General features: G+C 40.0%; 1 protein-coding gene across 1 annotated transcript; it reads right to left on the bottom strand.

The window, feature by feature from the left end:
• Window positions 1–14,335: 14,335 nt before the first annotated feature.
• On the bottom strand, window positions 14,336–63,573 carry BUB1B (BUB1 mitotic checkpoint serine/threonine kinase B; the record flags this gene model as incomplete). Its single annotated transcript, XM_084240129.1, has 23 exons — window positions 14,336–14,567; window positions 15,938–16,044; window positions 16,839–17,010; window positions 22,048–22,190; window positions 23,644–23,793; window positions 26,717–26,817; window positions 27,129–27,269; window positions 27,558–27,688; window positions 28,667–28,929; window positions 32,673–32,778; window positions 32,890–32,950; window positions 33,989–34,038; window positions 34,621–34,736; window positions 35,260–35,372; window positions 38,493–38,722; window positions 43,548–43,639; window positions 43,805–44,019; window positions 45,035–45,204; window positions 50,161–50,357; window positions 54,764–54,908; window positions 55,625–55,684; window positions 60,235–60,381; window positions 63,536–63,573. 23 exons carry the CDS (start codon window positions 63,571–63,573, stop codon window positions 14,336–14,338), a joined length of 3,180 nt encoding a protein of 1,059 aa, XP_084096255.1.
• Between the last annotated feature and the right edge of the window lie 8,516 nt (window positions 63,574–72,089).

Below are 72,089 nucleotides of genomic sequence, written 5' to 3'. Positions count from 1 at the left end.
TATAAAATGGAAAGGATTTACCTGCCTCACAGGGTTGGGAATTAAATGAGTAAATTTCCTGGCACAGAGACTACTCATCCTAAGAGCTCAAACATTTATTTCCGTCTCATTTTTAACTTTCACGCCTGCATTGTTTATTGCTCATTTTATTCACCGGCCAACCAGTGGCAGGTAAATCTTCCAAAACCACGGCCCCCGCCACCTCCTGTGCCAGCGTCTCAAGCCATACACACAGACATTTTGATTGAACTGCACAGTAGCGAACCATTGCAGTGTTGGAAATTTTCAGTGGACAGATGCTGCTTTTATATTTTAAAAATTACCATATTGAAAATAAATGGGCGTGCAAACCTTTACAAATAATAAGTTAAAGAGCTGCAGAGAGTACTTAAAACTTGTACATTTGAACATTCCCCCCCCCGCCCCGAAATTCCATTTTAAGGCAATATAATGCTATGGGACACACTTTTTTCTTCCCTTATGCCCCCCACCCATTTCCAAAAATGTTCTCTGTCTGAGAGGGAAGGGTAGTTTGAAGATATGAAGGAGCTCATGTAATAGGGCTCATTCTATTAAATTTGAAATCATAATTTATTCAGATAAAAATTGCAAAATACTCTTTTTAAGAAATGTAACATTTCTTAGTTTTTGCCCATTTGTAAGAAGTGGGCAGAAGTTCCTGAAAATACTATCAACAATGTCATAAATTATGAAAAATCACATTTTCTAGATTTCTGCTATAGTATCCAGCAGGTAGAAATAACAACCATTTTATGAAGGAACTGAGAATAAAACAGGCCCCCCACCCCCCGCCAGGCCTAAAATCAAGTCATCTGGTTACCAGCCATGGAACCCTCTGTGGCTCCATCTTAAGCAAGAAAGGAATTTTTGCCACCATCGGGTAACTAACTTCTAGCACTAAGAAGCCTAGAAAGTCAAGTCCAGGACAGAAGCCAGTGTAGCCCCAAGAGCTCCCCGTACCAGCACTGACAGTGCAGACTCCACACTTCCCAGATGAGAGGCAGAGTCTGTGCTCCTGGGCCCGCGGTGGGTTCTGGGCCATGTTTTTTCCTTGGCTAAAGCCGGGAGGCCCGGAACAGTCCAAGGCAGGAAACCCAGCATGGTGCTTGGCACATGGCAGATGCTCATACAGATTTTGTTGAATGAATGAATGAATGAATAAATGAGCGAACTAACAAATATCTGAAGAGTTCTGGCTCTGGCTGCCCTCACTTAGACTACAGTGGATTGTGAAGCTGAAAGTGGCTCTAGAATCATCAGCCCCACCCCTCCTGCAGGTAAGAAAATTGCAGCTCTGAGAGGTTGACTCAGCAAAGCCGCAGAGGAAATGAGAGGCAGAGTAGGGACTGGAACGCAGCTTTTTCTCCTCACAGGCTGAGTTGTCCCTTGGCTGCCCACGCGCCCACTCCAGCTCGAGCCCCCAGGGTGACGTGTCTGTAAATCTGCCAAGGGCAGCCGTGGTGCTGTCACTGCCAGGACTTCTGCTTTTCAATCTCGGCTCCCAGGACGTTGCAGCAGCGTGAATCAACTGAGACAGTGTTCTTGTAATTTTTTAAACAAGTCTTTCACTTGACTCTTGTTTTTGTAAATGGGCAGATCACATAGCCTCAAAAGTAACTTGTCTGTCTGCACCACTTTGGTGAGTTGGACTCAGCTGGAACAATTGCTCACAGCAACGTGGTACCACTGTGTGGTTTTCAGAAATCACTTGGAAAGGCCATTTAACAACGAAGCCCTAACATTGTCATAGACTAATTGTGGGGTAAATGGAAGTTATGAGGTTTTTGCCGCCCTCCTGCCATTAGCTCCTATGATCGACACCTATGGTCTTTTTTGTTTGTTTAAAGATTTTTATTTTATTTGTTTATGCATACAAGAGTGGTGTAGGCCAGAGATGCAGGGGGGGTAAGAGGATTCACGAGAGAGAATGTGGAGCAGAACAGGCAGATCTACTGAAACACACTGCTGAGAGGAGCAGCAGGTGAGACAGGAGAGGTCTGCTGCGCCATGTGGGTCAGCTCCCTGGCCGGGGATGGAACTCATGCTGCAGTGGCTGGCACTAGCTTGATAGTGTTGAGAACCCCTGAGCCACCAGGGAGGCCTGATACCTGTGGTCTTATATGCATGCCTGATGGTGGCACCTGGAGTGTGGTGTGGGTGTGCATATGTGGGTGCACCTGAGCAGAGAGACTGAGCCCATCAGGGCGGTGGCCGAGGATGGGAGGGACAGAGGACCAAGCAGTGGAGTGCAGTAGCGACCAGACCACAAGAGAAATCCAGAGAGCCCAGAAAAAGTAAAGATTCTCTGGGGGCTAGGAGGCCTACCTGCCTGCCCTGCACCTGGTTGCCTCACTGCAAATGGTGGAGAAAGTCTGAAAAATAACCACTGAGGGCTCCAGGACTCCTCCTTTACCCGTCTGCCCAAATACATAGAAAACCTGCCCTGTGCCTTCCTGGCACTATACCAATGTTCCCAAGTTTTCTTCAAGAAGAGAAAGCTTCAAGAACAAAGTCTACAGTTCTAGTATGTATGAAAAATTCTCTTACTGCCCACTTTTTCTAGATCTTTAGCTGGATCACCAGCTCCCCACTCCTGTGCTGTTTAGAGGGTGCTCCGTGTGGCCTTTGTGAGGGCTATGCTGGGCCTGTCTCCACATGCCTGCACTCCTCAGCAACCCTCATTGTGGAGCCAGGAAGGAAGGGAGGGTCAAATTCTGCCCGGGGACCTCCCTGGTGGCGCAAGGGGTTAAGCACTGCACTATGGAGCAATCCGCAGCCTGCGCAGCATGAGTTCGGTCCCTGGCAGTCAGGGAGAAACCCACATGGCGAGGCAGACCTTTCCTGTCTCGCCTGCCGCTCCCCTTAAAAGAGTATTTCAGTAAATCTGCCTGTTCTGCTCCCCACTCTGTCTCTGGTGGATCCTCTCACCTCCTGCATCTCTCTTTATGCTCCAACTCTTGTATGCATAAATAAATCAATCCTTAAAAAAAAAAAATCCTGCCCGCCTTCATCCCTGCCATCCAAGTGAGGGCAGACTTCAGAAAAATAGACTTGGGGTTTTAATGAGCAGGTGTCACTGGAGGTTGTGTGTCCTGCACTTTGGGGCTGGCCTCATCTCAGAGGAACCCCTCAGCCCTCGTCGTCCAGGTCTCCAGAACAGAGGGAGGGGACCCCACCTTCAAGAGATTTTCCTAATGGCTTTCTGAATGGCATACGGGGTACCTGGGGTGCAGAGGTCTCCTAAGCACGCACCCACCCTCTAAAATACAGGTTGGGCAGGTCAAGTCTTGGGGCTTGGATGGAAATTTAAGGGCCTTATTAAATAGGGAGGTTCTGGGTCTCACCACACATCTCCCCTGGCCCTGCTCCTATGTCCCTTTTACAGGGGCTGGAGGGGGCCCAGGGTAATGAGGCGCCTGGTGACTGGGCAAGCAGTGTAGAGGACGGTTGACAGGGGGGATTCTCTTAACTGTGCTCTGTGGAGTAGGAGTGTCTATTGGGATCAGATTAGGGAATTTCTCTGGAAACTATTTTCCTCCATGAAAGTGAACTGGAGGGACCTAGGAAGTTACCAGGTCCGCCTGGTGTGACCCTGGCTAGGGATTCTGCTGTTGACATCCTGAGTTTTCCTCAGGAGAAACAAAACTTTTCAAGTGAGCAAATAGAGAATGGAATTTTTTTTCCCTAGGATCAGGTGTTTGGAATTGTAAAAATACTTGGTTCTTGAGATGAAAGTGGCAGAAGAAAATATCTACCACGTGCCAGGCATAGTACGTCTAGGCTCTTTCCACCTGTTCACTGAATCCTCAGAACACCCAGGGGTACTGCTTGTAGGGTAAGGAAAAATGTCAGGCTTTTCTGCCCTCCTGCCATCAGGATTGATGATGGATCCTTGCGGTCCTGAATGCATGCCTGATGGCGGGCACCTGGAGTGGGGTGCGGGCATAGGTAGACGGGATTCACCTGGGCTAAGACGGGGCTTATAAGGGCGGCGTCACGGGGACGCCAGCAGCAGAAGCAAGCTGAAAGAGAAGCCGAGAAAGAAGTAGCAGAAGCCAAGAGAAGGCCGGAGAGCCCAGATAGAGTGAAGACTTGCTGGGGGCTGGCAGGCCTGCCAGCCTCCCGGCCCCCCAGCACCCCTGCCTGCCGTGTACCTGGTAATCCCAATAAAAGCCTGCAAAACCACTGAGGACTCTGACTCCTCCTTTACCCGGTCTGCTGGATCCTAGAAAACCTGCACTGTGCCCAGTCCTGCCCCTACACTGCTTTTATCCCAATTTGTACAGATGAGGAGTCTGAGGCTCAGTGTTTAAACAACTTTCCCCAAATCAGCCAGGAATCCAAAGCCCTGGCTCTTGCTGTAACACCCAGCAGCTGAGGCAGGAGCTCCCTGGGGGAGCTTTGACTTGACTGTGTCTGGGTGACATCACATATGGCTGAAGGGAGCCACTCAGCTGGGGGCTGGCCACAGTCTGCTTTGAAGGGGCGGAGTGCTGCCTGAAGCCCTGTGCCTGCCTCTGGCTGGCTTTCATCTCTGTGGGACAGGAATGACAGGGCCTTTAGACCTCAGGAGGGAGTCAGCACTCAACCCATAGAAGTTCAGCAGCTGGCAGCAGGCCCAGCAGCAGCTTTCCTATGGACAAGCCTTTCCTGGGAGCAGCCTGGATGGGAGGGGTTGGCCCACCTGTCAGCACAAGGAAAAGGAGGAACTAACGAAAACTGGGACTTCAATCAAGACACAGAACAAGAAAAACCTTTGTTGGGGTTTAAGGGCTCCCTTCCTCACTGGCCACAGGTCTTAGAAGTGAGTCAGTCTGATTCCAGCCAGGGATTTCGGGGGATTGACCCTGAGGAGTTTACAGCAATATGAGGTAGGTCAGAGCACCCAGAGTTACCAATTGCCCGTCATAAATGCTGAACTCACACGTGTCCTCGTTCCCGCAGAGGATGTGACAGGCCTTGGCCACCCCAGCCTCAGTCCACCAGGAACAGCGCCTCCTCGACACACTGCAGCTCTGCAATGAGCAAGGGCTAATGGAGAGGCGGCAGCACAGGTGATGTAAAGCAGCAAAAGGACACGTGTGTGGGTGGGGTGAAGGGGTGGGGAGGGGATGGGACATGTGTTGGGGGGGGGGAATTCCCATTGCCTCTACAAGGATTATGGCGAAAAGCTAATTTTATTGAGCACATATTATAGGCTATAGACTCTGCCAAGCCTTGCCATACATTAACTCATTTAACCTTCAAAATGCAATTAATGAGCCATTTAACAAATGTCTACTAAGTACCTGCTAGGTGGAGAGCCCTGGGCTAGGAGCTGGCGATAACTCAGTGAACAAGGCAAGTCCACAGCCTCATGAAATTTACAATCTAGGTAGGAACTATTATTATTTCATTTCAGAGATGAGAAAACTAAAGCCTCCTTAAGTTAATTCACTTGTTACTTTTTTACCTGCCACAATGACTTGACATTTACAGGCCATTAAGTGACAGGGCTGGGGTTTGAACCCAGGCAACGTTTCTGGGTCTAGACTACTATTGTGCTACCTATTCCTTCTTTTTTACTGCTTCCCACCACCCATGTGATAGGCACTATTGGTTGTCTGTCTGAAAAATCCATCTCCTTTCCTTCCTACTTGCTAGAAAAAAATCAATTTATTTGGACATACACACCTTTTACCTGCGGGCTCTGGGAAAGGCCCCTTCCCAGTGCCAGTACTGCCAATTCAGGCTGATTAGTAGGATTAGGATTTTGGTTTGGCACAATCTTGGCAATTCCCTTCCATTTGCCAAGGATTGCTTTATATCCCAGGAATGTGACAATCCAGCCAAGAGACAAGTGGTGAAGTTTGCTGGTTTTGGGAAATTGTCTAGTACCGCTTCAAGTTAGAGTTTGAAATTGTGGCAGTGAACTTGGGCCCTATAAGGGGACCAGCCTGAGGTCAAAGCTAACATGCTGAGGATAGCAGATTAGAAAGGTGGAAATTACTTTAGTTCCCCCCAAGAATTACTGATATTTTGGATTACTGTCCTGATTTTTGCAGCTGAAGACTACAAGCCAGCTCCACATTCCACCCACACTGGCTCTCACTTCCTTTGAGTATTCAAATACCTATTTTCTGCTCCTTTGGCTCTTAGACATGGCTTACCTTGAGATGTCTTTGACTTATTTCTCTCGATATTCCCTTGCCTTTTAATCTGTAATATCCCTTTTCTCTAAATTATCAACTCCCTAAAGGAAATGAGCATGCATTACATTTCTTTAGATCTTTCATGGTGCCTGTCACTAATGTTGAACCCCAGTAGAGCTTAATAAATATTGGCTAATCTTCACTGACACATTCCGAGAGGTTATTTGCTGCCCTGGAGTGGGTAAATGAACACGTTTCAACAGAGAGTAAAACAGGAGTCAACAGGTTGCAGCTGGAGGCCTGAGTGAATAAGAATGTGAGGCATCTCAATCATGGTTTAGATTCCACAATGGATCACACCTGCTCTGACTGGTTCCTGTGTGCCGGCTGTGGGCTGGCTGCTGGGGACAGAAACGAAACCACTGCTTGCTGTGAGTCAAGGAACTTCATGTTCAGCAACCATAATTGCGTTTTTAGTTCTCATAACAGCCCTTTGGGGTAGGAGCCAGTGTCACTAGTTTATAGATGGGGAAGTGAGGGCAGACTGACTTACACTGATCTAGCATTTGGTGAGACCTGGAGTTTGAGCCCAGGTTCCTGAATTGAGTGTATAGGACTTCCTATGTTCCCCCTTTCTTTTTTCTATTAATCAAGTGGTCACCTTTTGCCCATTGGCTCAGGAGGAGATAGTAGAGCATAAAAAAGAAATAATTCTAAAAGCTTAGTACTAGCAGGAAGTCTCATGAAGAGACAAAGTGTCTGGCTGGGGAGAGAGGAGGGAGGAGATGCACCTGCAGGTGGCTAGAGGGAAGGGATCCGCACTCTGCTTCCCAACAACATGAACAGCAAGAACCTCCTTGATAAATCAGAGCAAAAGAGACCAGAGGCATCCTTTTAAAGGTCTGTGTGCACTGAACATGGCACAGAAGCGGCAGAGAGGAGACCCTTTAGACTGAAATGGCCATGTGAATATTGGGGCCCGAATGGACCTCCTGATACCTTGGTACTTGGCTGATCTGGAGACTTAGGAACAAATATTTGGTCCCCTGACAGTCACTCCCAATACAACCATCCATTTCCCCTTATTTTCAGATTACAGAATACCAGGTGTCTTTTACTTAAAGTTACAGATGTAGTTATATCCTGTACTGCCAATTCAACAGACAGCAAAGCTCCAATCGACTAGTTGGGATCCCAATCTACTTGAGATGTTTCCAGAGGACCTCAGATCATTGGAGCATCAGAAGTCAATACAAACATCTACAGGTAGATGTACTGAAAGGTTTATTTCTCAATACTCTTTAAAGCAGACACCCAGGCTATCCTCATTTTAGAAGGAAGGACAATGTTCAGAGAGAGAAGTTGCTCAGTGCCACAGTCAGGATCTAAGGCCAGGCATTCTCACTCTAAACCACCATGCCAGTGTTTGGTTTGGCACCATAGACAGAGCGCCATCTCAACACTGAGGAGGTTCTAGCAGGAAATTTACCTGTGAACTTGATCCCTTACCACATGACCACCACATGCAAGTTTTAACTAGGGTATAAAGACACACAGATATTGTCTCAAAGAGTTCACCCGAATTAGAGCGGTAAGGCAGGAACATGCACCTGCCTAGGCAACGAATAATATAATGCAGCAGGGGAACAGCACAGGAAGGAGTAATGGAGCTGTCCCCAGCGGCCTACAGCACGAACCTTGCCTGTTTCGCATACGAGGTTCCTGGAGTGCCCATTCGGGTGAGTCCTGAGCAAGTAGCTTCCTTTTTTGTCCAATGATGGGGTTCAACTTATCTGGAAGTCTCTCCTTGTGATGCTAGTTTACTTCTGTTTGCTCTGCCTTGCTTGTATTTCTGCCCACCTGACCTTTTTGCTGGGACTCCGTGAGTCGTAGTGCCACACACCCACCCACTCTTGGTAGGCATACTTCCTTGAATGAGCCAATCTCAAAGTAGCTTCATGTGTCATCCTTTTCAATATTTTTATCACTTTATTCTACTGTTACCAGATTTCTTTTTCAGTATTGTTTAAAAAATGCTAAAGCAAACATATATATGTTCATCTTTTTGTTCACAGACTTTAATGTGTATTTGTTTTTATGAAAAGCCACCCTCATTTTGCTAATTGCAGGATTGAGGAAATTAAATAAAATGCATCATATGGCCAGGCCAATAAGATTAAACAACTTCAAAACTGCAGCACATACTGATTCACATAACTTTCTCACATGAATGTGAGGCTGAATTAAACATACATGGGAAATAAAGTACACATTTAGATGGAATAAAAACACCAATGAAAATAACATTTAATTTTGAAAGGAGGAAATAGGACAATGAAGTGTATCACAGTGTAAGGTCAGCAATCAATTCTAATGGAAGGTTAAAGACACAAGGTGACACAGTAAAAATGAGATTATAATTCCAGGCACATCTAGAGACTACAGTCAATTATTTTCCCCTCACCAATGATCCAAGACAACTAGTTTTGAAATTGTGACTGCTCTTTTCCAGTATCTTAATTCACTATTTTTGAGAACTATGTGCTAATTTCTGAGTTTGAAAAGTAGCAGTTTGGGGGTCCTCCTTAATCCGTGGCAAGGGATTAAGATGCAACCTGTGAAGCAATCCGCAGCCACTGCAGCACGAGTTGGATCCCTGGCCAGGGAGCTACCCACATGGTGCAGCAGACCTCTCCTGACTTGCCCACTGCCTCCCTCAGCAGTGTATTTCAGTCACTCTGCCTGTTCTGTTCCCCATTCTGTCTCTGGTGAATCCTCTCACCCCCCCCCCACACCTCTGGCCTGTACCCCGGTTCTTGTATGCATAAATAAATCTTTAAAAAAAAAAAAGTGGCAGTTTGGGCAACCGCCATTTTTCATGGAGAGGTGAACTTGAACTTATGGGATAACACTATTCAGCAGTCAAATGTCTGATGCAGGAGCCCCTAAGGAGCAAGATTACTGGTAGTTTTATTCTTTGATGATAAAAAAAAATCTGATTATAGAAGAGCAGACTATGTTCATCATTGCTCATTTCTTAATCAAACAATGTCAGTTTGTAGAAACTCAAGTTTTTATATGAAAGCCATAAAATTCTTTTGTTTCAAAGTCTTGTTTTATGTAATTCACATTCCTTTTTCACGGACATAGGTAGTTGTGGCACATCTTAACTACAAACATTACAGAACATTTGAACATGCATGAATTTTAGCATACTAAAAAATGTTTAGATATATTATCTTCAATTATTTAGAATTTTCACTCATTTTAATTCATTTTTATATTTGATAACGCTTTTAAAACTTCCCATTAAAAAAACAACTATCACATATTACTTTTTTCCCTTATAATGTAGAGAAAAGACAAAATGACCCATAATTTTAGTACAGCTTATCCCAGACATTAAAAAAAGTAATACATGTACAGGGGGCCTCCCCGGTGGCGCAGTGGTTGAGCGCTGGGTTGCAAAGCTGCCCACAGGCTCTGCAACGCCGGTTGGATCCCCGGCTGCTCCCCGGTCACCAGAGGAGGGTCCCACATGGCGCGCAGACCCCTCCTGCCGCCTGCTGCTCCCCTCAGCAGTGTACTTCGGTCCCTCTGCCTGCTCTGCTCCCCGCTCTGGCTCTGGTGAATTCTCTCACCCTCCTGCGCTTCTGACTGTACCCAGTGCTTGTATAAATAAATAAATAAATCTTTAAAAAAAAAAAAAGTAATATATGTACATGGCCAGAAAACTCAAAATGTCCAGTAACTAAGTGAGAAGTAGAAGCCTTCATTAGTTCCTCATTTCACCCCATATGCTCGTCCCAAAGGCAATCACTTTCTCTTCTCGGCTTTTTTTTTTTTTTAAGATTTATTTATGAATACAAGCACTGGGGTACAGGTCAGAAGTGTGGGGGGTGAGAGGATTCACTAGAGACAGAGTGGGGAGCAGAACAGGCGGATCTACTGAATACACTGCTGAGGGGAGTAGTGAGCGAGACAGGAGAGGTCTGCTGTGTCATGTGGGTAGCTCCCTGGCTGGGAATCGAACTCGTGCTGTAGTGGCTGCGGATTGCTTCATAGGTTGTGTCTTAACCCCTTGTGCCACCAGGGAGGCCCCTCAGCTTTTTTTTTTTCAAACTGAAACTGTGGAATCTGTCTTTCAGACCTAATTCAGGCTCTGCCATCTCTAGGGCTCATGCCAAACTGGCAGACTGCATCAAAGCCTGGTACCCCAAGGTCTACATAAACACCTGATACCACCTCTGCTTTAATTCCAGGTCTCCTATTTTCCCAGGGTCTACCATGTTGATTATCCTTTTGGGATATGAGCCTCAGAAGCAGAGAGGCCAACCATTACAAACAGTGCTTTATTTTTGAGCACCTGTCCCTATGTTTCTTTACATTCTTGGGAAAATTGTGCAGCCAAAGGAGCTATATAAATTTAATAAAAACTGCCAAATCCCCTGTAATATTGTACCAAATTTGCCCTCCAGCCAATATAGAAATGCCTGTTTTGTGTGCCTTCACAAGCACAATTTCTACCATTTCTATGTGAATGGTGAAAATGTCAGATTTATTTTGCATCTCAATTAGGAGAATGACCATCTCACGTGTTGACCATTAAAATATTTTTGGTAAAATTTTCACAATCCTTAGTACATTTCTATTGTTTTTCAATTCTTTTAAGAGTTCTTTGTACTTCATGTGAAAAGTACTTTGTTATTTTTACTTATTTCAGCACTGCTCTAGACACTGGAGACAAAGCATATTGCCTCAATTAAGGAGTTTAAGTTCTAGTAATGGGATATAGGAAATACACACACACTCTCAGAGTGGTGACCATCACAATGGAAAAAAATAAAGCAGGGTGAAAAAAAGTAACAGCAATGTGGGTGTGGGATGTTATTTTATACAAAATGGTCAGGGAATACCTCCTTGATAAGGTGGAGAGACTTGAAGGAAAGGGAGTAACCTATGTGGAGATCTGGGAAAGAACATTCTAGGCACAAGGAATGGCAAGCAAAAAGGCTATGGAGAAACTAGTTGACATGTTTGAGAAGCAACAAAAATGCTGATAGATCTTTGATTTTTGTGATGGGTGCAATGGGTTCACATGGACAGTTCTGGTATGACGAGGTGAGTGGAGGAACAGAGAGAACATTTATGAGAACTTGAGATAATGCAAGTGAAAAGTGATATATGTTTTTTTATCTAACATAATAATAAATAACACTCTTGTTTGTATCTTGGTTTTATGTGAATCAGACAGAAGACTACAAAGGCATCTAGTATTTTATATTTTCATTATTTTTACATTAATCTTTCCGACCGATCTAAAATTGTTTGGGGATAAGCAGTGAAACAGTCAAGACTACTACATGTGGCTGTGTGATTTATTCATTGCACAATGGCACCAGGCTGAAAATACAGTCAAGACATGGTACACCAGAAGGTACAGAATCCACCAGAGGGCCCTTTTCTAATTTGCACAAAGGTGCTGCATGAATGAGTAGTGGCACTAGGGATACAATTCAAATTCTATCTTAGGATATTGAAAAACTCATACTTTTGCCATAATGACTTGAAATGCCATCTTCATCCTATTAAACATTCATAGCTTCTTGCATCTTTGGTGAAACAACCCTACAAAGGTCAAAGTTTGCCATATTAAAAAAAAATTATTCTTTTTACAGCATCTCCTCACTAGGGAAGTCTTAATTTTAGGAGAAAGATAAGAATAAATTTTGGCATACTAGGAAGAGTTGGTACAGCTGGAGAAAGAATTCATTTTCTGATGCTATAGAAAAAATGCATTTCTTTAATATCTTTGCTTAAATAGACTTTAGCCTAAATACAACTCATTGCAAAGGGCCTCATGTTAATCCTTGGAGAGACTTTCTTATCTACCTTGCTACAATGGCTCAACTAACAGTCTAAAGTCCTATTGCTATAGGGAAACTTTTCATTTCCAGATTCACGTTTAGCATTATCTAGAGCACTCTGTTGTTCCTTTACACAAATCACAGGAGGATGAAGGCTCTAACAGCAGTAGATCATAGGATGTACACGTTGTGAACAGGGAGGCATTCGGAGGTCTCTTTTCAAACAAAAATGAAAATCCTGGCTTTTTTGCTGTGTGTGTGCTTTTCAGATCCACTGTTAAGCTATCCCTGCCTTAGTGAAACAAGAAATAAACCATTTGAAACTTCTGCCAGAAAAAAACAGGTTTCCTTCTCCCAAGACAAACAGGCACAAAATAAGCAGAAGGGGAATGGAAAAGAGCCCGCTTTGTGGTTTTATGTGTAGGAAAGGACAAACTGAGACATCATAGGTTCTGATTTGTCAGGTTCTATTTTCTTCCCTTTACAAAGAAGGGCCGGAAAAGAGAATGGGACATGGAGGAAGTGGCAAAGCGACTGCACGTTCTCTAATAAAGTAGCTCCTGGGCCTCCCCGGTGGCGCAGCGGTTGAGCGCTGGGTTGCGAAGCTGCCCACAGCCTCTGCAGCGCTGGTTCGATCCCCAGCTGCTCCACATGGCGCGCAGACCTCTCCTGCCGCCCGCTGCTCCCCTCAGCAGTGTACTTCGGTCCTTCTGCCTGCTCTGCTCCCCGCTCTGGCTCTGGTGAATTCTCTCACCCTCCTGCGTTTCTGACTGTACCCAGTGCATGTATAAATAAATAAATAAATCTTTTGAAAAATAAATAAAGTAGCTCCCTCAGGTTCTCCTCCTTCTCCGCAGAAACCAAATTTTATCCAAAGAAATAGGATTTATCAGCTGTGCTGTCAAGGGTGTTGAATTTGGTAGGCTGTAGTTAAGTAGTTGGTAGGCTGTAGAAGAATGAATCTTAAATTTACTGTACAATCTCAGAAAAATGACTTTGTATGTCAAAAGAGGGGACTGAAAAATGAGGACTGCAGAGGGATAGATGGGCTTGATTATACATAAAAGATAAGGATATTTAATTTTATATCATCAGTGTATGAAAAGCAAATGTGAAAATATCTGAAATGCTGTACTTTGCCAACATTTCTAAGTTGATTATCTTTCAGATCCAAGTCATGTTTCAGTGATTCAACTCTATATGCTTAAATATTTTTAGGTGAGATATACTTAGAATTTTCTGCTTTTCAGCAATCTTAGAGCAGTAACAGTGATGACTAGAATTAAAAAATCAGATACCAGCAGAGGCACAAATTTGGTAATTTTGATATTTAGAGAGGACATATTCTTTTCATTGTTCTTTTCTGCCAATTTTCTTCCCTACCTCCCAGGCCAGGTGTAATTCATGCTTCCATTTATGGGTCCAACACTTCATCTAGAACTATTCTCTCCCAAATTGTTCCACACTTCGAAGTTACATTTTTATTCTGACCTCCTGCCTCTTCAAATCTTCCAAGCAAAAACAGCCACTTCACTAACCCTTGCCTCTACCTAAGACATCTTCCATGTAATAGAATGGTGATTATTCTAAGCCCTTTCTTTTTCCTTTCTAATGGCCACAGAACTAATCAAGAGAGCCAGTAGCATCGCCAACACTAGATCATATAAATAGACCATGAGGTTTGGTGGGTAAAAAATGAAAACATTCAAATAAAAACCACTTTGCAACTCTAAGAAAATTCTCAAATTTAAGAAAATTTGACTTAGGGTAAATAATTTTATCTACTTTTCAATCTAGACCACTGAGTAAAAAAAAAAAAAAATCAAGAAAACCTAAAGGAATGGCTGGCTATTCTGTCTTCTGATAATCCTATCATAACATTCCAAGTCTAGGATATATATAAACTTCCACGGTAATAGACCTGTCTGCAAAATCAAGTGACTTGTTATCTCAGTTTACAAAGAGTAGATGAAATGTTAGAAGCACAAATTTAACAAATACTATTTTATTATTTACAAAATACAAAGTGATCATAAGGGTACATGTCACAAATTACAATACAGAAAATTACAGGGAAAAGTAGAGACAAATGTGTTAATTGACAACAAGTACCCATTCCTATGAGTGTATTTAGAAAAAAGCAGTTCTTTGTTAAAGTTTGGAAAGGTCATGAGTAGGTACATTGTTGTGCAAAATGTGCCAATTACTTAGAAATATGCCTCTGGCAAAGAGTGAAGTGTGGGTAGTGTACAGAAACTCGTCCTGAATGAAATCACAGCAGACACAGGCCCGGTGCCCCACAGCACGACGCTGATTTTAGGCAGGGAACTGTGAGAGACTTGGCTGCCTATCTTGCTGGAAGAGCAAACCCCCAGGACTGATTAACGTCCCTACCTTGCATAAAACTTTGTTCAGGTGACTCTGGAATGTGGTATCAAATACCCCATTCATTTCTGCTGCAAGTTCCCTCAGAACAGACACTGTGGACTCCTCACTGGCATTCAGAATCCGCATAAACACTTTATTCCACAATTCACCATCTTTTAGCCTAAAAATATATAAAACCATTTCCATCAAGATTAGGCATGTAAAAGTTAGAAATTTTTCTGTGTTTAACTCAGTGGTACACTTTATGCACCAAGATGATTTAAAGTAATACCTAGAACTCTAAGGATAGAGATCATTCAAGCAATCCTTTGAAAATCCAGAGCAGAAGTATAGGAAAAAAACAAAACACTACCATAGTGGGAAAAGCCATAAATACAATGCACAAACAGGGAGAGAAAGTCTCATATCTAATTTTGTAAGCTTCCTCTTTGTATTAAGGTGCAGCACTTCTCTACAAATGGAAGAACAATGAATTTTGTCTCCTGCTAATTTTCCTAAACTCTAGGTCATTAGAAAGAAACAGCTCCCAGGTTCCCCTCACTCAGTGGTATGTAACCTTCACAATCTTCTCAAGAAGCCTAGCTTGACTGAAGTAACTAACTACTGTTTAAGTCTATTTTCGTACCTTCATTTTTTTAAAATCTGAGCAGCTTCTATTATTATTATTGTATAAGGCGGGCCTCTTAAGAAACCCAAGTGACCCTCCTCTTTCTGTGAGCTCTACCTAGCTCCACAACCAACTAGAGATACATGAATCTATCCCACATTATCTTACATTAATTTCAAGCCTACTTTTAAAGCAGATGATAAAGACAAACAAGACTGGCCAAATTCTGAATTAAATAAAAAAATACAAGTCAATTGTTGGGAGAGGGAAGTGGAGAAGAAGGAGCAAATCTTCAACAATAACTGTTTTTTAACCAAGGAAGATACCAGTAAGTGACAGACTGGTAAGCTTATTCTGGAAAGTAACTATGATAAAAGTAGAACATGGGATATTTAATAAGCTTTATGAACAGATTTGAGGGAGTACTAAGGTTATGAGACCAAGCAACTCTTAATAAGAGAACATTCACTTTTCACCAAGGAATCTCAGTTCTGTGCTTTGATTCCACCCATTCATTAAATAAATAATAGCCCCCAAATTAGTGTATAATTTAGAAATTTAACTTTCTTTAAGAAATGCTTATTACCTTTTGGTAACAATAGTTATTAAAAAGGGATATAGGATTAACATTAGTTGGTTATAAAAATGATTCTCACGAAATGTGTCTATTAACCTCTAAACTGAGAGGCTTCCATACTGTAGTTGCAGTCTGTATGATACATCTAGGTTCAGAATGATGTCCTGAAGTCAGAATATTCTCTTCCTTTTAATTAACAATTCCTTTGTCCTACTCTAGGTGTGCCACTGATACTCTAATGGAATCACAGTGTTGGGACTAAGAAAACTAAGGCTGCCAAGGCAGAGAGAACATCCAAGAGAAAGTTATTTGGACAGGCAAAAACCCTGAAGTCACCAATACTTACTCAGAAATATTTTGGCTAAGTTTCCAGAGGGACCCATTCCAGAAGACCTGTAGGTGTTCCTTGAACAATAGTAAATGTGCTAAATCTGCAATACCAAACAGATCTACCTGGAATCACAAAAAGCACCATCAGCTAAAATAATTCTCTGCTACTATCATGGCCTCATATAGGAAGTTAAAAGGTATGAAAGTGCTTAACTAAGTTTATCGTATGACACAACACTTAGTAGAGTGTTCCTTACCCTTGTGATAGAGTTCCCTCCACAGAACTGATCTCCCCATAGAACTGATCAATAGAGCCAACTCAAGGAATTACACTTAACAACAGAAGATGACAAAAATATCAGAATTGTCAAATTTAGGTTTGCAGATCTACTGAGTTTGCCTGGACTCCAGCTGTGATCTAAAGGTGTCCATATGATCAGTTCAAGGTTTATGCTACATATTCAATCAGCAAATGCTGTATATCCAAGGCTGAGCCAGAAGGGATTTTTTTGTATATAATACCACCCACCATATAAAACACTTTACATTTGTCCAAACATTCTTTCTAAACACATTATTCCATTTAATCCTCACAACTGCAATGTATAGAGTAAATTGTTATCCTTATTTTACGCAGATCATAGAAAATGACTTCTAAAAGACCACATATTTAAGTGGCAGAAATGGCCCTGATTCTTAGGTGACTGAGTTAGCCATTGTCTGCACGTGTATGTGTATATTCTTCAGTGTTGTGACAGAAAAATGGTACATTTTCCTTGACTTGGAGATATTTGAAAACTAGGTCACCTATTCTAGGAGAGATAATTATCAATAAACACTAGCTTTCATAGCTTATCTAGATAAGAAAGAGATTAAGAAACCCTCTCCATTTTTGCCCAGGCTTGTTCTACACTTACCTGGTAGGGAGAAGAACAGTTAGCCAGAATCTTTTGTCCTTCTAGGATCTGTACAGTCCGAAAGCCGCTGAGGGTGAAAATGTCTAGCTGCACCCTAAGGTCGACGCTGTAGGAAAAGTCCACTATCTTCAAAGCTTGATCGTTCTTATTACAGTCATAGGGATCGTGGATTCTAAGCCCAGATTTAAGAGAAAGAGATAATAAAAATAGGCCATGAAAGCTGCAGAGCTGGTATTTAAAAAAAAAGAAAAAGAAAAAAAAGAGGTACTGCAGGTGTGTCTTAGCTATGCCAACAGCTCCCTCTCGTGGTCAGTTATGAAAGTGGCCCTGTAAGAACAGTGTCTCTCCAAGTAGGGGAACAGTAAGATCATTGATACAAAGATAGCTGACCCTTGAACAACACAAGATATACTGGAGATTTTTCAATAAATATTATTAATGCATGAATTGTTATACATGTAAATGAATATGAATTTTTTCTAATTATCTTCATTTTTGATGTCTAGTGTTAGTAATACATGATACAAAGCACTGTAAAATGTTCTAAGACAATATTAATGTTGATACTGACAGATGATTCATCTGTTTAACAGGTATTTACTGAGATAAATACAGTACAGTATTACAGACATATTTTCTTTTCCTTATGATTTCAACAGTTTTTCTCCAGCTTATTTTATAAGAATATAGTATATAATACATGTAACATACAAAATATGTAGTAGTCAACTGTTTATGTTATTGGTAAGGTTTATGGTCAACAGCAGTTTAAGTTTTTGGGAAGTCAAAAGTTATATGCAGATTTTTGAGACACAAGGGTGTGGTGGGAGGTTATCAGTGACTGTTAACCCCATGTTGTTCAAAGTTCAACTGTGTATCCAGGGCCTCCCCGGTGGTGCAGCGGTTGAGCGCTGGGTTGCGAAGCTGCCCGCGGCCTCTGCAGCGCCAGTTCGATCCCCGGTTGCTCCCTGGCCACCAGAGGAGGGTCCCACATGGCGCGCAGACCTCTCCTGCCGCCCGCTGCTCCCCTCAGCAGTGTACTTCAGTCTGCCTGCTCTGCTCCCCGCTCTGACTCTGGTGAATTCTCTCACCTTCCGGGGCTTCTGACTGTACCCAGTGCTTGTATAAATAAATAAAAATAAATATTTAAAAAAAAAAAAAAAACAACTGTGTATCCAAGCCAGCGTACGGTCACTACAGAGAAATGATCAAGTTCTCATGTTACATAAAATGATGGAAGTAGAGGGTAGGCCTCTGCTTTGTACTGTATATACTAACACTTATTTATATCATGATGATAATTGTGATGGAGGCAGTTAAATTTTTAATGTGTCATAGATTTTTGTTTAATAAGTAAGATTTTCCAAGTGTTGTTTAGAATTCTCCTTCCCAGAGGGTAACTGAAAGTCTAAGTTTGTTTTTTGTAAAGTGCCATCCACATGGGAACTATCTTGGGTTTTTTTTTTTTTCATTTTATTTCATTTATTTTTTTATTTATTTATACAAGCACTGTGTACAGTCAGAAGCGCGGGAGGGTGAGAGAATTCACCAGAGCCAGAGTGGGGAGCCAAGCAGCCAGAAGGACCGAAGCACACTGCTGAGGGGAGCAGTGGGTGGCAGGAGAGGTCTGCGCGCCATGTAGGACCCTCCTCTGGTGGCCGGGGAGCAGCCAGGGATCGAACTGGCGCTGCAGAGGCTGCGGGCAGCTTCACAACCCAGCGCTCAACCGCTGTGCCACCGGGGAGGCCCGGAACTATCTTGGTTTTATTAAACAAATATGATATTCTAAATTCCATCTTACTTTTATCTGTAATTCCAACCTTTATTTCCTAAGGTAAATATTTTACAACACTAAATCACTATCAATTAAGTATATATTCCTTGGGTTTATCTATTCTGTGCAATGAAGTTACTCTCCAAAGAGATATAGAAACTATGAGAGAAAAGAATGATTTTTATATCCCTTTGTCTCTGCTTTCTCATTTCCTCAAATCTCTAATTGATATATGACAGGTCTTATATTCCTAAATACAGATTTTGACTAACCTCATCACACGCTCACAGAATGATCCACTTGAAAATTTACAAATGCTCCCATTTTTCTTTTTTTGAGGGGGAGGGCACAAGATTCAAATTTTTGGGAGGAACCACCATAAAACTATAATTCAAAAATATTTAGAATTTAGAAGAGATAGAAAAAATGTTTCTTAGATTAGTAAAATGAAGCAGGAAGTTGACCGTCCTATTTAAATAGTGACTTACTATTAGCATTGGCAAGATAGTCCTCCCCCACACCTCTTTTTTAAAAACTAAATGCTATGTGTGATCTTTTATTGGGTACTGGACTAGAAAAAAGAGGGGGAGGCATTAAGACGGTAGTTGATAACATTTGAGTAAGGTCTAAGATTAGAAAATACTACTGCATCAATACTACTTTCCTAGTTTCTATCATCTTATTATTGCTATACCAAATATTAAGATTTGAGGAATCTGGCTGAAGGGTAGACAGAAGTTTTGACAATTATTTTTGCAAATATTTTTATGCTGAATATTTTTAAGATTATAAATTAATTTAAAAAATTTAATATTTATTCCTTAGCATATGTTAAGTTCTTATTGATAGTAACATTTTCTTTGTGATGATGATTGATGTCACTAAGGATAAAATAGAATTTTATATACATAAACATACAGATCAATTCAGATTCTTTGACATTCCCTCCCTTTGGATCTCATTTTCTTCACAAAAAATATATATGGGAACTGGGCTTCCCTGATGGTGCAAGGGTTAAAGTCTCTGTGCTATCAAGCTATCACCAGCCACCGCAGTAGAGTTCGATCCCCAACCATGGAGCTAATGCACATGCACACTTCTGGCCTACACCCCAGTTCTTGTATGCATAAATAAATAAATCTTTAAAGAAATATGTACATATATATTGAAACTGCATTAAATGATTTAAAAAGGTTCTTTTTTTTTTTTTAAGATTTATTTATTTTATACAAGAACCGGGGTATAGGCCAGATGCGCGGGAGGGTGAGAGGCTTCACCAGAGACACAGCGGGGAACAGGCAGACTGACGAAATACACTGCTGAGGGGAGCAGCAGGCACGACAGGAGAGGTCTGCCACACCATGTGGGACCGTCGCCGGCCAGCCGGGATTGAACTGGTGCTGCAGACACTGCAGACAACTTCACAGCGCTGCGCTCAACCACCTGAGCCACCAGGGGAGGCCCTCAAAAGGTTCTTTTAACTCCTTGTGAATCTCTACAAAATTTCCCATCTAATTTGGTTAAGTTGCTACAAAATTAAAGGCAATGTCCCTTTAACACTGCTTTCCCAGAGTCCTCAGATGACTGACAGAAGGGATGTTTGAATGCACGGCAATATATGCCCAATCCTAAAAATGCTTAGAAAACCTCTTTTATGGCCCTGGAAACTCCAGCACTGTCTCTGAACTTTCGATATTGTGAAATAGGGTGAAAATCAAACCTATACCAGAGGCTCTCACATTTGAAAATACATTGAGGGACTTTTGGTGGTCACAATGGTTGGGGGTATGTAACTTGTATTTAATTGGTTGGGGAGGAATTATGGAGGATGAGAGTTATAAGTATTCTAAAATGCTTGCAATAGACCATACACCTGTACAGAGTTGTCTCATCCAAATTACCTATAATTCCTTGGTGAGAAATGCAGCTATATTATGCCTAGGGAAGCCTTTAGGACTCTGTGCCAGGAAAGAAGGTGGGATCTTCTAGTCATTTTTGTTTTAACTGCAAAAATACATTGAGGGTTCTTTTTTAAAGATTTATTTATGAGGGCCTTCCTGGTGGTGCAGGGGGTTGACCGCTGCACTATGGGGAAGTATGCAGCTTCTGCAGCACAAGTTCGCTCCCCGGCCAGCCAGGGAGCAGCCCACATGGCACAGCAGACCTCTCCTGACTCGCCTGCTTCTCCCCTCAGCAGTATACTTCGGTCAATCTGTTCTGCTCCCCACTCTGTCTCTGGTGAATCCTCTCACCCCACTACCCCCACATCTTTGGATTGTGCCCTAGATATTGTATGCATAAATAAATAAATCTTAAAAAAAATTTATTTATGCATACAAGGACTGGGTACAGGCAAGAGGTGCGAGGGGTGAGAGAATTCACCAGAGTGGGGAACAGAACATCAGACTGACTGAAATACACTGCTGAGGGGAGAAGTGGGCAAGATAGGAGAGGTCCACTGTGCCATGTGGGTAGCTCCCTGGCTGGCCAGGGATCGAACTCATGCTGCAGTGGCTGCAGATAGCTTTACTGTGCTGTGCTTAACCCCTTGCACCACCAGGGAGGCCCCCCATTGAGGGTTCTTTTAATTTTCATACCAAATATGATTTAGCCTAATGCAGTTTTATGTTACAGACTAAGTCATCAGGTAGAGAATGGTTGCAACTACTTGTGTATACCAATAACTTCAGAGAAAGTTAACTATTTCCCCAAAGACACAGGGTTGGGGCAGACAAAGCATTTTCAAATGAGACTGCTTTATTTGAATACTATGAGCTCAATGACCACTGAAAGGGTATGCTAGTCCTCGCTACTCCTTTTCATAAAACAAAAATCATAGACTGCCTTTGCCTTGTTCGTTCCTCAATGTTCTCTATTTTTTTTTTTTTTTAAGTTCTTTGTAGTTGGGCTTGATTTCTTATTTCCTGCCCTGCACTCATCCTTTGAAACTGATGGCTAAACTGGATTTAATTTGAACACTAAGCCCTGCTTCTTGATATAGTTGTATTTACATTCTGGTTTTACCCACTTCTTGTGGCAATTGCCTCAATTTGGTCTAACTTGAACTTTGGTCTACAAAACCAAGTAGTGCCTCAGTTTTGCTAGCACCCTTACTAGATCTGCACTGGTCCCCCTCAAGGAAAGACTAGGCATTCTACTTCACATTTCCCCAAGTATTCTTTTTCATATTTTATATTTCTTTCTTGACAGGATTATCATAATATTCAGAGTAATTCTTTTTTTCTGAATTAATGTACTTTCCAATACTTTATTTTCCTTTGAATTCTTTTACACTATTGCCAAAAACTTCTAGGCAGCAAATTTTCTCTTAACATACTGTGTTCATCAATATAGTATTTATCATACAGCAAAAGAAATGGCAACTATATATATTTTAAGAAAAAGCTTAATTATAAGAGGATATAAAGGACCAACCTGTTTCTAAGAATCAGACTTCTTGGACTCAAGTCACCATGAACTATTTCTGCTTTGTGTAGTTTTTCCACTATTGTCAAAAGGTTGTAAATAATCAACACTGTCATTTCATGAGTAATTAGTTCACTATGTTGAATAAGATCCTATAAATAGAAAAAAAGAAACTTTCTTAAGTTGGAGTGACTGTTCTTATACTCAAAATCTTGCTAATTGCCACTTCATATTCTACCTTGTTCTCTACTAGAATGTGAGTGCTCTTATAAGTTGGGTGCTTTGTCCCAGCTTTAACACTGCTTTCCTATAAGACTGTAAGAATTTAATGAAAGAATGGATGAAGGGCTTCAGAGATGAGCCTGCCCCATAATAGGTGCTCTATAAATGGTAGTCTTAAAATATCTTCATTCCAACCATTTTAGAAAATCCATATTATCAAAATATGCAGCAAAACCTTCTTAACATTTTGCAAAGAATAAAATATGTTGTGTTTGGGTTCTGAAATTAATCCAGTGGGGGGTGGTGTAAATAAAACAAAAGTGGTAAAAATAGACTTGGGGACTTCCAGTTTCCACTCCTAGTGTAAGAGAGTTGGAAGTGGTTACTCTGTCCTAACACATAAAAAGCTGAAGAGACTGAAAAATCAACTCTTATAGGAGATGAGGACATGGGGAAACTGCTGACCCAAAGACTGGAGAGACTGGCAAATACAGAGTTACAGCTTAATGGAGCAGATTTATGAGCAAAATCCACTGCAGAAACCAATGCCAAGGTAGGAAAACCTGAACTCTAATTGACAAATTACTGGAGGCTCAGTGTGGACAAGTCTGAGTGTTGAAAGCTCCAGTTGGACATAGTCATGGGGGAGACACACTTTTATCTCTAGGAGTTAGAGTTCTCAAAAGTAAATGTCAGAGAAGAATCTTCCCTCATGCTACGACAGGAGAGTGAAAAGGAACCATTCTGAAATATACCAGAGCACTCTTAACAAGGTCTGCCCTCGAGGGAAACTAATTAACCAGATCTTAACCTGATAGGTATTAGCAAAGTCTACCTAATCTAGGAAAGGGAAATACCCAAATCCAGCCCACTTGGTCATTCTGTCTCACACAGGGAGATGAGAAAAAAACAGAACTAGCTGTGAAATTCATAATCCAGAGACACAAGCTCACTAAATTATAGGATAATTGGACATCTTTTTCACTCTCCCATGCAGTATCACCCCAATACCAGTTCCTTCAACCTGGTACATCGTATCTGGACATCAATAAAGAATTACAACGCATACCAAGTATTAAAACCAGACATGGTATGGATACTGGAATTACCAGACTGGGAATTTAAAACAAGAGAGGCCATGAGTGGAAGATGATCCTAATTAGATGACTGGATTACTGCACAATTCTGTCCACTTTTATATGTTAGAAAATTGACATAATAGTTAAAAACACACCATAGAGAGTCTTGGTCAAAATAACTGGGGCGGGGGGAATTAGTGTTTTTAATTTGTATTTCTAGAAAGTACTAGATTCCTTTGCAAAATGGAGCACAAATCTCTCTACTTGAGGAATTTAAATAATATGTTTTTATATTATTGCAAACCTGAAGAGTGAAACAGTTTATATATTGATGCCAAATAATACAGCCATCTTGGTATTGATAACAGCTGCAAAAATGATCAAATTCCTCATTTAAACGTTCCTTTAATTTGAGGTTGATATAAAAGTCCCACGGGACAGGTTGAGATGACACCTGTAAGAAATTACATTTAAAAAATAAGATCAATTAGAATCTATAGCTATGGTTGGAAGACTGAAAACATTCACTCTAGCCCTTTCAAAACCAGAACAGAAATAATAGTAAAGGGGTATTTTATTTTATTTTTTTAATACATTTTCTTTTTTTTTTTTTTTTTTTAAGATTTATTTTTATTTATTTATACAAGCACTTGGTACAGTCAGAAGTGCGGGAGGGTGAGAATTCACCAGAGCCAGAGCGGGGAGCAGAGCATGCAGACTGACAAAATACACTGCTGAGGGGAGCAGCAGGCGGCAGGAGAGGTCTGCGCGCCATGTGGGTCCCCCGCCCGGTGGCTGGGGATCGAGCCGGCTCTGCAGAGGCCGCGGGCATAAAGGGGTATTTTAAAAGGCATAAATCTATAGCAAAGGACACACCAGCAACAAATTCTAGAACCTGGATAGAAAATAATAAGAGATAATAATCCATGTAGCAGACCCAAGAAAAGCTGATTCTAACAGTGGAGAAAGTTGAGAGCAACCAGTTATGCTACAAGACCATCTCCCTATTGTCTGAAACTGGTATACCAATTATAGAAAAGTAAAGGCAGAGTTAGAGCAGAAGTGGCTGAACCCTGTTAAAGATTAAGTTAGATCCCAGATGTCTGTCATGCTGCTGTAGCCCAGCCTAGCAACTCCCTCTTTCCCATTCCGGAAAGGCAGACATTCATTCTTAGAAAACATAAAACCAGGGTATTCTGGACTAGAGAATCCTGCTGAAGGTGGGAATAACACCTTCAGAAAGTTTATACAACAAATGTTAAGATACACCTTACAGCCCCCTCCAATGTCCAAATAAATTTCCCACTGAGCTTTCAGAAACCTAGCAGTCAGATTTAGATTATCTATGTAAGAAATTAGAAATTTTCTCAAAAGGATTTGATCACTTTAAGAAAAAAGACCTAAAGATTGGGGGTTTTCCAAAAAAGTGGTCAAGGAGAGCATCGTATAGTGAGACCCATAGCTATAAGGCTCTCCCGATCCCATACAAAGAACTTTCAGTTAGCTTTTAGAATTCCATGCTTAAAGATGAGTAGAGAGCTAACGACTTGAAGAAAGCCTCTAATATGAAAGAGATTAAAACAAACAAAAGGAAACAGCTAATACAGGAAAAAAAAATTTTAAAGCATCACTAATATGCTCAGAGATAAGGAATATTCTTTTTCTTGAAATGAAGAACAGAATGCTACAAAGAAAATTCTGAAAATAAAAAAAATTTGTAAATTAGATACATGAAATCAAAAACCCAGGAAAAAGACTGAAAATAAACTTGAAAAAAACAAACATTCCAGAAAGTGAAACAAAGAGATAGAAAATAGGAGGGAAAGAAAAGACCTTTAAAGGATCTGTCCAGGACACCCCATAGCCTAATAAAAGAAATTTTAGAGTAACAGAACTAAGAAGGCTGAGACAAGGAAAGAATTTTTTCTCTGAAGAAAATTTCTCAGAACTGAAGGAGTTTCCAGAATGAAATAACCATTGAATGCCTAGCATATGAATAACAATATACTAAAATGAAAGCATTTAATTGTGGTATTTCAGAATACTGGGGAAAACATAAGCACCTACAAAGATCAGAAAAAAAATAATACTCTCACACAAAGAATGGCGATAGACTTTTAAAAGCAAGGTTAGAGGTCAAAAGAAGTTCCTCTGCAAAATTCAAAGGAAAAAAGTTTTTGTTTTTTTTTTAAAGAATAAAAGGATTTTTTTTAAAAGATTTACTTATTTATGCATACAAGACTGGGGTACAGGTCAAAGGTGCAGGGGGTGAGAGGATTCACTAGAGTCAGAGTGGGGAACAGAACAGGCAAACTGACTGAAATTCACTGCTAAGGGAAGCGGTGGGTGAGTCAGGAGAAGTCTGCTGCGCCATGTGGGTAGCTCCCTGGCCAGGGTTCGAACTTGTGCTGCAGTGGCTGTGGATAGCTTCATAGGTTGTGTCTTAACCCCTTGTGCCACCAGGGAGCCCCAGAAAAAAGTTTTGAACCTAGTATTCTAACATCCAGATAAACTACCAATCAACTAAAATAAAATATAAAATAAAAAATGTTCTGATATGCAAGGTTTCAAAATATTTATATTCTATGCAATCTTTCTCAGTAAGCTACTAAAAATAGGAGGCCTCAAATCGAGAGAAGAAAAAAATGGGATCCAAGAGACAGGGCATTCAATGTAAGAAAGAGGTACTGTCAACCCCTAGAATGATAAAAGAATAGAAAAAGTGATACTGTGTGTGTGTGTGTGTGTGTGTGTATGCACGTGCGTGGGAGAGAGAGGGGGGGGGCGGGGAGAGGGAGGGTGGGAGGGAAGGAGGGGGAAGGAGGGAGGGAGGGAGAAATCTACAGTGTGACTAGTGCAGACTAGAACAGGCCAGAACATTTCTGGAGAGATTACCTCAAAATGATAAAATTGATAAAACTTAAATTCTTTGGACATATCAAGATATTTACACAATAGCCTCTCACTTTTGATATCTGATGTTGGTTTATAATGGTGAGTGATTTCTATAAGCTGAAAAAAGCAGCTTATATAAAGATTGTTAGAAGGGTTTCACGGTATTGCTAGGGTCACAGTTACTGCCTCTCAGCACACATTACGTGCAAGTAATTAAAATTACAAAGAATCCGGATGGTCTCACTCATAGCAGGAATCTAGAAAACTTAAATAAGGGACCAGGAAAATGAATAACTATAAGAAAGTGAAAATCAAAATCAACAAAAAACTATGAACCAGAGACACTTTTTGGGGGGCAGGGGAGGGATTGGGGTCAGAATGGGGGGGCTGCAATTGTATGGGGAATATAAAAATAAAATTTATTATTTAATTAAAAAAAATAAAACACACTGAAAAAAAAAATTACAAAGAATCAGTCCCACCTTTATTATAGTTGACTCTGCAGAATTTCTCAGCGTCACCCAGAATAATTTGTGATCTTCACATACTAGGCATTCTTGTTTAATGCAGTAATCCTCATTACCTGTTGAGAAGATTTGATTCCATTTAAACATCACTGTGAAAACACACAACCTAGAATTTATTTCATGGCTTAAGGGTTGCTTTATATTTACCAGTAGTAGCATCTCAAATACTTTTTAAAATCATTTGTTAAAAAATGAAAGAGGGAAAGACAGAATTCCTATTGTAACTGCAATATGAGCTTATCAAAGTCTCAACTTCTATAGTGCTATTTCTTAAAATCTGGAAATATAATGCTCAAGCATCAAGGATACAAAGTCACTTATTTGTACACTGTCATACACAAAAGGACACAAGTTCAGTGATACTCACCTAATTCAAATTCCTTCTCTATTTCCAACTTAGGCATTGGTTTGTCATGTATAAAAAACCCTGCAGCAGCAGTCAGCTCTGGTAAGGATTTTAGTAATTGTATTCGATACTGTGAACACCAAGGTGACTGAGTAGGATTGTCTGGGGAAAAGAAGTTTAAGAAAAAAAATTACCCAAAACAGCAAAGATGGATACTTTAACAGAGGAAGGGGAAAAAAAAAATCAATATTGCACTAACAATGTTAACCTAACAACACTCATCTATCTCAGGTCTTCATGATACTGTGTTCAGTTAGCACTAACTTTGCTAAATATTTCATAATTGATAGCCAATTCTTCTAGAAATGAAAAGCAAACATCTCAATTTGATGAGATAAAGTGTTCACCAGACATGGCTGTAGCTGCCCTAAGTGATAGATATGAACCTACCTGCAGTCTCATTAGTAAGTTCCAGTTTCTCAGGAATTTGAAGACACTTGATGGAGGAAGTGTTTGTAACTGAAGTAGATCCAGAGTACCCAGAAGAGTGTGTTGCTTCACGACTGTCTTCAATAATTGGGCTGAAAGAAAATACAATGTCAGATTTGTATTTGAAAATACAAAGCTCAATTTCTCTGTGTTAGTCCTCAGAGATATAATATATATTAACTTATCTTTGTTATAATTTGGCTTGATATACAATACTCCCATTTTAAAAGTCCATTATTTTCCCAAAACAGAAATAGACTCATAATCAGAATCTAGGTAATTTTATCTACCCTGCTTGACAAGCAATATCCAGTATCTAGTTCCTGATTTTATGCTTTATTTACCTATTCTATTGTAAATGCATATTGTATATTATTCTAAACTACTGAAAAACACTAAGACCTATCTTTCTTCCCCATTTTCCCTTCTCTGGACTTCTGACTCTCATAAGAAAAGGTCAAGAAAGAAAAAGGGAAATCAAAATCACTCAAGGTGAGTATCTGTAGCAAATGTGATTAACTTTGTTATTGAAAAAAGCTTGAAAATGTAGCTTTTAAAACACAATTGACAGATTAAAAAGTACTCCTAAAACTAGAAATAGTTTGTTTAAATAGGATATATCAGGAGGCGTAATCCTTGGGTCTCTATGCCATTCCTTGAAACCTGTTCTCAATTCATTTCCACCTCTCTGACAAAAGATAGTTTTCAAAAAATACATCTTTAGTTGCAAATCTGAAATTAAGCTATTTTACCATTATTTTAAACTCAAAGTAAAGTTAAAGTAAATGCTCCCTCTCCCCAAATCAAAGTATTCTTTGCCAAGTTTCCTCAAAGATACTGTAATTCTCTAGCCTCTTAGTTTCATAACCTTCAAAATTTACTTTTTAATACCTCATATTCATATCAAATACTAAATCTTCGTGACACTTTATCCGAGGGAGCTCTACTGTCAAGTAAAGCACTCAGCATACAACCAGACTGATAGAGAGTTTAATAACTTCTTCAACAAGCACAGACTGAATAAGAATACTCAGATATTCTGGTTTGTGTTGCCTACAATCACTAATCACCTCAGTTTCTTGATGCTGAGAGTTGGAGTATATATAGTGCCACGAGCAGTTTGCTGATCCTCAGAGGTCTTCATATCTAGATCCTGTTCCTCAGGATCAGAAGGGAGATCCTTCAAGGATATTATCTCATGAAAAGGAGTGGATACAAAATGAGCTGCTCTAGCGAAGTCACAAGTGTCTTCTGGATTAGGACAAATAGTTACATTCCTAAAACCTGTGATGATAGCATCCTCACTCATGGGCTCAATTCCTGTAAATTCATCCTGAAATAAAAATCACGTAAAGTTTAGCTGAAATACTTCAAAGAGCATATGTATAGTGTATCATTTTCACTTACATACACATTAGATAAGTGATTTTCAATACAGTATGTACAAAAGTAGCACATTGGAAGCACATCATAGGGCCTCCCTGGTGGCGCAGTGGTTGAGTGCTGGGCTGCGAAGCTGCCCGCAGCCTCTGCAGTGCCGGTTCGATCCCTGGCCACTGGTGAGGGTCCCACATGGCGTGCAGACCTCTCCTGCTGCTCCCCTCAGCAGTGTACTTCAGTCCTTCTGCCTGTTCTGCTCCCCACTCTGGGTCTGGTGAATTCTCTCACCCTCCCGCGCTTCTGACTGTACCCAGTGCTTGTATAAATAAATAAATCTTAAAAAAAAAAAAAAAGGCACATCATAACATGAGGAAAAGGTTTTATATCATGAAAATAGCAAATTATATCTCATCGAAAACATATTTTGAGGATCCTCCACACAAAGGAAAAATATTGCGTTCCCCCTCTTCCTCCTAATTTCATCTAAGAACTAGAGCACTAATACTATTTCTCTTCTGACTTTGGCCTAGGAAATGTTCGGATAATCTGCTACCTCTTAGGATTTAAGTCTTATTTTCTATGCTATATACTCAATTTTTATTTTACACAAAAGTGCTTATTTCATTTAACCCTTGTAGCTACTACTTTTTTTTCAAGACCAATACCAATTTGACATAAGCTTTGAATTTCTGACTAAACATCAGTGAACGGAAGTGAGAGATACCTAGAACAACTAATAAGTATAGTTAAAAATTTGTAAGATTAAAGTAAAATAGATATCTATACTCTAAGAACACATTTTCCATAAATGGTACTTATGCCCTATTAGCTGATACATTTTAAATATTTTTATTTATTTTTTTTTTTAAAGATTTTTTTTTTTTTCAATAGAGGCATGTTTTTCTTTATTTATTTGTTTGCTTGTTTGTTTGTTTTGTTTATACATGCACTGGGTACAGTCAGAAGTGCGGGAGGGTGAGAGAACTCACCGGAGCCAGAGCGGGGAGAAGAGCAGGCAGAAGGACCGAAGCACACTGCTGAGGGGAGCAGCGGGCGGCAGGAGAGGTCTGCGCGCCAGGTGGGACCCTCCTCCGGTGGCCGGGGAGCAGCCGGGGATCGAACCGGCGCCGCAGAGGCCGCGGGCAGCTTCGCAACCCAGCGCTCTACCGCTGCACCACCGGGGAGGCCCCATTTTAAATATTTTTAAAGGAGAAAAAAATTTGTGGGTATCTATTAATAAAATTCAATTAACAAGTAAAAAAAGCTAGATTATCATTACTTTAATAATTCAGCCTATACCTGTGAACAACTGAACCTAGATGCACTGCCTCCACATCCAGCCTACCTATTTGCCATGCTCTCTGGTAGTGTTACCCAGAGCACAGTATGTAATCATTCTCTGACACCATTAACTTTTCATAGCTGTCAGTGGACTAATTATCAGAAATACCTGGGAAAACAAAAACATATGTTTGGATTCATCCCTGGAAATTCCAATTCAGGTTAGCTAAAATGGGGGCCTGAGCCCCATTAGCCATAAATGGCTCCCGAGGCTTTTCTGGAAAATTTCCTATATCTTGATCTCGGTGGAGATTGCACTTATATTCACTTATGTAAAAAGTGATCTGGCTACACAGTAAATATTTGTGTAGTTTACTGGATATAATATATATCTCAATAAATATGTAAATAAAAATGTGTTTAAGAGTGTTCCTTGGGTGATTCACTCCCTAGGATGTGGGGACCCCATTGTTTTAAATCATCACCTATACCTGGAAATTAACAAAGGAGGAAGACCCTAAATATTGAAAACTATAAAACTCTTGTTAAAGGAAATAAAAGAAAACACAAAGAAGTACAAAGATATCTTGTGCTCATGGATTGGAAGAATTAACATTATTAAAATGGTAATATTACCCATAGCAATTTACAGATACAATGCTACTTATCAAAATACCAATGACTTTTTTCAAGGAAATAGAACAAAGTTATAAAATTTATAAGGAACTACAAGATGCCTCAAATAGGGCCTCCCTGGTGGCGCAGGGGGTGAAGACGCAGCAACATGTGAAGCTGTCCGCAGCCACTGCAGCACAGTTCGATCCCCAGCCAGGGGGCTATACCCACATGGCGTGGCAGACCTCTCCTGTCTCGCCTGCTCTGTTCCCCACTGTCTCCGGTGAGTCCTCTCACCCCCACACCTCTGACCTATACCGCAGTTCTTGTATGAATAAATAAATACATCTTAAAAAAACAAAACAAAACCAAAAAATGACTCAAATAGCTAACATAATCTTGAGAAAAGAAAAATGGAGTTAACCACACTTCCTGACTTCAAACTGTAATACACAGGAACAGTTATCAAAAGTACAGTATTGGAACAAAAACAGAAACTCAGAACAATGAAATAGACTTGAATGCCCAGAGATAAGCCTACACAAATATGGACAGTTAATCTTTGACTAAGCAGCTAAGGCCATACAATGGAAAAAAGACAGCCTCTTTAATATATGGTATTGTAAAACATGGATAGCCACTTGAAAAAGAAAAAGAAAAAGAAAAAAAAGAAAGAAGATCCATATTTAACTCCATATACAAAAAATTATTTAAAAATGGCTTAAAGATCTGGATATAAGACCTGAAACCATAAAGTACTTGAAAGGAAAAATAAGGGGCTTAATACCACAAAGACGTATTTGGGGACACCCACCACAAAATGTATTTGGGACTCAAACCCAATGGCAAGGGAAACAAAAGTAAAAATAAACAAGTGGGGAAAACATCAAACTAAAAAGCTCTTGTACCTCAAAAGAAACTATCACAGGGCTTCCCCGGTGGCACAGCGGTTGAGCACTGGGTTGCGAAGCTGCCCGCAGCCTCAGCGGCGCGGGTTCGATCCCCGGCTGCTCCCCGGCCACTGGAGGAGGGTCCCACATGGCGCGCAGACCTCTCCTGCCGCCCGCTGCTCCCCTCAGCAGTGTACTTCGGTCCTTCTGCCTGCTCTGCTCCCCGCTCTGGCTCTGGTGAATTCTCTCACCCTCCCGCGCTTCTGACTGTACCCAGTGCATGTATAAACAAAACAAACAAGCAAATAAATAAATAAATAAACATGCAAAAATAAAAAAATAAAAAATAATAATAAATAATTAATGCAAGACACCTTTAAAAAAAAAAAAAAAAGAAACTATCACAAAAGCAAAAAGGCAACCTATACAACAGGAGAAAATATTTGCACATCACTTATCTGACATCACTTATCTCTAAAATTTTCTAGCTATTACAAATAATGCTGCTATGAACATTCATGTACAAGTTTTTTGTGTTAACATGTGTTTTTAATTCTCTTGAATATACACCCAGAAGGGAGCTGCTGAGTCATATAAATATTTTTAATATTCTGAGGAACTGCCAAACTTTACAAAGTGATTACACTGCTTTATAGCCACCAGAAATGTTTGAAGGTTCTAATTTCTATACATCCTCACCAACACTTCTTATTTTCTGTCTTTTGATTACCATATTGGGTGTAAATTATCTCACTGTTGTTTTGATCTACATTCTTTGATAACTAATGATGTTGAACACCTTTTCATATTCTTATTTCAAACCAGTGATTTTAATTTTAGCCCTAAACTGTTGTAAGAATTAAAGTAATCCACTATTTCATTATATTATCTTAGGGATGCTGTTCCTTACACAAACATCTGGAGATACATCCTCATTTGAGATGATGCTTTCTGAAGTTTTGAGAATTCCAAGAGGTCTTCGTTGGGTTAAAACCTGTGGGGGATTTGCAGGAAGACTAGAAAAAGCATATTCCATTAGAAAATTTTTTTCTATTGACAAAGGTAACCCCCTCTTAATAACAGAAACCCCTTTAAGTATTTTAAAAAATAACCCCAAAACTTCAAACCTGGTATTTTTTTTTTCTGAAAGAAGAAACTCATCAAAAATGGAGAAAGGTATACTGGGATCTGTAGAAAAAGAGACTAGTTTTATACTCTTGAAAGTAAATGCGTTACTCTTAGGACAACTAGATCAATCAATATTTTATGTTGTTTGAAAGCAGAAAGGCAAACTGATTTTTATAATGAACAACTCAGGCATATAAAAACAGATAAGTTAATTACATGTATATGGATGATCTTGTTCCATCTTTATTCCTTACCACTACTACTACTTCCCCAAACCTAATGCAACTCTAAATTATTTTGAAGCAAATCAAGACATTATATCATTTCACATTAATGTTTTAGTATGAATTTCTAAAAGCTCTTTACAAAAAGCAAATTTCTAAATCTGATCATGACTACAAAATTAACAATTTCTGAATATCAAATATCTAGAAGTTTTACCAATTTTTTTTTTTTTCAAATAGTAAATGCAGACTGGTTGAAATACTTTTTAACTGCTTTTTATACTCTAGGGTTTTTTGTTTTTGTTAATAGTTTGTTGAAGAAACTTATTTACTCCATAATGCTGCATTTTGCCAATTACCTCTTTCTGTATTGTTTGACACATTCCTTCATGTATTTGTATTTCATGTAAATAGGTGGTTAGAGATTTAATCAGATTCTATCTGATTTTATTTTGAACTACTTACAGGTAGATGTTCAGGTTTTCACCACTTTTAACATGTTTCTGAATAGTAAGGTGCACAAATTTTAATATAAAAGTTTAAAACTTTCCTTTCTTCTAAAAAAGTCACTTTTTAGTCTTGGCTGCTGGATACTCTTGATATATTTATCTCAGTGTACAGTAGCTAAAGTGGAAAAGTATTTGGTAGGTAAATTTAAATTTACATTTAAACCAAAAATTTCAAAGCACCGAGGAATCTTTTGAAAATACTTTTTCAAATATCTATCCTATCTTGTATCACACTTCTCATCGAATTCCATGATTCAAAGACACAGTAATACTTTAGCCCCCCCCATATTCTTTCAACTCCCTTTACCTTATTACATAACACATTTCTTATCACATTCTTCATGAGATTGCCAAATACAACTCACTTTTAGAATGAGGTTGTTCCTGCCAAATATTTTCTTCAAGGGAAGTTTCCCTGTGAAGAGATTTGTTTTAAAACATGCGCTTTAGTACCCACAGAATTATTTAATTCTTAAAAGTACGAGGCTTTTTCATTAAATATAATCTTCATTCTAAGATAATGTTCTAGTACTATCAATCCAAATTCTTTAACAAGATGAAAACTTTACTCATTAAAATTGTAGAAGTATACTTTGTAAAATGTAAGTTACACTAACAGTATAAACAAATTATCAAATGGTAAGTTCCAGTTTTTAAAAAAACCAAACCAAACCAGAACATTTAAGAAGAGAGATATCAATGTTCATAGTAATCACTCTTGGTGGCAGAAATAGGTGATTTAAAAAAAAAAAAAAGAATTATATTTTATTATTTCTATAATAAGCATTTTTAAATTTTTTTTAAATCTGCTATTATAAACTTTTTTTTAAATGGAAAAAGCTGACTATCCTATCCTCCATCATTAGCATCATAGTTTATGTTGTGACAGAGACTTGCAAAAATCATGTCTCAATATAACAAAAGTCAAGGAGACTAGAAGCCACTAAAATGTCAAAGTCTGGTTCTAAATAAGCCCCTATAAGCAATGTGGTCTTACCTGGCACAAGGGTTTACTAAACAAACAGAAGTGGATGGAGCCTTTCCTGGTATTTCCTGAGAACTGGAAGCAATTTGCAGTTCAGCTGTCTCCTTCATAGGTGTCTTCTCTTTTTGCTATTTGAATAAAATAAACAAAATCACTGTTTCTCCCCTATCTAGAAAATACTACCTATTTTTAACCTTTTGCTCCAAAATTAGCTTTACCATACCCTCCCCCTAGGTATTCGCTAACTATATAAAATGTCTTACCATAAAGGTTATTTCCATCACTTTATATTTCTAGTATAAACATGTACTGTTACACTCAACTGAGCAGTACCAGGCACATACTAAATTTCTTTAGTAAACCCCATTTTAATGGAACATGACTAGAATAGAATAAAGTCAAACAATAAGAACAAAACAATGGGAATAATAAAGAAGTCAATAAATATTATCACTTATACAATTGATACAAATTCCATTTTGAAGCCATCTATTGAATTACTTTTCTGCTCAACTTTGCTTCTACTAATAGCCAAGAAACTACTGGGAACTCTGAATGGGGACTGGAAAGACTTTTACCTTCTATACATTTATAATGTCAAAATTTGTCTCAATATGCATTAGTTTTGTATATTAAAAAAAGAGAAATGACCTGATCACCAGCTCTTTCTTGTTGAGTAGTTTGGATTTCTTTTAGCTTCTTCTCCATCTCTTCAATCTGTTTCTGCATTTCTGCTCTCTTCTCTGCACTGGTAAGTAGCTCGGCTAGAAATAGGAAAGTTGGCTGAGGTATTCTGTGCTCACAGCAATTTATTCAATCAAAAACTATCTTTGGGAAGCATGTCCTCAACATTATATTAATATTACAGATGGAAGTTATGTAAATGGAACAATGTCCTCAACATTATATTAATATTACAGATGGAAGTTACGTAAATGGAACAATGTCCTCAAGCTATGGTCGAGGATACTATTATTTATTCAATCAATCAATCAAAAAAAAAAAAAAAAAAAAGACTACTCTGTGCCAAGCACAACTCTAAGCTTTTGGGGTTTCAGTGGTGTATAATAAAAAGTTCTTCGTCATGTGACACTGACATTCAACTCAGAGACACAAACATACACAACTAGGAAAATCAGTGTTAAAAATAAAATTAGGTGACGTGAGAATGTGTGACTGGACAGGAGGATGGAGGACAGTATCGAAGTTTATGTTGTGACAGATGTCAGGAGCTACTTGAAACCAGTAAACAGGAAAGATCATTCTGATAAAGTGACATTATAAAGTTATAATCTAAATTACAAGGAGTCATCACATAAAGATCTGGGGAAAGATTCTAGGCCAAGGGACCTGCTGGCACAAAAACCCCAATGCAGGAACAAGATCATCATATTCAGGATCCAAAAAAAGGCCAGCATATATGAAGGACAGTAAGTACAAGATAAGATTGGTGAAGTAAGCAGTAGCCAAGTCATTTTTGGGTAGAGTTTGAACTGCCATCTGAGACAGTGAAAAAACATTGGAGAAATTCGAGTATGTGTTTGTGTGTGTGTATGTGTATGTATGTATGTGTGTATATATATATATATATGTGTGTGTATATATATATATATATATATATATATATATATAAAAATTGGAATGATACACAGATTAGCATGTCCCCTGAGTAAGAATGACACAGAAATTGATTAAGTAGTCCATATTCCAAATTTCACAAACCAATCATCTGCTGTGAGCAAAACAGACTGTGGTAAGGATAGAATGAGGAGGGCACACAGTCTAGTTGCAGTAGATCTGCTAAAAAGTTCATGGTTTGAATTAAGGTAATAATAGAAATGGTAATATTGCTTCTTAGTCTTTTGGCTAAGATCAAGTGTAATAATAGAAATGATGATAAATGAAAGATTTGAGAAATATTTTCGTATTCCCCAAATCAACAGTAGAGATAGGCTTTCTAGGCTTACTCATTAGATATTGAGGAATGGTAAGGAAGATGACCTCTGGATTTTTCTGGCTGGAATAACTGGTAACATGATAGTAACTTCTATTGAGATGGAGAAGCCTATGATAATGTATGTGTTAGGGTATAGTTTGTGCAGATATTAAAAATTTTGTTTAGGTTATGCTGAGTTTAAAATGTCTGTTAGGGACCTCCTTGGTAGCCTAGGGCTTGAGTCTCAGCACTATCACCTCTCCAGCCTGAGTTCGACCCCCAGTCAAGGAGCTAACCCACATAGGGCGCAGCCTGTCTTGCCAATGCTCCCTTCAGCAATGCATTTCAGTAAATCTACCTGTTCTGCCCCCACTCTGTTACTGTTGAATCCTCTCACCTCCTGCACCTATACCAGTTCTTCTATACCAAAAAAAAAAGTCTGTTAGGATAACCAACAGATATAGGCAACTAAATGTGAGTCTGGAATTCAGGTGAAATGTCAGAAATGGGGATAAAAATTTGAGTCCATGTCCTGTAAACAGTATTTTATCCACTACCAAGAGATAGTTTTAGAAAGAAAGCATAACTGGAATATTCCAGGACTCCATCCTGGGCCTTATGAAGACATCCTAGCTGAGAATAACAGAAGTAAAAGAAACTGAGAGGGAATAATACACATCAAATAATCAAGAGAAACATTTCATTAAGAATCATTTCATCATCTGTGCCAAGTGAAGACAAGAGGTCAATAAAAATCAAGACAGAAATGGCCACTACATTTGGCGACAAGGAGGCTTCTGGTGACCATGACCACAGTGGCTTCACTGGGCTGTGAGGAAGGCTAAGGGGAGAATACACAGTGAAGATTACAATTCCCCAGAAATTCTGCTGTGAAGGGAATTAAAAAAAAAAAATCATAAAAAATGAGGTAATGGCTAGACAAGAATATGAAGATAATGGAAGACTTTTTTTTAAGAGAAAACTTAAGAGTATATTTGCATGGGCCTCCCAAATGGTGCAGCAGTTGAGCGCTGGGTTGCGAAGCTGCCTGCAGCCTCTGCAGCGCTGGTTCGATCCCCGGCTGCTCCCCAGCCACTGGAGGAGGGTCCCGTATGGCAGGCAGACCTCTCCTGCTGCCCCCTGCTCCCCGCTCTGGCTCTGGTGAATTCTCTCACCCTCCCGCGTTTCTGACTGTACTCAGTGCTTGTATGTATAAATAAATAGATAAATAAATAAATAAATATTAAAAATGTTTTTTAAAAAAGAGTATATTTGCATGATGAGAATGTTACAGTACAAAGGGAGGAAAAAAAATTATTCCTCTAACAGGAACAAAGGAATGTTAATTTTAACAGAAATAATGTTGAGAGTATATGGATCAGACTGCCTATATGTGGAAGAAAATGGAATTACATTAAACTATTTTTTCCAGTTTCTCAATTTATAAGTAAAGCCACTCTTAATTTAGAAAGATGGCTTTAAGAAATAATACAAATAATTATCATCGAAGTGACAGAAGTATATGTTGTGTATATTGACCTAAATAAGCCCTGAGAGAAGGCAGGGTATTGAAAGTTTAGTGGAATAGTTCAGACAATAATAGGAAAAGCACTTAATGGGCAGGGGAGGCATGGCATAGACAAGCAAGCAGGTCAGGGGTCATAGTTATTTGCCTACTGTGTTGGGGATTTGAATTGTTCCTACAGTTGAGAGCTTCATCTCCTTTACTTTAGAACAGAGACTTAATTTTCCCCATGGGATTTCATGGAAAGCTGCAATGGGAGCTCAGCTTAGAAAATGAGTAGAAATCACAGAAACAGCACATAAAGATACAACCAATGGAGCAATTATCCTCAAAGGTATATATCTGCATGATGTGCAAATACACAACCTTCCACAACCAAGTTAAACTGTTTTTACAAACTTCCACTAGAATCAATCCATATACCTTCCCTTTTCTCTTTTAATTTCTTTCGGAAAACTTCAGCTCGGATCTCTTCAAAGGAGAACTCTCCCACTCCTGCATAAATCTTCTCCTTACAATACATCATCTTCTCTTTTTTCTCCTCAGAATCTTGCTGATGATTTTGAACTCTTTGTAAGAGATCTGCTTCTTCCTTTCCAGGCTTTCTTGTGCTTAGAATACGGTTTATACTGGGTTCAATTTTACATGGTGTCCTAAAAGAAGTAAACTGATTATTATTCACCATATAGGTCAAGTGAGTTACTTCTTATATATTTTGACAAAAAAGAGACAATGTCAGCAGCAAGATTATATGACTGATAACAAAACAAGATTGAGAGAAGTTTAAAATAATTTACATGGGTCACCAACAATTACGTGTATTCTGAGTCAGTACTACTCTATTATGACAAGGAAGGAAATTAGTCACAGAAGTTAGGGTTGTCAAAAAGCTTGTATTCCTTGTAAGAGAAAACAAATCTTCATATCATCTTTCTTTTTTCTATAAAGATTTATTTATTTATGTATAGAACTGGGGTACAGGCCAGAGGTATGGGGGGGTGAGAGGATTCACCAGAGACAGAGAGGAACAGAACAGGCAGATTAACTGAAATACACTGCTGAAGGGAGCAGTGGGCAAGTCAGGAGAGGTCTGCTGCGCCATGAGTGTCAGTTCCCTGGCTGGGGATGGAATTCGTGCTGCAGTGGCTACAGACAGTTTCATAGTGCTGTGCTTAACCCCATGTACCACCAGGGAGGCCCCAGCATAAAATTTTTAAAAAGAGGTGTGAACAGATACCTTACCAAGAAGATATAGAGAGCAAATCAGATACTTAATATCATGTTGTTAAGGAGTCTGAAGTTAAAACAAGATACTACCATACAACTATTAGAACAGCTAAGATCTAAAATATTGACAACATCAAACGCTGAAAAGTGGAGCAAAAGGAAAGTTCATTCATTGCTAGCAAGAATGCAACCTGTAACACAATCACTTTATTTATGCATACAATAACTGGAGTACAGGCCAGAGGTGTGGGGGTTGGGGGTGAGAGGATTCACCAGAGGCAGAGTGAGGAACAGAACAGGCAGACTGACTGAAATACACTGCTGAGGGGAGCAGCGGGCAAGACAGGAGAGGCCCAGTCCGTCATGTCTCTGGCTAGCCCGGGACACCCTCACAGCTCTGTGCTTAACCCCTTGCGCCACCAGGAAGGCCCAAGTTTGGCACTTTCTTATCTAAACAGTCTAATTATACAATCTATCCAAATGAATTGAAAACTTACATCTACACAAATGCTTGCACATGAATGTCTATAGAAACCTTATTCAGAATTGTCAAAACCTGGAGGCAACCGAAATTTCCTGCAATCTATAAATGGATAAATACCCATACAATGGTTTATCATTCCACTCTAAAATGAAATGAAAGCCATGACAAGGCTCTCAAGCCATGGAAAGACATGGAAGAACCTTACATAGATACTGCTAAGTGAAAGAAGCCAGTCTGAAAAGCCTACATACTGTATGCTTTATTTCAACATTATGATTTTCTGGGAAAGGCAAAACTATAAATATAATAGAAGGAACAGTGGGTGCCAGGTATTTGGTAGGTGGATGGGGATGAGTTGGGGGAATACAGGGAATTTTCAGGGCAGTAAAAATATCCTGTATGATACTATAATGATGGATACATGACATTATTTATTAAAACCCACAGAACTGTAAATATACATTAGAGTGAATCCTAATGTAAACTATGAACTCCAGTTAATTTTAATGGATCAGAAATTGATTCATCATTTATAATAAAGGTACCACATAATACAAGATTTAAATAATAGGGAGGGCCTCCCCGGTGGCGCAGTGGTTGAGCGCTGGGCTGCAAAGCTGCCCGCAGCCTCTGCAGCACTGGTTCGATCCCCGGCTGCCGTATGAGGGTCCCACATGGCCGCAGACCTCTCCTGCCGCCCGCTGCTCCTCTCAGCAATGTACTTCGTCACTCTGGCTCTGGTGAATTCTCTCACCCTCCCGTGCTTCTGACTGTACCCAGTACTTGTATAAATAAATAAATAAATCTTCAAAAATAAATAAATAAATAAATAAATAATAGGGAAACTGGGTCCAGGGTGAGGAGGAAGGAGTATTGGGGAACTTTGTATTTTCTGTACCATTTTTCTATGAAGCAAAAATTGCACTAAAAAATAAGTGTATTAATATTTTTAGAAAGTATAGAACTTGTATTCTAAAAACTGAAATGCTGAAATTAATGAAAGAAGATACAAAAGACATCTCATATTCATAGATAAGGAATACTGTTAAGAAGGCAATATCCATTAAATTGCCCTACAGACTTAACATAATCTGTATTGAAATCCCTGTTGGCTGTGTTGTATAAATTAACAAGTTGATCCTAAAATTCACATGAAATTGCAAGGGAACCAGAATGGCCAAAACAATCTTTAAAAAGAAGAATACAGGGCCTGCCTGGTTGCACAGGCGGTTGAAAGCTCACTGTGAAGCTGACTACAGCCTCTGCATTGCGGGTTCCATCTTGGACAGTCAGCGAGTATCCCACATGGCGCAGCAGACCTCTCCTGTCTCGCCTGCTGCTCCCCTCAACAGTGTGTTTTGTCAGTCTGCCTATTCTGTTCCCCGCTCTGTCTCTGAGCGGGGAATCCTCTCACCCTCCTGCATATCTGGCCTGTACCCCGGTTCTTTATAAATAATTAAAAAAAAAAAGAATATAGTTTGAGGACTGATTTCAAAATAGTACAAATCTACAACAATCAGGACAAGTGGTATTGGGCCTTCCTGGTGGTGCAGGGGTTAAAGACAGCATTCTCAAGCTATCACCAGCTACTACAGCACTTTGATCCCTGGCAGGCCAGGGAGTAACCCACATGGCACAGCAGACCTCTCCTGCCTCGCCCACTGCTCTCCTCAGCAACGTACTTCAGTAGATCTGCCTGTTCTGCTCCCTACTCTCTCTGGCGAATCCTCTCATTCCCTGCCCCCAGCACCTCTGGCTTATACCCCAGTTCTTTCATGCATAAATAAGTAAATGTTTAAAAAAAAAAAAAAAGACTAGTGGAATTGACAAAAGAATAGACATACAGATCAATGGAATAGAATTAAGAGTGCAGAAATAAACCTAGATATTACGGCCAAGGAATTTTCAACAAGGGTACCAAGACTACTCAATGGAGAAAGTTTTTTCGACTAATTGTTCTGGGACAATGGATATCTTAAATGCAACAGAATGAAGTTAGACTCCTTCCTTACACCATGCACAAACATTAGCTAAGATCATAGACCTAAATGTAAGAGTTAAAAGTATAAAACTCTTAGAAAAAATGTAGGAGTAAATCTTTTTTTTTTTTTTTGGTGGGACCCTCGCCGATGGCAGGGGATCGAACTGGTGCTGCAGAGGCTGTGGGCAGCCTCGCAGCCCAGCGCTCAACTGCTGCGCCACCAGGGGAAGCCTTGTAGTAGTAAATCTTTATGATCTTGGATTAGACAAAACCTTCTTAGATATAAGACAAAATAAAAAAATAAACTTATCAAAATCAGAAAGTCTTCTGGGGTTCAAAATATCAAGAAAATGGAAAAAAAAAACACACAGAATCGTAGAAAATATCTGCAAATCATGTATCTGTGAAGGGACTTATATCCAGGATATATACACTCTTACAGCTCAACAACGAAAAGACAAATAATCCAATTGAAAAATAGGCAAAGGATTTGAAAGGTGTTTCTCTAAAGATATACAAACAGCACATATGCTCATAAAAAGATGCTCAATATTAAGTAGTCACCAGGAAAATGCAAATAATACCACAATGTGAAACAGCTTCACAAGCACCACTATGATGGCAATAACAGCAACAAACAGGCAAGAATGTGGAGAAATTAGAACCCTCATATGTTATGGGAAAATAAAATGGTTCATCCTATTCAAAATAGTTTTATAACTCCTCAAAATGTTAAACAAAGAGTTACTATATCCATAACCCCCTTCCTAGATCTATAGCCACAAGAAATGAAAACATATGTCCAAATAGGAACAAACATATTTACAAATGTTCACGGAATCATTAGTCAGTAATGGCCAAAACAGCCAAAAGCAGCAACAACCCAAATGAATAAAGGTTGGCTGGCCTAGACAAGTTCAGGAACTTGAGAACAGTTTAGTACAACCATATATCTGGGAGAAAACCGAAGATGTTAACAGGCCACATCACGACAAGTCTAATAGTTAAGGTTAAGGAGTTTGGGTTTCATCCCAAAGGTTATGGAGAGCTAGCAAGGGATTCTGATCAGGAAAATGACACAATCAGATTTGCACTGTAGACCTGTGACAGCATAGAGGATGGATGGGGATGAGCAAAATTAGAGGTAAGAATATGTCAGACTGCAGTGATCCCAGAAAGAGCGATGGAGATATAGAAACCATAAAGATGACTGTTAAATGTATGCTATCAATTTCTTTAGGTAATATGATTTTCTTAAGAGTAAGAAAAGACTCTTAAAACTCAACTGTTTGAGCTCTTACCAATTTTTGCTCAAAAATCTTATCTACAACCTAGTGATAGAACTACATAACACTATGTATTAGACTAAACTTCAGACTGCCTGATTATCATCCACCAAACATATTTTAATAAATGAAAATACTAAGGGTTATGAAGAAAAAGACATCTAAAAGAAAAAGAGCAGGATTAAAGGAAAAGCTAACATAATTTCTATTTACTGTCAATAACAAAAGTAAACATCCCATTTTAGTCAGTGATAATCTTTGACTACAATATAAAATGATTAATACAATATAAAATGATTTCCTTAATAAAAATCTTACCATTATTGTTAAGTCTTTTAGTCTTAACATATTTAAAGGAATATGGGCCTAAAGGAAACATGGAACTATGTGCAATTATTTTCATCGCCACAAAGAAAAAAATTTGTTTTGGGGAACTAGGATAGTTGCCCTTCCTCACTCTTAATAAATTACACCACAGAATATCTGGAAGTCACACTCACATAACTGGCTGTTGTGCAGTCTCTTCCACATATGGAGTAAAACTGGGAAGCACAGAGGGTACCGCTGTCACAGAAGTTGTACTGCCGCAAGGCTGGTGATGAAAAAATTAAAATTACCATAGTTTTATATTCTCATAACATATGCAGACCACACCTAACTATTCAAGAAGAATTAAAAGAGGTGCTAAAAGTACTCCTCTCTCTAAATCAGAAGTCTTTGTTATGATGGCAAATAGGCTGGGTATAAGAGTCCTTACCCTGTAATCCAAAGGCCTGCCTGTGTTCCATGGGCCTGCTTGCAACTCGTTCTCTTTGGCTCTGGACACCGGGGGTGCAATCCATGGCTGGACTACAGGTTTAGACAACTCTGCTCTAGAAGCCTCATCAGCATTTTCATCAAAAACGGTAATTCTAGAATTACTTTGCGTATGTTGAGGAAGCGAATTTTGCAGTACTCTATTCTGGCATGGAGCTGGGAGAGAAATATTAGACCTTCATGTAAAATCTTTAATTATCAACTTAAATGTTATATAAGGTATACTTGATTTCCCCTCAAATCAAGAAAACCTACTTCAGCCATAGAATCAAAAAGATTTTTTAAAAAATAACTTTTAAAAACCTTACCTTAATTGATCAAATTAGTAACTTTTTGATCCATTCTATTTGTTTCTCATATTCTCCCCTCCTTTCCCTCATCTCAATTTTATTCATAGATATCCAAAAAAAAAAAATTTTATGTCTTCCTTTAGTCAATTCACTCCAACATTATACAATTCTAACAGATTTAACCTAACCTAAATTTCCCTTTTTCATATAAAAATTTTCTCTCAGTGGAAATCAGCTGAGATATACTGAGTTTTGAAGAAGCCCATTTATCAAGGATGTTCTCTGTTGTGAGACTACTTATTACAATCTAGCTTTATCATGATCTAGATGAATTATGCTTTAGGGCTAAAATTACCCTATACCCTAATTCTAAGATCTATAAGGGACATTTTGTATATCCACAAGTTGATACCAGGAAAGGGTTAAAAAATAATTCTGGTTTACATGTCTAACCACTAAAAACATTTTTTTTTAAACACTAAAAATTTTGTTAAAAGGATCCTGCACCTTGCACTCTACTCAATTTTGCCGTGAACCTAAAATTTTCCTTAAAAAGCGATTTTTAAAAAAAACTTGGAGACTCTGGTATATGTAAGTTTTATTTTGACAATTCTTGCTTTATTATCACACATCTTTTAGCTAATAACTCAAACTCAGATAATTTTGATATTCCTATTAGGTTTTTCTTAAGACACAAACTTGCTGACATGTTTGGTTTTATTGCACACTGTGATCTTAGCTCTCCTTATACTTTTTTCACTTTGCTACCTTGTACTCAGAAAACTGGACAGTGTCCACATATATATTTATACATTATCTCTACATAATTTGCCTACCACCCGAAACTAAGAGTTTCCCATAATAACATTTAACAAACTTACCCTTGAGAGCACCTCCTACACGGCTGATTGGAGCTCTTGCTGTCTTTTTACCTTTGCTTTTTAGTTCAGCCAGTGTGCTTCGCTGTGGTACAGAAGCTCCAAAAACTTCATCCCCCTCTTCATTCTCAAGGGCCAACACAGTTTGCCGAGATACTCGAGCTTGGAATTGTCTAAAGTAAGAGTATGGACAACTGATTTTTGCTAAGTTGAACACTACTCTCCAGAGTCAAAATTTCTACTTTGTTAAAACAAACAAGGGAAAAGAGTAAGATCAGGGAAGAAATCTATAGAAATAAGCCAAAGTGTTTATTCTCTCAGGAATAAAGTCACACCTTCCAAAGGAGGTTTTGTCTAGAATGATTCAGCTCCCCTTTTAAATGCCCTAGTTTTACTGCTTAAAAAAATACTCTAAAGATCTCCATTAGGATGATCTGAGGATCAGATCAGCCTAAGATTATATAGTGTATTAAGACTGGTGCTTCCATCAACTTTTTAATTATAAAACTTTTAAACTAACAAAATAGCTCAGAATGTAAATGAACATCCATACACCTTTCACCTAGATTTACCAATTGTTAACATCTAGCTACATATACTTTATTACTGTTTATATATCTTTCGCTAGACACACCCCTCGCATCCCAGACAATATTTTCTCAAAACAACATGAAATAAGGTTGTATCCAACCTGACAGCTTACATCAACAAAGCTGGCAAAAACTGAGAACTAAACTTCCTGTAAGTATTATCAAAGGGGTAAAAAACCTGAATAAACTGCAAGTGCTGGCTAAGATGGGGTAAGCCTACCACAGCCTTTCTTTTTCTCACCGATTAGAATTTAAAAAAACACTCTGAAAAAAAGACAAAAATACAAAAAAAGCAAGCAAGGACTCTCAAAGTAAACAAAAGCAAGTGGACTGTGGAGAGGAGTCAAAATTGAAGAGACAACCCACGAAGGGTTGTTTCCTGTTGTTTTTTTTTTTCCCTTCTTGTTTCTCTCATGGTTTTGAACTGTTGAAATGGTGGTATGGGAAGCTAAAATTCCTAGAGAAACATCTTTCTGGTTAGGGGACTGGGAAAAGAGAACTCTGAGGGCCAATAAGTATGGGAGAAACACTGGAGAAGACAAGCTGAAGAAGGGGATTTCCTAATTTTGTACGAGTTGGCACAATCCCTGGTCTATATATGCAGTGCAGACCCAAAAGAGAGAAGGCTCTGAGAACTAACTATGATATATACCACTGCCCAAGTCCCAGATACACATAGGATAGACCCAAAGGTGTTGAAAATTGAACTGACACTGGCACTACTACCAACATAGGAAAAAACTTGTGGTAGCTAAATGTTGCTTGCCTACTTAGGAAAAAAAAAAAATCAACATTCTCCATAGAATATCAGCTAATAATACCCAGAGTATAATCATATATAGCAGGACAAATGTCCAAATTATAATCCAAAATTACCATACAAAGAATCAAGAAAGGGCCTCCCCGGTGGCACAGCGGTTGAGCGCTGGGTTGCGAAGCTGCCCGCAGCCTCTGCAGCACTGATTTGAATCCCAGCTGCTCCCCGGCCACCGGAGGAGGGTCCCACATGGCGCGCAGACCTCTCCTGCTGCCCGCTGCTCCCCTCAGCAGTGTACTTCGGTCCTTCTGCCTGCTCTGCTCCCTGCTCTGGCTCTGGTGAATTCTCTCACCCTCCCGCGCTTCTGACTGTACCCAGTGCTTGTATAAATAAATAAATAAATCTTAAAAAAAAAAAAAAGGAATCAAGAAAATGTGTATCAAGAGATACCAATATCAAGATGATACAGAAATTGGGGAGTTTTCAGACAGATTTTTCAAGCAGCTGTTATAACTATGTTCCATGAGATATAGGTAAAGATATTTTAAATAAATGGAGAGTCATTCTTGGCAGAGATACAGAAACTAGAAATCAAATGGAAATTTTAGACCTGAATAATAGCATCTCAAATGAAAAATGTACTAGATGGATTCAGTATCAGAACGCATATGGCAAAGAAAAGAATAAATGAACCTGAATACCAGTCCAAAGAATAGAAAGGGAAAAAGTTTTAAAAAGTTTTTAAACTGCATAGAGCTTTAGGGAGTATTACAGTATAAAAACTTTTCAGTATCAAAACTTTTCAAATTTTGTGAAAGGCACACATTTACAAATTCAAAAAGCCCATAAAACACCATTGGATCAAATACAAAGATAATCACACCTACACACATTACAATCAAACAAATGAAAACCATTATTAAAGGAAAAAAAAAATCACTGCATTCAAGGAAAAGTCAAAACTTTAAAAACGGGAGAAAGCATTCAGTGACTGTGAATTTCTCATCAGAAACTAGTCCTGAAGACAGTGGAAAACATTTTTAAAGTCTAAAATTAAAGAATTGTTCCCAGTGATAATACCCTTTAAGAATGAAGATAAAATGAAGACATTCACAGATGAAGAAAAACTAAGACTTTATTGGCAAATAATTGGAATAGATTCACTCTTTAAGTAATTATAATAAAGTGAAAATCAAAATAAAAAAAAAAAAGAATGGTGAAAATATGTCTGGGTGAAGAGAAATGATACTAGAGAAGTTAGAACTTGAGGAATGAAGAACAAAAATGTTAAATACAAAAGACAATTTTTCTACTAAATTCTTTAAGATGTAAAGTGTTGAAAAAATTATAACATAGATAGGGTTTTCAATGTCTGTAGATGTATTACATATAAGTGTATCAAAAAAGCAGGGAAAATAAAGAAACTACATGGTTGTAAAGGTCCTATATTTTACCTTAAGTCTACCTAAGCAGACTGTGAAAAATTATATATATTATATACCGAGAGCAACCACTAAATAAAGACAAAAAGCCATTAAAACAAATTACGATGAAATACTAAAAATATTCAAATAATCCAAAGGCATGAAAGAAATAAGAGGAACAAAAGACAAAGAACTGAAAACAAGTAGCAGTAGACCTAAATCCAACAAAACCAATAATTACATTAAATGGCCTAAGCATTCCACATAAAAGACAGATATTGTGGGCATTTAGAAACAAGACCTAACTATTTGCTGTGTTAAAGAAACCTACTATAAATGATAAACCTTAGGTCAAAAAGAAGACACAAGGAAATAAGAAAATGTTTTCAAGTGAAGGAAAATGAAAAATATAGTATATCAAAACCTGTGTTGTGGGTCTCCCTGGTGGCGCAAGGGGTTAAGACACAACCTATGAAGCTATCTGCAGCCACTGCAGCATGAGTTCGATCCCCAGGCAGGGACATACCCACATGGCGCAGCAGACCTCTCCTGACTCGCCCGCTGCTCCCCTCAGCAGTGTATTTCAGTTGATCTGCCTGTTCTGTTCCCCACTCTGTCTCTGGTGAATCCTCTCATCCCCCACACCTCTGGCCTGTACCCCAGTTCTTGTATGCATCAATAAATAAATCTTTAAAAAAAAAAAACTTGTTTTGTGCAGAGGCTATTTTTTATGTTAGAAGAGAAAGGTCTATCTAGAACTGTAAACTAAGCTGGTACCTTAAATTAGAAAAATAGCAAATTAAACCCAAAACAATCATAAGAAGGAAATAGTAGAGTAAAAATAAGAATAACATCAGTAAGAGAAAAAAAACTCAATGAAACCAAAAGCTAGTCATCTAAAAAGATCAATAAAATTATTATTTCTATTGATTTCTAGGCATAATGACTGAGAGAGAAAAAAAACCACAAAATTACCGTATCAAGGATGAAAGGGTAAAGAACACTACATAAACTGCAAACATTAAAAGATAACAAAGGAGGGCCTCCCCTGGTGGCACAGTGGTTGATTGCTGGGATGCGAAGCTGTTAGATCCCTGGCCCCCAGAGAGGGTCCCAAATGGCGCGCAGACCTCTCCTGCCGTGCCTGCTGCTCCCCTCAGCAGTGTATTTCATCAGTCTGCCTGTTCTGTTCTCTACTCTGGCTCTGGTGAATTCTCTCACCCTCCCATGCTTCTGACTGTACCCAGTGCTTGAATAAATTTAAAAAAAAAAAAAAGATTACAAAGGAATACTAGTCCCATAAACTCATCAACTTAAATGAAATGGACCAAAAGTTGAAAGTCTCTACCAAAGCTCAAAGAAATCAGAGATCTAAATAAATGGAGAAATATACCATGTTCATGCACAACACTAATCAAAACTCCACAAAACTGATTCTCAAATGTAAAGTCAAAGGAGAGTTAAATAACCAACAAAAGGACTCACTACCTGATGTCCAGACTTACTATGACGCTATTATAATCTAGATAGTGGGGTATACACAATGAACAGGCACAGATCAACAGAACAAAATAGTAACAGAAATAAACCTATAGAAAGATGATCTATTTTTGACAAAGGTGCAAAGGCAATTCAATAGAGAAAGGTTAGTTGTTTCAACAAGTGACACAGAAACAAATGGTATCACAGATCTAAATGTAAAACAAAACTTTTAAGATAAACAACAAAACCTCTGTGTTTTCATCTTGGAGAAAATCTTTGTGACCGTGGACTGAACATAGTTCCTGGATATGCCAAATGCATATTTCACACAAGAAATATTATGTTAAGTTAGACATTTTCAAAATTAAGATGTTTGTTTCATAAAAGAGACTTAGGAGAATAAATAGACCAGACTTAAGTTGGGAGATTTACAAGTCACATATTTGACAAAAGACTTGTATTCAGAATATATAAAGAACTCTTAAAATTCAAATGCTAAATGAAAGAAGCCATATTTCAATGATTCCATTTATATAACATTATAGAAAAGGCAAAACTATAGGACTGGAAAATATATCAGTGGTTATCAGTTGAGAGTGAGAGTAGGTATAAACTATTAAGGAATTGCACAAGAAAATTCCATAGAGTGATGGAATTAGCTTTTATCTTGATCATCATAAAATGATTACATGTTTTTAGTCATTTGTAAAAATTTAAAAAGCCACACTCAAGAGTAGATTTTACTGTATATTAATCATTTAAATGTTTTAATAATTTGAAGAGTAAGTCATGGAGACTATTTTATTCAGATGCAAAATAAACACTTATAACTATTAGTTTTAAAGAGTTAAGACAATTCCCAGAGAAGTAGTTTACCGGTGCTGAGATTGCAGTTTTTCTAGTGGTTCAGCCTTCCGTTGAATCCCTTCCTGAAATATCATATCTGCTTTCTTAAAGTTTTCTCTAGTTTCATATTCTTCAGCCCATGAGATATAGAACTGAGCAAGTGAAACACCAATCCCTTGGTTGTGTAAATAACTGTACATATCCAAAGGTTCATTGCATAAATGCCCCTGTAAGGAATTAGAAGCTTTAATAGTTAACCGAGTTCTGTTCACTTACTGCCAAACAATCACTAGAGATATTACATAGTTTTTGCATTGAAAAATTTAACACAATTTCACAGACTATGCAGGAAGTACCTGAAAGTGCAAAAATAATCAATTAATTTGTAAGAAAAAGGGATAGGAAAGACTTTAAGGAGGTATGGCATTTAAATGGACTTAAAGGATAAGACATATCAGGAGGAGAATGGGAAAGGAAGAACATTGTAGACAAAGAAAACAGCTTGAACAAAGACAGAGATGATTAAAAGGTTGAAGGCAAGATAGGGGTTTGGAAAAAAATATGTGACACGTCTTAAACATCAATTTAATCAATTTTGAATTTACCTGATAGTCAATGTATACGTGTGTTGGGTGGGAAAGTAATGACATGGTCAAATCTATATTTCAGAAGGGACTGTCGAAGACCATATACAATATAGCTAATTCTAGTTGTAAGGGTCGGGGGCTTAGTCTCTAAAAAACCCTGTGCAACAAAGAGTTTGAATGTTTTTTTTTCAGGTTATTGTTTTTTTCCCTTAAGCAACATATATCTTTTTATAGAGAATAAAAGGATTTTAATTACATTATAAAGTTTTAATCATGATAAAATTTACTTTTATTCTACTTAATAAATCATTCATTTTTTTCATGCTTTTTACTCATCACTATTATTCTCAAATGGATAAATAATGTTCCATCTAGTAGATCTATTATTTAATTGTTCCCTTATTTTTTGGATAAACTTTTAGTTTTGCTTAATTATAAATAACTCAGTAATAAATATTTCAGACATATAACTTCATATTTTATATTACTCCCTTAAGGTAAATTCCTATAAACTTGTTAAAAAATAACAAATTGTTTTCTAGAAGGGTTGTACAAATTTTAAATTCTGGCAATAATACCCAAATACTAATTTCAGAGGCTCTTGTTTTTAGATGATTTAGACATATAGACTCACACCTCTTCAGATGTTTTCACACCATGCCCACCACCAAATTTCCCATAATCCTTTACCACACAGTCCAGTAAGCACAACTCCCTCCTCCCTAGCACTTAGCTCCCTACCTCTGACTTTCCCCCTCTGGTAGAGGCTGCATATTTTCTAGTAGCATTTTCTCATATCTATCTGCTCCTGATTGTCTACCAAGGTGAAGTTCTCCATGTAAGTATTATCAGACAACCCAAAATTTTCCTCTTTCCCTTACAATTAACTGCTTAACGTCTATCTTCCCCAATAAAGTAAGCAACACAAAGGCAGAGAACATTACTATCTTCTATATCCTAGTCTAAAGACTAGGGTCGGGTAGAAAAGGTCTGAACAAATGAAATGCTCCATTTATCTTTGACAAAAACCATTAGTATTTTTTTAGTTAAATTTTGCAGTATCTCAATAAATGGGGTTTTCCAATTTATCCAAATTAGTGAATTTACCTGTATGTGATGGTGTTTCAAGTAAAATTATAATTCTGAATGTGTTATCAGTATAAGATTCAGTTCTTAATATCTATTACTATAAAAGTGATTTCACTTCTTTAATGTCTTTCTGAATAGGTTCAGTACACCATAGCTAATAAAGATCACATTATTCCAAAGTGCTGAATAAGATCACTTAAGAAATAATATAAACAAAAGGACAATATAATTAGATTAATATATCCAAAGTTAAATAATCTTATTTTCAGAAACCCCTAAAGGGCCAAACTAAAACAATTTTATACTGGTAACTAAAAATACTAGATATTTTCTAAGAATGAGTTTTCTTAAGCTGCACTGTAAGAATCACTTATAAAAATAACTAACTGGAAAAATCTTTCTACAAAATGAAAGAAAGGAGTAGTATGAGGAGCATCTGCCATTCCTCTTGACCATCTATAAAGAAAAAAGCAGTAATTTAATATGTGCCTTGTTATTCATGTACAAAGTTGAGATCATTGCTAATCATTTTAGGGTTCATCATTTGAAAGTAAAGGTTATCTAGACCAGTGCTTCTCAGATTACCTGTGGTGAAAGGGCCAGTTTTGGTGTACATGGGTGTGTCTGAAGGTATTCATTCCACTATGTATTGATATGTTTTAAAAAACACAATAGACATTACAAGAAAAATGATGATGTGCTTGGATGCTGTAGGATTTCAAATTGTTAAAAATGTCTAAATGCTTACTTTCACCTTTTGTACCTATCTTGAACAGTCTGCAAACTATTCTTTCAGGAACACTGATCCAGAGCATGCTTTTTTTGATATGTTTGCGATGTCATTGCTCTTCAATACAAGCACTGAGATTAGTATTAAGTGAGCAGAGGAATTATTCCAATTATTTACTTTTAGTAGCTACAACTAAATATAATCATAGAATCCTGATTAAAAGTCACTTCAGAGGTTTATCTAGTCCTACCTTTCAAAAATTTACATGTAAGCATACTGTGTAGGGTATAAGAGCAAAATCCACTAGTATATTACCTGAAACCATAGTCTCAGGTAAATCTAGCATTTTTTGAATGGCATCATCTGTTGTTATAAATTCCTATAACTAATATCCTTAGGCAATTTCTCCAACTTGTCAATAAGTTAAATGCCTTCAGGATTCACCTAATTTCCTCTGTTAGTGACTATCTATAGTTTAACATAAGCCTACGTCAAGAGACGCAGTTTAGCCAGAAATTTTATCAATTTCAAATATCTATCAATATATATATTCTTATGCTATAATGGTTGTTATCAATATTTTATCTAGGATTACTTTATCTGTTATCTAATTTTTTGTAATTTATTTCTAAATTTTTTAAAAAGATTTATTTTTATTTATTTATGCATACAAGAACTGGGGTGTAGGCCAGAGGTGGGGGTGGGCGGTGGTGGTGAGAGGAGTAACCAGAGACAGAGTGGGGAGCAGAATAGTTGGATCTACTGAAATACACAGTTGAAGGGAATAAATAGCAGGTGAGACAGGAGAGGCCTGCTGCACCATGTGGGTTAGCTCCCAGACTGAGGATTGAACTCAGTCTCGCAATGGCTGCCAATAGCTTGATAGTGCTGAGACTTTAACCCCTGCGCCACCTGGGAGGCCCCTATTTCTAAAATTTTATATATTTTTCTAATTATACATACCTAATTATCCAGCACTCTATTCTAAATATTTATCATTTATTTTTTCTAATTTCTTCTAGAACAGAAGCAATGAAATTAATGTCAAGAAATCCTGGTCATTTTCTACGATTTCTATGATTTTCATAAAAATCATTCTCAAGAGAGTTCTAGAAAGAAAAGAACTTTATATGTCAAGTGAAATAGTATGAAGTGGTCAGGCAGACATTTTGGGCTATACCAAAATAACAGGTGAAAGAAGTCCAAAGACAGGGCCTCCCCGTTGGCGCAGCGGTTGAGCATTGGGTTGCGAAGCTGCCCGCAGCCTCTGCAGCACAGGTCCCCGGTCGCTGTGCGAGGGTCCCACATGGCGCACAGACCTCTCCTGCCACCCGCTGCTCCCCTCAGCAGTGTACTTCGTCACTCTGCCTGATCTGCTCTCCCCTCTGGCTCTGGTGAATTCTCTCACCCTCCCGCGCTTCTGACTGTACCCAGTGCTGGTATAAATAAATAAATAAATCTTTAATAAATAAATAAAGCAGTGGTTCCTATATTTAAAAAAAAAAAAAAAGAAGTCCAAAGACAGATGAAGAGTTAACATCACTTTTTTTTTATTTTATAGAGGCATGTTTTATTTATTTTATTTGTTTGGTTTATACATGCACTGGGTACAGTCAGAAGCGCGGGAGGGTGAGAGAATTCGCCAGAGCGGGGAGCAGAGCAGGCAGAAGGACTGAAGTACACTGCTGAGGGGAGCAGCGGGAGGCAGGAGAGGTCTGCGCGCCATGTGGGACCCTCCTCCGGTGGCCGGGGAGCAGCCGGGGATCGAACTGGTGCCGCAGAGGCCGTGGGCAGCTTCGCAACCCAGCGCTCAACCGCTGCGCCACAGGGGAGGCCCTAACATCACTTTGTTATGGTAATAATTCTCAAGAAGGGGGGGAAAAGATACCGGAATAGCCTACAAAAGCTTTTCCCCAAATAATTGCATTACCACCATTGTTGGCTCCTACACATCTTCCCCCAGCATAACTGCATAATCCAATTATGTTTAAAAGAAATAAACGACCTACTTTTGTGAAGTGGTATACAGGTTTTGTGATCACTTTTAAAAGGGTAAAAATCCTTCATTAAAGTTCATTGTTAAAGGAGAACCCATTTAGTAAAAATTAAATATTTAGAATCTACTAAATTTGTCTCAGGTTCTGACATTTATTATATACTAGATACCTCTGGAGAAAAGCTTTTGGTTTACTATTTTTAACTCAGATAGCACTTGAGAAAAACTTACCAATTTAAGCCATAGACTGAGAAATCGAGGATCACTATAATACCGTTTTTCTGCTTGTAGTGCTTCTATAGCTCTTTCTAATAATGTTGACATATTACTCTCCTTCCCACCCTGAGGATAGTTTTGCTCTGTCCAGTTAATATACCTGAATGGGAAGAAAAAGAATATTTTTAAAGTTTAGCAAGTACTATTGCTGTTGCTCCATGACCCATTCTGAATTTCTTTAAGCAGAAATATCTATATATTAAAAGTATACTTAGAAGTTCTTTCTCAATGACAAGCTCTAAGCCTGTATTCCTCAAACTTCCAGATGTCTCTAACATGCCTCTGGGAAACAATGGGGGTAGGGGAAGAAGGGTATAATTCACAGTTTTATGAGACAAACCTGAAATTTTTGGGGCCTCCCTGGTGGTGCAGGGGTTAAAGACACAGTGTTATCAAGTTATCAGCAGTCACTGCAGTCACTCCCAGCTAGCCATGGAGCTGACCCACATGGCGCAGCAGACCTCTCCTGTCTCGCCCACTGCTCCCCTTAGCAGTGCATTTCAGTTCATCTGCCTGTTCTGCTCCTCACTCTCTCTGGTGGATCCTCTCACACCCCGCCCCTCTGGCCTACACCCCAGTATTGTATGCATAAATAAATAAATCTTTAAAAAAAATTTAAAAACTTGAAATTTCTTTAGTGCTGAAAACCTCAGAAAGATACACTATGATGATTTTGGGTTTGTGTCCCCAAGACACCACTGTCTATTCTGACACACAGCTCCATACACCCCAGTTTGAGGAGAAAGGCCACAAGGACTCAACTATTTAGTTTTTATTGCCTTTACTGGAAAAAAAAAAAACAAACAAAAAACCCACCTATCCCAAACATCCAGAGGGTCATTTCCAGTGTAAAATCGAATCTCAGATTCAAAGGCCCTGAAATTTAAACAGAAAATGTTAGCATAAGCAGTATGAGAACACTCAAATGAACAAGTATCACCTCCATTTTTATTCAATTAAGTGTTTAATATCAATCTAGAGAACTAAGCTAAAGTTTGAGGATTAAACAGAAAAAGAATAAAAATAATTAGGATTCTGCCTGATAGCATGAGAGGTAAAACATGTAGAAATTAGGGCCTCTCTGGTGGCCTAAGGGTTAAGTTTCAGTGCTATGAACTGCTAAGGCCTAGTAAAATGCTGCTCCCCTTTGCAGTGTATTTCAGTAAATCTGCCTGTTCTGTTCCCCATTCTGTCTCTGGTGAATCCTCTCTCACACACACAACCCCGCCCCCCATACCTCTGGCCTACAACCCCAGTTACACACACACACACACACACACACACACATGCACACACACACACTTTAAAAGGAAAAAAAAAATGATTTAAAAAACCCAATAGAACTTTAAACTCTGGAACAAGAGTCCCTAAGGCTCAACTATAGGCCCACTCATCATAGGCTGAGTGATAAGGAACAAGCTAGTTAACCTGTTATCAATTTCTTCATCTGAAAAATGGGGTAATAATAGTATCTATCTTAGTAGGGTGATAAGTGTTAATGTGTTTATAATAAGTACTCAATAAACAATGGCAATTATTTTATATGTATATGGCAGTATTGAACAAATTAAACAGACACACACACACATATATATATAAAAGAAATAAGAATGTTGCCTTCCATATGAAGACATAGGGAGCACATGACCCTCTAAGAACCAGGAAGTGGGTCCTCAGCAGATTCATGCTGGTGTCTTGATTTTAGCCTCCAGAACACTTTGAAGAAGCACAATATCCAAGCAGGACCCTGGTCACTTGACTTTTGAATGTCACAATTCTTTGGAAGTGGACTTCAAAGGGGACATAGTTTTGATGTCAGCACAAGCAGTAAAAAGTGATGAAGAAGGTCCTCCCTCATGGCGCAAGGAGTTAAATTTCAGCACTATCAAGCTATCGGCAGCCAGCCAGGGAGCTAACCGACATGGCAAAGCAGGCCTCTCCTGTCTCACCCGATGCTCCCCTCAGCAGTGTATTTCAGTAGATCTGCCTGTTCTACTCCCACCCTATTTTTGGTGAATCCTCTTACCCCCACACACCTCTGGTCTACACCCCAGCTCTTGTATGCATAAATAAGTAAAATAAGTCTTAAAAAAAAATGAAGAAATGAACTGAATAAATTGCTGGCATTACAAGAAAAATCAAGAAGAAAAAAGATAAAAATCAAGTTGAAAAATAAAAGGTCTTATTTATCCAGTCCCACTGAAGAGGATACTTCAAAACACACAAACAAAGCCAAAAATATCAGGAAAAAAAGGGGAAATAGAAAGAGGGGAAACACTACAAAAAGGATAAAAAGAAGAGAAAAAAGGAAAAGATTTCTTCTACCGCTAATGGTTCTAAAATCTCCAAAAAGAAACTGAGACTTTGTCCTATGCCATTATATTTGAAATTTTGGCTGAGAAAATTATTTGACCTTTGGAATTTGCTATATAATTATGCTTTGCAATAAATCAGGTTTTTTTGTAGAGGTTTTTTTTTTTCCCCTCATAAATGGAACCAGTATCCTCTGCAGTATAGTTTTGATATGCTCTAAGTATTGAATCAATCTTATTACAAAACAGCCACATCCCAAGTATGGATATCCCACATGTGAAACAATTATTTTTGTTATTGTGTGTGTGTCTGGCTAGTGTTATTACTTTGTAAGTTGACTGTAAATGGCTTTACTCCAGTCAACATGGGGAATCTACCCAGAGTGAATGAATATTACTGAATCAAGTGTCTACCTTCCAGTGATAAAGAAGGGAATAAAGCTTTGCTCTTAACAATGAAAAATGCAATAGTTTTATATTAGTGTATGAAAACTATAATATGTATAAAAAAAGTGAAATTCTTTACTATTGCCTCTAAATCGTTAGGTTTTTTTTTGGATGTCAGATTAAGTTGTTTTATTGGTCTTGACTAAGACTTTTTAAATGAATAGTGTTGGCAGGGAGATGTTAATGAAAACATTTACAGCAAAGTTTCAACTGTCTTATGAAATGCAGAGTTTCTAGTACTTGCTGTCTTTATTTTTGTAACATCTAAAATATTTCCTTATTTAAAAAACAGCCTATTGGGCCTCCTTGGTGGCGCAGGGGTTAAAATCTCAGCACTATCAAACTAGCACCAGCCACTACGGCATGAGTTCGATCTCTGGCCAGGGAGCTAACCCACAAGGCACAGCAGACCTCCCCTGTCTCACCTACTCCTCCCCTCAGCAGTGTATTTCAGTAGATCTGCCTGTTCTGTTCCCCACTCTGTCTCTGGTGAATCTTCTCACCCTCTGCACCTCTGGCCTACACTCCAGTTCTTGTACACGTAAATAAGTAAAATAAATCTTTAAAAAAATATATTAAAAAGAAAAATAAAAAGCAGCCTATCACACAGAGAGATAATGTTGTATTGGACAGGATTTTTATAACAGACTTCTGAGTTGTTTTACAAATGTGGCATTATTGGCATGTCTTAAAATGTTATCTCAAACAAAGAACTATTTTTTAGGATAGCAGCTTCATTATAACTGATTTTTATTGTAATTCAATATGCAAATTTTGTGAAATATGTTTCTCCAAATAACTTGTGAACATATTTATAAATTAAATGTTTATAATATATAATTTATAACAATTGTAAGTTAAATATCTATAAGCGTGAAATAAATATAAATTTATTTGCTTGAAATAATGCATAGTTTTAAGGCTAGTTTCACATTTAATTTACAGTTTCATAAATGATCAGTTGAGGTGTTTTTTTTACCTCAGTAAAAGAGGTTTTACTTCATAAACCTTAGACACAGTGACAAAAATTTCAGACTAAGAATTTTATTCTATACTTTTAAAAATTTAAGGAAAAATTTAAAAGATGTTATCATTAAAGCCATTACATAAATTTTATAATGGTAAGAATTTTCAGGCACCAATTAGGCAATATAAATGTTTCTTATATTTTGTTTTTAAAGATTTGCTTATTTATGTACACAAGAGCTGGGGTACAGGTCAGAGATTCAGGGGGCAGAGTGGGGACAGAGTGGGGGGCAGAACAGGCAGATGTACTGAAATACATTGTTGAGGGGAGCAGCAGGTGAGACAGGAGAGGTCTGCTGCGCCATGTGGGTCGCCTGCCTGGCCAGAGATCGAACTGGTGCTGCTATGGCTTTGGATAGCTTCATAGTGCTGCGTCTTAACCCAACCCCCTGCGCCACCAGGAAGGCCCCAATATTTCTTATATTTTAAATTTCACAACAATCAGTGTTACTCTGCTGAATACCTAGGTGCCCCTTATTACCAGTAAATTAATACTTCTTGTTGTAGCAGCATTGAAAGTCAACCAATTATCATGGCACAGCCCCAAAGACTGCAAATACCTCATTATGACAGTTTTGAATTTTCAAAATGGCAACCTACAACATGCGGTTGCAAGTGAATTTATTATGGTGAAACCAGGCAAATACAGATAACCTCAGAAGCTGGAAAGGTATTCAGATTTTCTCTTCACCCAGCACCCCTACCTGGCATGCCCTCAATTAAGACTGGAATATTCTCACACCTCCTAACATTTTCTTATCATGCTCAAATTCTAGGGATGTTATATCCACATCCTTATTCTAGCATAATAGCCATAGAAGCTCTCATATTTTTAGCATTTCCATAACCTAATTTTGTCACTGATCTTCTCAAAAAGAAATTCTCTTGTTTAAACAGTTCAGTTGTTTGGAAAGAAACATAGAGCTATTAGGTTTTTAAGGGTTTGTTTCGCCTGTACTGTATTTTATGTAAAACAGTTATTTGGTTATCAAGATAAAAAATGTCTCAAAAACTTTAAGCTTATGCAAAAGGATGGCCTTATCGCACTGAGTGTTTAACATGGCTAAAACCATCTGATTACAGTAAAACAGAATTTATCCAGTAAGTTGTTAATTGTAGAGATTATAAATTGGACGACTATTTCTTTCTAGTACATTTTCAAAAATACTTCCCTAGAAAGCTAGTAATTGCATACTTTCAATGCTGCTATAATAACAAGTATTTAATTTATTGGGTATAAGGGATAACCAGCTGTTCAGCAGATAAAATATAGCAGATTCATTTTCCATCAGTACTCAACAAGGTAGCAACTTCTCTAATTGGCATCTATGACAGAGTTAATTCTATTTAGGGATCCAGAATTATCACCAATACTTGGGAAATATTATGACACATACTTTATCATTGTCCCTCATATAAGATGTCTTTTTATTGAGACTAAAGACTGACTTCTCCACAGTGAAATGAAATGCCATGGCTCAAGTTGATCTAGGTGATCTTTATATAGCAGGAGGGAATAGATTCTCATATTACCAAGTTTTGAAGAGTACTCCTTGTATCATCCGGCATGGATCCACACACACATCATCTACTATAGTTAGAGATGAAAGATGACATATTGAGCCCCACAGTTCTACACACCGTTTCTGTTGCTGAAGAGTAGTATTACAGGCAGATTCCTGCTGTGCCAGTGCTCCCTGAAGTGTGGACATGATTCGTCCCTGCCTTAAGGGTTGTACGTTTTCTTTACTTAGCTCCCATTCATCTCCATCCAGGGACACGGCTTCACTATGAAGAGAGAAACAAAAGTAATTCATACCAATATTCACTTATATCACTAGATTATTGCAAATGGTCCTTGTGTCGAATATGGTAGGCTGGCACATTGCTATTCTTATTATATTCCTCAGCTTCTAAACTTATCTGTGACCTGGTTTCTAAGTGTACGGCTGTAGTATTAACTAATGGAAGAGAGAATATGGAAAGGGTAGATAGTACTATAAATAAAATTTAAGGCATGAAGAAGGGGGGGAAAGTGTTATAAATTTGGCAAAGCAGAAAAAAAGACAACAGCTTTACGCTTACAATTGAATGGATCAAGTTGAATTTAAAATTAGCACGTTGGTCAGAGTAACACCCTATATTTCAACTAGTAACCTAAAACTGAAGTTCATATATATATATATATATATATATATATATATATACACATATATATATATATATAAATATGTAGGTCAGAGCAGAAGTTTACTGGTTTACTGGTTACAGTTGCCCCCCACTCCATTTTATGTTGGAGGGGTATCCTCACAAGTATTTTTGTAAGCAGTCACCATATGGGAAATGAACTCTGTATGCTAATGCTCTGCAATCACCAAACAGAAGCCTACTTCTGGTTGAGAGACACTATCTCTGGATTTAAAAAAGAGACAGATAGGCACTAACTTTCAAAACAGTGAAAGTCGTATGTGACACCTCACTCTAGATATTAGCTGAAAATGTTCCTCAACAATGTAAACTATAAGTGATCAATAACTTAGGCTGTAATTATTCACATCTTTTTAACTATATGAATCCTATAAATTTATAGGTCAGGTCATTTATTTTTGTTATCTCCATGGTCTAATATAGGACCTGACACTAGTACATACTGTATAAATGTCTGCTGAGTTCATCTGAATTTCTTCTGTTGCTCTTTCTTTTTTTTTAACATCATTGTTCATTTTTAAACAATGTTTGCTCCCCCCACCCCCTCAGGTGTAGTCCCCATAGTTTCCTTCACCAATGCACCCGTGCACCATCACCTCAGTCCCTGTGTTCCTCCCTGCCTCCCCTCTGATCCCTCTCCCTCCTCCTCCCCTATAGTATGTCTCTGATTTATAATTGTCTATTTTTGCTTTGTTGTGTTTTGTTCTGTTATTATTTTTTTACACTGATAAACTGGGTCTCCCTGGTGGCGCAGGGCTTAAGTCTCAGCACTATGAAGCTATCTGCAGCCACTGCAGCACAAGTACAATCCCTAGCCAGGGAGCTACCCACAGGGCTCAGCAGAACTCTCCTGTCTTGCCCACAGCTCCCCTCAGCAGTGTGTTTCAGTGAGTCCACCAGTTCTGTCCCCCCCTTTGTCTCTGGTGAATCCTTTCACCCGCCCGTACCCGCCCGCATCTCTGGCCTGTGCCCCAGCTTTTGTATGCATAAATAAATAAATCTTAAAAAAAGAAAGAGTAATAACCTATCCCAGTTAAATGTCCAAACTGAATGCTCCCTCTTCTTGTTACCTTCTCCCAGTCTTCCCTTATCTCAAATAAATGGCAATTTCATCCTTCCAGTTGCTCAAGTAAAAATTCTGGTGCTAACATTGACGGTCCTCTCACAACCTCCTCCTCCAAAGTGAGTAATTCCTGTTGGTTCTACCTTCAAAGTATATCCAGAAATCAACCTCTTATCATTTCCACCAGTTCCAACATGGCGCAAGTCAATTTTGGTAGCTTGGATTATTTTAATCGCCTCTGAATTAGTCTACCTCGTTCCATACTTTTCTGCCTTTAGTCTATTCAACACAGCAGCCAAAAAGATCCCATTTAAACCCCATGTCATGTCTTTCTTTTGCTCCAATGACTTTGGAAAACACAATCAGAGTAAACCTCAAATCCTTTACAAAGCTGCACCTTCATCATCTTCAGTTGGTGCTTTCTGCTCTTTCTGGTTCTTTTGGTTTCTGGTTTTTTTTGCCCCAGCTACTTTGCCAGGTGCAGCTCACCCACACACCCCCATTCTTCACTCTCCAGTCCTTGTGCCCCCCCCCCCCAGGCACATGCATGCTTTCTAGTCTCTACTTCAATGATACCTTCTAAGTGAAGACCCCTGTTCAGAACCATCGAAAATTCCAAGCTCTTTCTCCCCATCTCCCCACTTCATTTTTTTTTTTTTTTGTATGAACCACTATCCAACTTTTAGTTTATCTTGTGTATTGTCTATTGTCCCCACCCTCATCCCAGCCCAGAACTTAAATTTGGGTGGGGAGGTTTGGGATTTTTGTCTTGTTCGCTGCTAGCACGTGGCAGGTAGTCAATAAATACTCGTTGTATGAATCAAGAAAGTTCCTGACATGTCATTTATGTAGGTATTGTGGACCCCAAAATGAAATCACAGACTTCCAGCCTAACAGAACTGAAAAATATCTGTATAAAGAAACGCAGCAGGGCCTCCCAGGTGGCGCAAGGGTTTAAGACACAACTTATGAAGCTGTCCGCAGTCTCTGCAGCACGAGTTCAATCCCCGGCCAGGAAGCAACCCACATTGGCACAGCAGACCTCTCCTATGTCGCTCGCTGCTCCTCTCAGCAGTGTATTTCAGTCAGTCTGCGTGTTCTGTTCCCGACTCTGTCTCTGGGGAATCCTCTCACTCCCCTCCCCCCGCCTCTGGCCTGTACCCCAGTTCCTGTACGCATAAAATAAATCAATCTTAAAAAAAAAAAAAAAGAAAGAAAGAAACGCAGCAACCATGCAGAGAAAGGCTTTTTATTTAAAGACTCTGCAGGCATAATAACAGCACCTACCCTTTGCTGAACACTTATTTGGAGGCGGTTGCTTGGCAAATACCTTCAATTCACCAGCATTCCCCATGTTAAATCGTGTCCAAGGTAAAACAGCCTGCAGACGGCTGAGCTGAGAGGCGAACACTGACCACTCAGCAAACTCCAAGCTCCGTGGACCCGCGGGGGCCGCCAGCCTCCCGGGCTTTGCAGCTGGAGGCGGCGGGACCCTCACGCGTCCTGCCCGGCCTGAGCTCCGGGCTCACCCGGCCTCTCCGCCTCCGCCCCGCGTCCGCCCCCACTGGAAGGAGGCTCGGCCCGGCCCCTCGCCCGACCCTGCGGGCCTCCCCGACGGCTCGGGGGGCGCCCTCGGGCTCGCAGGCCCAGCCGCCGCCGGCCCCTACGCACCTCAGCGCGCCCGCTCCCTTCTTCCCCGCCGCCGCCATCCCGCATTCCCGGCGCAGGCCTCGCGCCGCCGCGGCGCTTTCCTCAGGGTCGCACGCCGCGGGGCTGCTTCCCGCAAGCTGCCCTTAGAAATGTCGGCGCGACCGCAGACAAAAGCAGGCGCCGGGCTCCCTCACACGACACACCGGCTGCCTCCGCCCTGGCCGCCAAGTTTCAAATTTAACGGTCCCGCGCGGACGACGTGGCTCCGCCTCCCGCACGTGCGTCGCCTGCCCGAGGCATTCTGGGGCTTGTAGTTCGTGCCGAGTTTGAGCCACCTGGCTGCTGCGTACGCGTCTGAACCGCGAGGAGGTTTAAGCGTCATAAATTCTCTGCAGGTGCTCTCTGCAGCCTGTCTCTAAAGCCAGTCTCTGAGCCGAGCGAGGGACACCTTAAGCACCAGAATTTGTTTGATTTGATTTTTTTTTTTTTTTGGTGGGGCTTCATACTGCTGCTGCTGCTACTGCTGCTGCTGGCGTCCCCCCCCCCCCCCCCCCCGTGACGCCGCCCTTAGAAAGCACAGTCTTAGCTCAGCTGAATCCCATCTACCTAGGCCCACACCCTATTCCAGGTGCCCGCCATCAGGTATGCATTCAGGATAAGAATCCATCATCTATCCTGATGGCGGAAGGGCAGAAAAGCCTGACATTTTCTTTACCCTACAAGAGGTATCTTTGAATGCTTGTATTTGATCTTTTTTTTTTTTTAAGATTTATGCATACAAGAACTGGGTGCAAGCCAGAGGTGTGGGGGGGGTGAGAGGATTCACCAGAGACAGAGTGGGGAACAGAACAGGCGGATTGACTGAAATTCACTGCTGAGGGGAGCAGTGGTCGAGACAGCAGAGGTCTGCTGCGCCATGTGGGTGGCTCCCTCGCCAGGGATCGAATTAGTGCTGCAGAGACTGCGGATAGCTTCATAAGTTGCATCTTAACCCCTTGTGTCACCAGGGAGACCTTATTCATCACTCTTTCTACTGAATTCCCACACTCTCTCCACTGAGTTCATACACTAGGTCTCACCTCTATAGAACTCCATTCCAACACCATGTACCTGTCCTGTGTCCTATTCTCTCTAACCTATCACATTGAAAAAAAAGGAATAAAAGCACACACTAAATGTTAATAATAGTTAATGCTTTAATGCATTATTTTCCACCAATATTCTGAATTGCTAATAGATGTTACAGGATAGGAAGGGTTTAGTATCCAAATAAGTTTCTGAAATGCTGGGTTAAATGAGTATTTGCAATATTATGATTTATAAGGAATAGATATTTGGCTATCAATGAGAAATACATATTTGGTCTTTTTCCACTGCGCCTGGCTCTCAGCATCCAAAATCCTTGAAATTTCCTGAGTATGGAGAGTGTTAAAGGTGTCTCTTGTTATGTTAATAAGGCGACTTTAGGGGAAGCACCTAAGAGTGGGATGGTTGCCAGGAATCAGTCCTGTGTTGAGAGGATTGAAACTTTCCCTTCCCCCTGACATCTGGAGAGAATATTGGACTGGAGGCTGAGTTCTTTCGCCAATGGCCAGTGAGTTCTAATCATCCCTGCCGATGTAATGAAGCCTCCATAAAAACCAGGAGGAAAGGCTGATGAATATATGGAAGTGTTAAGAGGATACTTGGAGAGCTCATGGCAGTTTCATGCCCTTTTCCCAGAGCTTGCCCTTTGTGTCAATTCCATCTGGCTGCTCCTGAATTATAGCCTTTGTAATAAATAGGCGATCTGTTAGTAAATAGTTTTCCTGAACTCTGTGATCCACTCTGGTTAGCTAATGGAACCTAAAGAGGGGCATTGTGGCAGTCTCCAACCTGTGGTTTGTGTGTCAGGGGCACAGGTAATGATAGCCTAGGTTTGTGACTGGCATCTGGAGTGGAAGATGGTTTGGGGGAGACTGAATCCTTAACCTGTGAGCTTTGATGCTTCCTCTGGATAGATAGTGTCCAAATTTGGTTGAGCTCTGTGATACCCTGATGGTGTCAGAGAATTACATGTTAGTGTGGGGGAGTCTCCACACACACCCACATTGAGCTTTGATCAAAGAACCTGTAAAAAAACATTTTTTTTTTTAAGATTCAGTTATTTATTCATACAAGCACTGGGTACAGCCAGAAGCGCGGAAGGGTGAGAGAATTCACCAGCATCAGAGCGGGGAACAGAACAGGCAGACTGATGAAATACACTGCTGAGGAGAGCAGCGGGCACTGCCCTTGCCCGGCAACCAGGGATGGGGGATCGAACCAGCGCTGCAGAGGCTGCGGGCAGCTTCGCAACCCAGCTCTCAATCGCTGTACCACAGGGGAGGCCCTAAAAAACATCTTTATTGAAAGCCTTTCTAGAAAGAGTGAGCTGTCATCCAGTGGCCTTAATATGACAAAGTATACCGAGAGTATCTAACGAAGGGGGTGTATTACTTTTCCATTGCTCCAGACAAACTACCATAAATGTGTAACTTAAAACAATACACATTTATTATCTTATAGTTTGGTAGGTCAGAAGCCTGACTCATTGGGTTAAACAAAGTGTGGGCAACTGTATCTCTGGAGCCCCTTCAGGAGAATTTGTTTCCTTTTTTCCCAGTTTTTAGAGGTATTCACTGGCATGCCTTGGCTTGTGGACGCCCTTCCTCCATCTTCAAAGTCAGCAACTAACATTTCTCTGACTAACTTCTGTCTTCATATCTCTGACCATATCTTCATTCCTCTGACCAGCCAGGGAAATGTCAGTTTTTAAGGGCTCATGTGATTAGATTGGGCCCATCCATATAGTCCAAGATCACCTGAACCTTAATCACATCTGCCAAGTTCTTTGTCCACTTAAGGTGATATATTCACAAGTTCTGTGGATTAGAACATGGATATGGCGGGGGGGTGGCAATAGTCTCCCTGTCACAGTGAGGGGGGAGTGCTAAAATATATTGGCATCTATGTATACATTTGACCATAAAGAAACACATCTCTCAGAACAGATTTTGGACTCTCTGTATTTTAAAAGAAGGCTCTAGGAGGAGAAAGTTCATATAAGAATCAATCTTAATGGTAGAATTTCAGGTACATTGACCATTGGTAGCAGCGGGGGACTAATAAGGCTCTTAATTTTGCTCATTTACTCTTGTATGCAAAGCTATACCTATCTGCATCAGTGACTTTCAGAGGGATTTAGTTGTCAGAAAATCTGTGATCTCTTGCTTGGTCTTGTGGATGTGTGTGTTCTTGATTGCGCAAAGGTTCATTTCCCGCAACTTTGCCTTCATGGATTATAGAAAATCCTACTTTAGAAGGCTAAACACTACAAAGCTAAAAAACCTCTGGGTCTCCAGGGAACCCTTGGGTGGACTGCTTGTTTACTGTGCAACCACAGGAGGAGGGAGGGACTGTAAGGGGTAGGAGGAAGGTCAAGACAAACCGAACGGGGGTGTGTATGTGTGTGTGTGCAAGCCTGAAGGAGACCACATCTGGGAAAGCAGCATCACCGTGCTGGCCTTTACCCCAGCAACAGATCAGCCAATTACAGCAGCAGCTACATCTTGAATTTACCAGTGATGAGGTGTCTTGAGGCAGAAGAACCAATAAGAAGGAGGCTTAATAATCCAAAACATCTTGTGTTACCAGGGAAGTGAAGGGTAAAAAGATTCATTAGCCCAGGGTTGGGGGCTACTGGCTTCTGTCCAGTTGCATCTCACAGAGGCTGTTACTGTCAGGATGTTAGAGAACTCTCCAAGGAGCTGGGTTTCTCTCTCTTTGGTTCTATGGCACTCCTTTCTGAATTGCTTTTCTGCAGAAGCACCCTACCTTTCATGGGAACTCTGAAACCACTGGACATTGCCTGACCCAGAATTTCCATACTGATATACATGAGATCAGAATAAGGAGATACCAGTTATCAACTTTCTGCATCTGGTAGAAAAGAACCAAAAGATCAGAAAGGACCACAACTGAGAACAGAAGCAATCATATGGTATGGCTGTTAAGAAATGAGGTAAGATGTGGAGCTAAATAAGTGAGATTGTTGCCAGGAAGTGCGAACTTAGGTTATTTTGCCCTGGTGTTATCCTGACCAGGGTTGGTATTCCAGGAAGGTTTTGGAGAACCTAGAGAGTTCGCTGGGATTCATCATAGAGCTCAATTTACACATGAAGTAATCCAAACTCCAAAAAGTAAAGTGGTAATGAGAGCTACCCATTGAGGAAGAAAGGAGCAGGACAAGAATGCTATCAGCATCCAGCCCAGTGCTTCAGTTGCCACAAGCCTCAGCTCGACATTAAGGGTTTCAGCTAATTCCAATGTTTAATAAACTTCTGGTTCTGTGCGCCACATTCTTGGTGAGGAAGAAGTCAGGGTCTCCCAGGATCAAATCTAGCAGGATCCTCCATTTATTTCAACTTGTTAGGTATTTCCCTAAAAAAAGATAGGTGGGGTCCCCAGCAGGCAATTTTGTTTTCTTTTGCAGAAGAGGATTGGTGGAAGTAGCAGGGTTGCCCATGAACTCGGGAAGAACTGGAATGAGGCGGGTCACTTGATAGCCTCCATGGAGAATGTCTCTTGGTTAGCACGGCCCCAAGGACTCCCAGCCTTGTGGAAAGAGGACCTGTAGGCAGAGACCATAGGAACTGATTCTGTGGGATGTTGACCTCCAGCTGCACTGCTTTCATACCCAAGTGTGCCAAGGGCACAGCCCAGCTCTGATATCTCAAGGGCAGGCTATTCTGAGCACACTGGGAGTCCACTCTGGGGCCCAAACATCAGCGCCCTCCCAGAAGGTTCGCCTGGCCTCAGAGACAGAGACCATCAACCAGGAACTGGGGCGGAAAAGGAAGAGCATGGCAGATGCCAAGTGATAACTGCACAGAATGGCTGGGTTGGTAAACACAAGAACATTGGAAAACATCCAGAAGACCTGGGGGAGGCTTTGAAAGGGGACTGATACAGGGCTGCATGTGTACACATCATATTATGCCCAAGAGCGCCTGACCAGAGGCAACAAATAGGAATACTTTTTTCCTGCTTTGTCCACTCAGAGGAAGCACCTTTAAATGTTTACCTGCCCAGAAGGGTTTCTTTTTTCTGATTCACACAAAGCACTGTGTGTGCAGTGATGGCCCTGAGCCTGGAGGGCTTGTGGAAGAGTCAGTGGAATTTTCTGTACCCAGTGTTTGTGTGGCTTCATAGTGGTCAAGCCTGAGGAAACAAGTCACCCACTGGTCTATCTTTATTCAAGGAGGAGGCGATTCCATGATAGGTGAGCCCAACAGGGTAGCTCTTAGCAGATATGAAGTTGACAGGAGGGTGGAGTATCTGGGAAGTGGTATGTCCAGGCCGCATCCCTTCCCACCCTGCACTCCCTAGATGTTGCCTCCTGGGACCTGGTGCAAACTGTGGAAAGTTTGCTTCAGGCATGCTGAGGGGCCCAGCTGTGGGAGGCATTCCTGCAGATCTGGGCTCTGCATTGCTTTTCCAAGAAATGGCCAGAGGTCAGAGGCCCCCAGGCTGGGAGAGGGTGAGATGATTGGAAACAATGTGTGGGAACCAAGTTTGGAGATGTTTGGATTGCACAGTGAGAAGCTGAGCCTAGATGTGAGATAATTCAGAGAAGAATAAGTGAAATGACAAGCCATATGACCTCTGTTTCCACCTCCACCCTCTTTCCTCAAGGCTGTCCTTGCCTTGCCTGGAGGCATGTCCAGGAGTGGCCAATGTGCCTCCTTTCTTAAAACAATTCTGAGGCTAGGAGCCAGTGAGAGCCTAAACTGGGGATCCCTTCTAGACCAATGCTAGAGGAACACCCCCATTCCAGAATCACAGTCTTCTGGGCTTGACCAGGACAGCAATTAGAATCCCAGGCTCTCGAGCCAGGACGGAGCCACACAGTTTTACTTCTCTAGGAGCTTTCAACAGGTTCCTTCCAGCACAATCTCCCCAACTAAGGCAGGGAGGAAAGAACGCAGAGGCAGGCAGAGTTAGAAAAAAACATCATCTCCTAATAACCAGAGAGAGACGTGTATCAATTTGATCCTGTTTCTGAAGCACAGGAGAATGTGGGGCATTCTGAGAGAAGAGGCAGAATGTTTGCCAGCTGTGGTCCCTCTGTTTTCATCAGAGGAGCTGTGGGCTATGAGAGGCTGACTTCTGTCAACTGGGTGATGTGTGCAGGGACAGACAGACCCTGGATGGCTACTGGACAGACCCTATGGCTACTGTTACGTGGAACACTTCATCATACAGACAGATCTAAGAGAGGCCATCCCTCCCATCCACAGGCTGCAGTTCCCTCCTCAACTGCCGACAGAGAAATTGGGCCCGCTGGCTCCTCCAGCAGCTCTGAGCTGTACAGAGATTCCATCACCAGAGAATAAGACCCATGAGGTAAAGTGTGACAGTTTTCGCTCTTCTTGGAATGTCCAGGACCTGGAAATTCAAAAACACAGTCAGATTGTAACAGGGTGGTCCCCAGGAAAGGGGGAGGTTCCCTGCCCCACCCAAGGGAGGGTGGAGCTGAGCAGGAAGAGGAGAAGCTGCAGAAGAGACTGAGGAAGGAAGCAGGATGGAGCCAGGAGACCTGGAGGAGGCGCATGGAGCCTAGAGACACGTGAAGAAACTGCGCTTGTCTTTTGGTCGTGGACTGGGTGACACAGATGTGGGTGAGACCCGTGGGGAGGTGACAGTGGCAGCTTTTATCTTGATGTTGATTTTGCTCTTTTCCTTCCGGGCTTGTCTGGTTGTTTGCGACCCTTTTCTGTGGGTCCCCACTGGAAGATGCTTTAGACTTGTGGCAGGCCTTGGGGCCTTGTTCTGGGCCATTCCCATTTGGATGGACTTTTACCCACGAGGGGATGGGTAACTTTGGGTGCTTGATTTAGAAACTAGACTCTTTGCCTTACCTGTATTGTTTCCTAGTTTTATTAAAGTTCCTTCCCATTAAAGTCTCCTATGTTTTGTGTTGATACGGCGGATGGCAGAACCCATTTAGAATAGGCAGGTTTGCGGGGTTTGGGCTGCCCCTCTCCCTGTCCTATAACAAGATGACTGACTGACTGACTGACTGACTGATTCACTCACTCACTCACTCACTCACTCACTCACTCACTCACTCACTCACTCACTGACTGCTGGAAATGAACACGAGAGGATAGCTCCATGATCTGTCAGGTCAAACATTCTAGGAGGTCCTTCATTCATTTAACAAACATTGAATATATTATGTAATGTGCTGTGCCAGGTAGCAGGGATGTAAACATGAAAAAAGGCACAAGTCCCAAGTTCGAGAAAAATAATCTATAAGAATGTTAGCCTAAGACCCAGAGTGTGCCTGGAGTTAGAGGAACTCAGACAGGATGTAGCCCCTCCAGCTCACCTGAGCCTGGGGACTTGGAGAAGGGGAGGTGAGCAAGGGCTTCCAAGTAGGGTCTTGAATGACTAGGAGTTACAGCAGGTCTTTGAATAGCACTGATGAGAAAAAGAAATCCCAGTTAACACTGAACAAAAGGACTTAGGACCTGGTTTTGTTACATGTTGTTGGTTTCACTTAAAGTTGCAGTTTCTAAAACCCTCTCCTGGGCTTAAGGAAGGACTTGTAGAAGGACAGGAAGGGCTTTCTAGGCAGAAAGAAGAACATAACTAACGCAGGAAGGCGAGAGAGTGAGCACACAGGGGGTCTGGGAACTGGTATGGTCAGAGTGGTAGGAGCTTAAGGGAGGTGTGGGGACCTGGCCAGCGAAGTATCTGACTCACTGCACCTGGCAATGTAGGAGGGCATGCCCAGCCCCTTCTGCTCCGTCTAGGGAAGGGGACTGGCTGCAGTCTGGAAACTGGATCTCTTCCCACTGAGCTCTCAAGTTTTGGTTTTGTTTTGTTTTGTTTTTTATGCATAGAAGAATTGGGGTATAGACCAGAGGTGCATGTGGGGTGGGAGGCAGTGAGATGATTCACCAGAGACAGAGTGGGGAGCAAAACAGGTGGATCTACTGAAATACAATGGTAAGGGGAGCAGCGGGTGAGACAGGAGAGGTCTGCTGCGCCATGTTGGCCAGCTTCCCAGCCAGGATCCAACCCAGGTTGTTTAATTCCTATACCACCAGGGAGGCCCTGAGCTCTCAAGTTCCCTGCTATAGAACCACTTGTTCCTTCTAGCTCTGGGAAGGGCCTTCAGATCCCTCTCCCTCTGTTTCAGGTGAGAAAGGAGCAGGGCAGGGCACAGAATGGGCACCTCGCCCAGCTGGACGCATTCCCTTCACTTTAGACAGCTTGAAGATGCCAAGCTGTTTTCATTTATTTGCTTTATCCCGAGTAGGCCATCTAGGGTGCCAGGGCCAGGGGGGACTGACTGGTTAGGCTGGTCTGACTAGTTAGGCTGCAGCCCCTCTCTCTCCCAGAGAGCTCCTGTGTCTCCTCTGCTCCTCTCCTTGCTGCCCACAGCTTGACATATCCTCACTGACTGCGGTGTGCCAACCGAGGGGCCTGACTCCTTTGTCTGTGCTCATCCCCTGACATCTTATCGCTCCTCACTTGAGGGTGT

Source organism: Talpa europaea (genome assembly GCF_964194135.1).
Source record: "Talpa europaea genome assembly, chromosome: 8".
Lineage (NCBI taxonomy): Eukaryota > Metazoa > Chordata > Mammalia > Eulipotyphla > Talpidae > Talpa > Talpa europaea.
The sequence above is the reverse complement of the archived record's forward strand: the minus strand, read 5'-3'. Positions and strand labels throughout refer to the sequence as shown.